This window comes from Phocoena phocoena, chromosome 17 (genome assembly GCF_963924675.1).
Source record: "Phocoena phocoena chromosome 17, mPhoPho1.1, whole genome shotgun sequence".
Taxonomy (NCBI): Eukaryota; Metazoa; Chordata; class Mammalia; order Artiodactyla; family Phocoenidae; genus Phocoena; species Phocoena phocoena.
Genome location: NC_089235.1, coordinates 58,018,599 through 58,090,687, shown reverse-complemented (window position 1 = coordinate 58,090,687; position 72,089 = coordinate 58,018,599).

Here is a 72,089-nt window from a genome sequence, read left to right as displayed (position 1 = left end):
TGGTGAAGCTACTGGGGTTCTTGGCAGAGCAGGTAACTGGGAACCTCAGTCACTCCCTCTGTGTAGCTGATAGGCATCTCAGCTTTGCTGGTCTCTGGGTGGGTGGGGTGAAACCAAACAGGGCATTTGTGTAGTGCCTGAAAGGCTTCGGAAGCTGGATGTTGACCCACTCTCCCTTTCCTAGGGAGAGAAACGCTTTCTAGCTGGGAAGTTCCCACTTGGTGCTGAGCAGTCCCAAGGGATTGTGCAGGTAAAATGAAGCTGTTCTTCCTTCCTTTTCTGTATGGTTATTCTCAGGTTTTTATTCTGCTGTCTTGCTGAAGTTTCTTAAGTGGATTCCTGAGCTCTCCTAGAGCTGCTTCTGTTCATGGATAGCTGTCTAATTGTTGATCTCTGCTAGTGGCCTGGAGTCTGGAGTCTTTTATACTGCCACCTTGGTGACATCTTCCTGAGTTCAAGTTTATTAAATCAATTTGCTCGTTGTCTTGTAAATGGGGAAAACACCCAAACTAAAATGTTCTTTATTGTGCTAAGTTCACTATTCATACATTTATTTTAGAATCATAATTGGAAAAGTCTTTAGATAATCATCTAGTTATGGATCTAACTCATATTACTAGACAAGAATCACCTCAGTTTGAAATATAGGTAAATATGTGTCTTAAAGCCTAGGACTTGATTTTAAAGCCAACTTGCGTGCATGGCTGAGCAACTCATATATGTAGTGGAATTGATGCCTGTATGATCACCCTTGACCATGGGGGCATGAGAGCTGTTGGGTGAATGCTTTTCCCCTTCCATTCCCTAAAGGAACAGTGCTGAGATGAATTTTATAAGGCTCTAGTTAGGGTACAATGGGATTAAGCATCAGCGACCCACTTGGTAACGCAGACTTGAATTGGTTATCAAGAAAGCACACTTTTTCGGGCATAAATTTTGTGTCTGATAGGCTTTGTATTGTGACTTTTTTGTCTGTTGAATTATTTTGGTAACTACTCTTGGATGTGTTTAATGTAAAGCATTTTGTTTCCTAATTTATAAAGCTATTTCTTAAGAAAAGATGTTTAAAGCATGGATCCAAGTATCTCAATATAAGATATTAAAAAAAAATGGATATTCCAAATTCCAGTATATGGAGGGAAATTTAATAATTCTATGTATAAATATGTATTATATGATAAAATCTTTTCTGTAAATAAACAAATGCAACTAACCTTATTTTCAGTAATCATCTGTCCCTTAGAGCTGACATAAACTTTTGCATTTTATTTGATCAATACTACCACATTACAATTCTTGCCCTCTTTTCCTTCAAAAATTTTAATACTTTTTATGCCTTTCAGAAGATGAATAGGTTTCATTAACACTGTTCTTTTTGTGAAATAATAGTCTTAAAATTATCCTTAAAGCCATATTTTAAAAGGCTTGTTTACAAGAAATATAGTTTCAGGGGCTTTCCTGATGGGGCAGTGGTTAAGAATCCGCCTGCCAATGCAGGGGACACAGGTTCGAGCCCTGGTCCAGGAAGATCCCACATACCGTGGAGCAACTAAGCCCGTGCGCCACAGCTACTGAGCCTGCGCTCTAGAGCCCGCGAACCACAGCTACTGAGCCCGTGTGCCACAACTACTGAAGCCCGTGTGCCTAGAGCCCATGCTCCACAGGAGAAGCCACCACAATGAGAAGGCCATGCACCACAGCAAAGAGTAGCCTCCATTCTCAGCAACTAGAGAAAAACCGCGTGCAACAGCAAAGACTCAATGCAGCCAAAAATTAAATCAATGAATAAATAAGTTAATTTTTTTTAAAAAAAGCTCCTGGAGGCCATTAAAAAATATATATATAGTTTCATCTTTGATTTTAAAGTTGAATTTTAAAAAGCAATTCACTATACTTGTTCAGAAGTTCATTCACTTAATCATCCTACACTCCACTTTGATCACAAATCTAAAAGTGACAAGGAAGCAAGTTGGGTTTTGCTCAATTTAAGAAAGTACAATCCTGGGATGAATAGTTTCAGCCCCAAATCTCACATTCTCTACAGCTATAAGAAGTATTGGTTATTGTGATGGCTTTGAGCTGGGTAGTCAGATAAAATACAGTACACATACTTAAATTTGAATTTCCAAAAAAATGAATAATATTTTTAGTATAACTATGTCCCAGATACTGCATGGGACATTCAGATTTAACTAGGCACTACGAAGTTTTATTTGTTAAAGGTTTCGATCCTACCTTTGTATGATTTTTAAAAAATGGTTATTTTTATTGAGTACACTTGTGTAATGTGCCAGCATAGATTTAATGAATCATGAAATAGGAAGTCTTCCACCTTAGACAGGTAAAAAAACGCTTGATAGCCACAGCATTTGTAGTAGGTATTGTGACTTCAACTATACTTAGCTTCAATAGTGTAGTTCTAAGCCAACTAATTAATATCAAAAACTAAACTTTTTACAATTTACAAATAAGACTTTTTTTCTCGAATTTGATGGGTTGGCAACCATTTGGTACTTCCCTACTGACCACAGTAGGGTGTTGGGGGTGAGAGAGGTGTGGGATTCTTTAAGGTAGTTACATCTGTTAGAACTCAGATGTGAATTTGCCTTGTAATCAATTTCTTCGAAGTAGGTGTTTTCATCATCATTATGAAGGTTACAAATCAAGGATTAAATTAACCCCTGCTGCAATGCCACACACTGTGTTGGTTCTCCTTACCATTCATTTCATTTAATTGGAAGAGGAATTTTAGCATGTGGCTAGATCTGTTACTGACTTTCAGTGTAGTAAAGAAGTCTTCTGGGAAGTCTCTATTTTAGTCATTTTGTTTTATTTTTTTGATAGAAAACCATTCTGCCTCTAAATAGTGGAATTTAGCACTCTTTTTGGAACTGAAACTAATGAAGTCTCCACTTCTTTACTTGTAATTCAGATCTCTGGGAGTAAGGAAAGTATTTGCAAATATTTAGCACCTACACCTCAATCTTTCATCTTCAAAAATCTTATTTTTATTTAAGAGTAGAGTGTATGACTAAGAACAACAGTTTACAGTGTTCCTTGATTAAACAAAAACATTCATGGAATTCGAGTGGTTCCATCTGAAATAGACAGTTTAGACTGATGCAGTGTGGAAAGGATGTGGAATCACAGAAGAATTAATGTGAAGTATATGATTTGGCACCAGGAAGGCCTTATGAATACCATCAATTTGAGATTTTTTTTAAGTATCTAAATGTGTTTACACAGCTGGATGTTCAGTTTCGGCTTGATCTCTTTTCTTCATGTTTCCAGGTTATTTACAAATGTGTTTCCCTCTGCTTTTTTCCTTTATGCATTTTATTTTCCAAGTTTGAATTTTAAAAGCTCAGATAGCAACATAATATTGTGAAATACTTTCTGGGAGTTTTGTTTGTTGCTGTATTATCAGTATTAGGAGAAAAAGAGGCATCTGGAACATAAACATTTTTTTAATAAAATCTTACGGCTTTTTCTAATTAAGGAAAATAAGAATTCATTAAAAAATGCATTTCCATATGGAATTTTTGTATCTTGGATTAGTGTTGACAATATCCAAATTTTAACAATATTCTGAAATAGCAACTCTCTTTAAATTTATATTTTCCTCTTTGTATATCCTTGATTATTGCCAGAATTCTTTAAACTTAATTTAAAGTCAGTGCAATGTAAGGGATGGAAAATGTGATGTGAATTTTAAAGATCTCTGTCCTTGTCCCAGGCCCAATTGCTGGCTGTTTGATTTAGAGAAGTTATTTAACCTCTCCATGCCCCAGATTTATCTCTTGTGAAATGGAGTGTTATTTTTCAACTGCCTTCTTCATTTAGTATCAGGAGGCCTAATGAGATAATGTGCCAGAATCATTATCCTGAATCATCTTTTTTGGGAGAACATAAGCTCACAGGCACAAAGGCCAATCCATGTGAGCTGGACAGAGGCGTTCCTCCTCCCTCACTTACATGTAGATTGAGAACCTGCTGAAACTATTCTTGGCCACAAAATCCACCAAGGCATGCATATACACGGAACAGAGAAGGGCAAAGCTCTGGGCAATCCAAGAAGGGAAGGTGGTGTAGTCTAGGGGCAGAAAAATTATTAGAAATCCACAAAGACCTACATTAAAATATATTACCAGCTATAGTAATTTATGTTTTGTTCACTGATGAATTTGTTAGCACATGCCTAGCACATAGCAGGGGCTCAATAAATATTTCTGGGGGAGGGGGTGTGAATGAATTACTATGAGTTTATTTTTCCAGATGTGCTAGAATTCTTCCTCTAATTGACCTTTAACGGCCTTTTTTTTTCTCTTTGTGCTTGAGAAGAATCTTAGCTTGCAATAGTGTTCAAATGCAGTATTTGCTTTACAACAGAGTTTTTTGGTGTAATTGTCCTCCTATTAATACATGGTGCTCGTCTTTTCCAATATATTTCATATATACCTATAGGCTTGAGATGTTTTCTACATACTGTTGCTCTACCCATTCCTTAGAAGATTTTTCCAGTCATATAGAGCAAGTAATTCTGCTTTAATAAACAAATCTGTTAGCAGCAGGCAAATAGAATACCTTGCAGCTGGAGCTGGATCTTTCCCTTTGGCTGAGAATAAATCCGCTTGAAAAGGTGACTGTGGACAGAGCTGGAGGGAACATCTCTCTTTTGGCCCCCGAGGGAGCATGTATTCCCTGGCACAAAGGGGAAAGTCAAATTTTCTCATTCTTCCAAACGGAGATGAGTGCATTTTTCCCCTATACTAGTGCTTCGCAATCTGTTTTGGCTTGAGGCCCACCACGGGCCCCGCTTCCTGTAAAATGTACTTTTACTAGAATTCCCATGGCAGCTGCTGCTTTTTTTCTTTTTTTAATCCTCTCTCTGTCTAAAGAAAACCTTAGTTAATAAATGTGTAAACTTTCCTTTTGCTTAAACCCATGTGTCTGGCTGATGATCACATCATCTTTTCCAGATGATAGCAATTTCAGTGACTTCACAGCCTCCCATGCATCCATGCACCCCCCTGGGGTCCATTTCCACGCACTATCGTGAAACGTAACTCCACTTTTCTATGCCAATTTTGCAAGTTCCTTTTTCCTTGCGATTTGTGTATGGCATGTCTGGCAGCCAATAAAGGACAACATAACAAATTATGGGTCAAAGACTTCAGCTTCTGGCATTAGGGAGGACCAGCTAGTCTGGGGATGCTCTCTCATTATCGAACACCTAAAAAAAGAAATGCTGGATTAAATATTAAATCTTATTAAAAGCCTGGCTGAACAAGCAGTAAAATAAAGGAAATAATCAGTGCCCAGAAATGTTTAAGTCCAGATGTGTACGCAAGTGCTAGGTTTGGCATTTGCCTGGGAGCAGCTCGGATGACTGGTCTAGATTGAGTTGTAATACGCACACGTTAGCAGAGGACAGCAGATAAAGTTGAGGACCCAGGTCAGAGCGCCAGAGAGCAAGGCGAACCTCGAATAAAATTCAGACACCAAAGGATGATCTATTTTTTTTTTTTTTTTGCGACACGCGGGCCTCTCACTGCTGTGGTCTCTCCCGTTGCAGAGCGCAGGCTCCGGACGCGCAGGCTCAGCGGCCATGGCTCACTGGCCCAGCCGCTCCGCGGCATGTGGGATCTTCCCGGACCGGGGCACGAACCCGTGTCACTTGCATCAGCAGGCGGACTCTCAACCACTGCGCCACCAGGCGAGCTGGATGACCTATTTTTAAGGACAAAATCTCTTGTCTAGAAGGCCCAGGCATACTTGTCTGTGCCAATGTTGACTATTGGTGGGAGCAGGGAAAAAGAGATCTTTGAAGATTCCCAACCACAATGTGGCATTCCCAAAGATTTGCAGCTGAAATCTACCCTGCTTTTGTGACCACCCCCCACTCCCTGAACCAACCCCCTCCCACCAGAAAAGCCGAAAATTTAGCTTGATGTAGTCCTATGTTGATACTGCACGTTTAACAGCAAGAACATGCCGGGTGTTGACAATCAGAGCTGTTGACCATAACATAGTATACCAATTCCGTACTGCCAGGCACTATGGAAGGAATGGAAGGTCCTGGGAGGGGCCGGGGCTGTAGGTAGAGTGGCACTCAGGGGTCTCAAGGCAGCCGCTGTTTACCAGTTGGCATTGCTATATTTGGTTGTTGAATGATTGATGTAGGGATATCAGCCTTAGCCTTGCTAGGTCACTCAACTGTTTGGAGTCTTGGTCTCCTTCTCTCTTCTGGCCTGCTTACCTTACACGGTTATAAAATAATGTCTGTGAAAACACTTTGCACAAAACAACAAGTAGCAGTACAATGAAGGTCCGGTTTTTACAGTTTCCCTTCAGTGCACCAGGTAATGTTTTATGGTCTGAAATAATTTAGTTAGTTCCTCAATGTGCTCAAAGTGGAGGTTTCGTATGATTTTCTCATCTGAATTTCTGTTGGGTGAATAGTGCTTGCTGTTAAAGAAAACGTGGTGAAAGACGGTCAGTAAAGTACGCTTTGGGGAGAAATTTCACAAAAGCCTAACTCTCTTCGTGGAACAAACCTGTCACAAGTACTTGGAAATGGGGATGAATGGTGGAGGTATTAATCAGGAAGGTGACAATTCTGATGGTGGGGTCTGCGGGGAGGGCCTTGCTGAAGAGGTTCCAATACCTTAGGAGCTGCTGTGAAGACCAAAGGAAAAGCTGCTAAAAAGGGTGGTGAGTGGCGTGGGTGAGCAGAAGTTGGCTTCTCTCCTCTACAAAGGAAGAAAAGAGATCAAAGGGAAAGGTTAAAGCCCATTAAAGGAAGAGATATCAAGGGAAGGTCAAACATTAAACCAAGGAACAAAAGACCCCAAACTTCCCTGCTGCATGTGGACTGAACACCACCTCTAGTATTAAGCTGGTCAAAGCAAACTTCTTTTTTAAACCGATAACTATTTTTTTCCTTTTGTTGCCGGGAAGTAGAGTCTGGGTCATAAATGGGGTCATCCAGGGTGAAGAAGCAAGCAGTCAGTGACTGCCTGGCTCAATCAAAAGAAGGCTGCCCTGGTGCAAAATACAAGGTAACTCGTGACATCATCGTCTAGGGAACCAGCACTCATTGCTAGTGCAGGCTTGAGTGTTCAAAAATTTCTAAAGAGCAGTATCCTGAAAAAGCAATGGAATTGGAAGTGCGCAGTGAAGGAAGGGAATTGTGCCAGAGAACTGTCTTGAAAAATGCTTTTGAGTAACAAAGACTAAGTTTCCATTTAGATTTTCTGTTATAGCTTAAAAAAAAGAAAAGAGGGAAATCATTCTACATATATTTTTACTCACACTTGACATAAGGCTGAGAAACTCAATTGTCCTTATTAAAGGATACTTAAGAGGCTGGTAGAAATTATGAGAGAGCTTAAGCTCTGCTAATCCCCCTCCTTTTCACCCCCTCACCCCTGTGCCACCACTGCTCAGAGAACCAGAAAAGGAACGAGGGACACCTTTGTGTCCCTGCCTGAATTAGCATTATTTATCTCCGCCAGTCTATTTTTATACACTGGGCTTCTTTTTTTTTCTTTTCAGAGTCCCTTTTCTTGAACTTCTATATCCTCACCTCCATTCCCCAAATTCTGAAAACCTATGACCATGACGGCTCCCCTACCAAAATAATTTTTAAAAGATTATGGTGAGAGATAAACCAAGAGAGTATTAGAAGATTAACTGGCCTTTCCTCTCAGTTTCTATGTACAGGGAACACTCTTTCAGGGGCCTTAACACTTGCATTTGAGTTTTAGCTCTGCTGTTTATAAGCCGTGTAATCCTGGAGCCCATCATATGACCACATAGGGTCTTAATTCTTTTCAGCTATTAAATAAGGGTTTGAGGCTTTAATAGTTGACCCAATTGCCCCCATTTCTCCTAAATATCCTGTGAGCAAATTTTCATGAGGATGAGAGGTTTATTTCGTTTTGTTTTGTTTTACCCTTCAAACTCTAGGACAGCAAAATAACATATATTTAGCATAGCTTCCTCTAAACTTATCTCGGGTGGGTCAGCTGAGTTTCCCAGTGGTATTCCAGCCTATTCTATTCCTCAAAAATTTTAATTAAATGTTAGGTTAGATCACACTACCTCAACTGCCCGAGCCATCTGTACAACTTCGGAATTTTTCTTCACATTTTTAATTACTTGCTCCATGTCGTCTTTCCTGCTATATTATAAACTTGTTGAGGGTAGAAAGCAAGTATATGTTTGTGGTTCATTGTTATATTCCCAGCACTTAGCGCTTGGTGCATAGTAGTTACTCAATATACATTAGATAAATAAATACCTGAATGAATGATCTTATAAATGAAAGGGATAAACATCTAAAATCCAGTAAGAGTTAATAGTCTTAATCTAAAATTCAAAACAATTGCCTCCTTTTGTTATTTAAAGCCCATTAGAAATAATTCATCTAGAAGGACTGGGACTCTGGCTGCTTGGTGAAAATCTTAAAGGGATGAGGGATTATTTACCTCAGTAGTTTTGACTTTCAGCCTATTTACTAATCTCGGTGGATCTCCAGTGTCACTTAAAGTTCAGAACCCCATCTCCATCTGATTATCCCTCTGCTACCTAAAGGCCAACGTGGTGGCATCCTTAGCATCTTACTGCCCCAGGTACCATTTTACAGACAGTCCCAGTCCAGTCACTAACAACTACACTAATTTAAATTTAATTTGCCTTCATGACCTACTTATGTCAACTGAGGTCATTAACTCTCCTGTGTGACATGGCTTGGGTGGGTAGTGCGATATTCTTCTGACATATGAGCTATCCGAGGAAGCCTGTTAGCTAAATTTCCAAGCTCTATTAAAGTTTTCAAGTTACTATATTGTCATCAAGGAATTATTGATCCTTCACTCTTCTAGTATATATAATCATGAACTGTTATCTGTCTCGGGGAGGTTCTTTTGTTCATTCATTCACAGCTTTTAAGCACCTGTTATGTGCCAGGCGCTACAGGAACAGTAGGAATTATTACGAAGTTTCTGCCCTCAAAGAGTCCCTGTTCAAATGTCTAGTGGGAAGTGTGGTTGCCAGGTCAACTGACCATTACAATACAGTTGCTGAGTATTATGCTAAAGGTTGATCTAGAGCACTCTGGGGCACATGAGAGGAATACATGACAAAACTGGGGGAGGGGACACTAAAGGCTTCTCAAAGGAAGTAGAATCTGAGAAGCAAGTAAGATTTTGTCTCTTGCTTTCAATTCATGCTCTAAGACACTGCCAAACAGCTCACTGAGGTATTTTCTTTAAGTAGATAATTCTTTTCCTAAAAGAAATTCTCGTATTAGTTATCAAAACCATGTTTTAAGAGGCTACTCATTAGTAACTGAATAATAAAGAAGTAGAGAAGGAGGGATTTAAGTTGAATGTCACGGAGAAACTGTGTGTATGCGTGTATGTGTGTGTGTGTGTGTGTGTGTGTGTGTGTGTGTATTAAGTGTATCAAAAAAGTGACAGCCAGGGCTTCCCTGGTGGCGCAGTGGTTGAGAGTCCACCTGCCGATGCAGGGGACACGGGTTCGTGCCCCGGTCCGGGAAGATCCCACATGCCGCGGAGCGGCTGGGCCTGTGAGTCATGGCCGCTGAGCCTGTGCGTCCGGAGCCTGTGCTCCGCAGCAGGAGAGGCCACAGCAGTGAGAGGCCCACGTACAGCAAAAAAAAAAAAAAAAAAAAAAGTTTTAAAGGTCAGTCTGGGCCCATTTCTTCAAAGACTTGACCATCAGACTTAGGAGTCTGGATTTTACATGGAGGCATTTGGACTTATGTTTTGAATGAGGTATTACACTCCCCATCCCATCCAGCTGCAACTCAAGGCCTTCATATGCATATGTGGTCCTTCATGATTTTTCCAGTTTTATCTTACTGAACTACTTATAGTGTCGCCAACACATCACTTGGTTTCACAATCACAAAACTTTGCATATGCACATCCATTAATGGATTTTTATTCAAAGTCTTATCTTTCAATACCCGTGTGAATACTTCACTGCGCCTGCCCTTCCTTGTCATCTGCCATAAAACTAGCCATTTGTGTATTCTTTATTCTCTATACAATATAATATATGATTCGATTCATTTTTTTGCATATATATTGCCCCTAATTGACTATAAGATATAGGAGGCCAAGCATCCTCCTTTCTTTCTCCTCCTTCTGTTTTGACACCTCAGGTCTAACTCAGTGCCAGAATTACAGTAAATTCACCTTAATGCAGTATTTCACCTGCATTAATCTGAAGTGCTATGTGACTATGGAAAATTTATGAAACCTCACTGAATGTCATTTTCCTGATTTTTAAAATGGAGATAGAAATTACTTTATCCAACTATCTTGGCTATTAAATGTGATTGAACATGTACACAGCTTAGGACAGTACCTTGTACATAAGATACATTTAAATCTGTTTTTCTGTTCATTTTTTTTAGGATGTTAACTGAATGTTATCTCCTAGATATTTGGTACAATCTTAGAGTAGTGCTGCAATTCAAAAAAACCCTAATTCTATAGCCAAAAATAGCTTAAATCTTTTACATATATTTCTGAGAGAAACTCAAAGGAGACCAGTTATAATCCACCACATGTTGTAACAACGCCTTTCCTTTCCTTCCTGATATTTTCAAAGCTCATAGATACTGCATAGATGCTCTCTCCTCAAACCACTCAAGTGGGAGAAAAATTCAAAAGGGTATTAGACCATCTTTAGCACCTGTGTCAATTTGTGTCTGCATGTTTATGCATCCATATGTATTTGTGCCTTCCCCAGTGTTTGATCTTTATCTAATTATATCAGAAGGTGCTAGAAGAGGTAAAATCATTGTTAAAAGAAGTGATGGGGTAGAGTTTGACTAGGCATACAGGCAAGTGGAAGATATTACAAGAGTCCAGAAACAGAATGGACAATGTTAAAGTAAAGAACAAAGAATGATCAGATATGTAAGGGACAACTTGTAAAGTGGCTGGGTGCTTTGGAAAATTAGATAAATTAATTCAACACTGCTATTTAAACTGAATTGTCTCCAATGCCACTCAGAGGGAATGTGGTAATGAATAATCATAATAGAGAGTGAAGACAATGAGATTAGACCTAACAGATTTTCCTAGTTAGTCAATGTGTTGTATTCAGGACAGATACAGAAGCCCATGGTATCCTGGTTGCTCAAATTCTGTGACCTTGACAACAGTCAGATCTCTAGGTCCAAACTTTAAAAATTAATCACAAACACATTACGCCAGGACGTGAATGGGATGGACCCACAATTTATAAGTGATTCAGCAAACATCAAAGCAACATAAGGTTTGCATCTTGTCCAATTATTTTTCTTTAAAGTCTCGATACGTTTTACTCACGTACTTAGAGTTGCCAAAGAGAATACAGGCTGTAGCAAATTTTTTTTTTTTTTTTTTTTGCGGTACGCGGGCCTCTCACTGTTGTGGCCTCTCCCGCTGCGGAGCACAGGCTCCGGACGCGCAGGCTCAGTGGCCATGGCTCACGGGCCCAGCCGCTCCGCGGCATGTGGGACCTTCCCAGACCGGGGCACGAACCTGCATCCCCTGCATCGGCAGGCGGACTCTCAACCACTGCGCCACCAGGGAAGCCCTGTAGCAAATATTTTTAAAATAAGTATGTATCAAATGTTTCAGGGTGTATGCTTACACTAAAGGTTTGTCTGTTGTTTATCTGAAATTAAAATTTAGCTGGGAATCCTGTATTTTTATTTGCTAAATCAGGCAACCTTACGTATACTATGTGCATATTTCACAGACAAGGATAAGAGTTTATAGTATTTAATAAAGCAATTCACATGCCCAGTCAGTTTTTTATTTTTAATTTAAAATGAATTTTAAATAACTTCTTTTAAAATATTCCATCCCCCACCTCATACATGCACCTACTGATTGAGGGGATAAAAGTCCTCGATGAATTTTAAGGTGTTTTAGTGAAAATGTGTAATTCTCTTTGCTAATGCCTGTCTTTGTTTGATGGATGTGATTACTCTGTAAAATAACTTCATTTATATAACATTTTAACAAAAACAACAACAATGAAAATCTGACATAAAATTCTAGTTTTAAATAATCTCTTTTCCTGAAATCTATTGCCTATAACTCAAAGCAGGTTTCTTCAGAGTTGGATCACATGCAAAAATATAGACAAGTATTCTGTGTCTGAAGGGAGTTTTAAAAAAGCTTGCTTTGTCTTAAGGATAGTTTTGATGTATTATTCAAATATTTGACTTAGATAAATAAAAGATATGAAGATGGAATTCTTCAGATTAATACATTTCTTAGGAAAACATTCCCAACTGGAACTTTAGATTTGAGTAGGGAGTAATTCAATGTCCTCCTGTAATTTCTTATTGTTGGAGGGCTAAACAATTTCGCCAGGAAACAGCTCAGAGTAAATGCAATTTCTCTCCATGTCCTACACTGAGGCTCACCAAATTAGTTTCAAAAATGACAGTGCAACATTTTGAAAACAGGGCATGAGGAGAATTTCAGCCATCTATCCTTGGTTGAGACGAAATCTTTACAACTAGGTAGATGCTATTGCTTTGCTATGGTTATTAATTTATTATACTTTAGGAATGTGAAATAATTATAAGGATTATAAAAATAGAGCCTGCTGATTTTCGGGGGGGATAAATTCCCTGTATGTAGAAGGAATTACATTATTTTTTTAAATTGATGGCAAGCTTGTATAATTAATGGGGAAATTTGTTATCTGTATGACAGAAGGACAAAAATAACATTTAATTTCTCTATCTCTAGTGGAAGTTTCAACATTTTCATTAAAAATATATATACAAGGGCCGAGACTATTCTTTGAAAAACCTTTTTCAGAAGCTCGCAGCAGTGTTTCTATAATTGAAAAAATAAAGTTAATACATAAAAAGGTATTTTTATGATTGTCTTTTCACTGTTATAAGAACATTCTTATGACTTGGAGAGATAGCGATGGCAAGATATACAACTAGATAGTAGCTATGAATTAAGTTAAGCTGGCATATGGTAGGCACTTGAGAAATGTTGATACAATGAATGAATGAATGATTATGCTGATGTTTCTAATATATATAAAAATACAGAAAAAAATTTATTAATTTAGAAACTCTCCTTTTAAAAAGAATTCAATAATTTAATAAACTACTTGGAATAGAGGGATGAGACTAACAGGGGAAGTGTTTGAAGAAAAAGATAATAGCTGCAGGACTTTTGTTATCCTGAATGGGGTACACACGTTGAGGGTAAAAATTAAATTGCTCAGGATGACTGAGGAATTTTTTTTTTTTTAGAAATTGGACAAAGGAAAGAGGAAGAATGACAAAATGGCAGTAGAGGGGACTAGAAATATTTAACTGTGAACTTTTTATTATTACTATTGTATGGAACAAGTTTCCCTATGAAATTTTCTGCAAAATATTTGCATCTCTGTTTAATGTGTTGTGGAGTTGGATCTATCCTGGGAATTGGTCAAAGTGCTAAATATAATTACAAGGTAGGAATTGGGTAAGAAGTGATACCCAGTGGCCATGGAGGACATATACATCTGGATAGGAGGCAAATCTCTTTATTCATTTCTTTGCTCAGAATTAATCAATGGCTGTCCATAATCCACAGCAGTGATTTTTCAAATTAGGTGGAAAGGAGGGGATGCTATATCAATCATCTGAGACATTTTTCAGAACACATATGGTAACGATGTGTATTTAGAAAAGTGTTCCCGTGTGATTCTCCTATTTTCTCCCCAGAACCTTTGACTGACAGATAGGATAAAATTCAAATTAGCATAGTATAGAAGGCTGTTAAGATGTGGTCTACACTTTTCTGTTGAACATTACCTGGCCATTCCTGCTTCAAGTTTTATAGTCCAGAAATAGGAAACAACCTACACATTTGGTGTCCAGCCCTATCCTTTTTTTTTGCATTTGCAAACGCTGTTCTCTCCTCTTGGAATATCCCTTTCTCTACTACCTCTCCTGGTCAATGCCTATGCATCCTGCAAATATCAGATCCCTGTTCCTGTAATACTTTGTACCTTACTAGTTATACATGCTATTTGCATATCTATTTGTCTAAGCTTTGAGACTTTCAGGGCTGAGACCATGTCTTTCTATTACTGTACTCTCAAGAGACATTATAAGGTCAAATACACAATAGATTCTTAATAAATATTAGTTAATATTGAATGAAAAAAGCAAAGGATAGAGCTTGGGGTTGATGGGATGGTGGCAAAGGCAGATACACTGTGTCTCTGCTGCCTATTTGATTTCCAAAAATGCATCAGAGATAAACCCCATAAGCATATCTGTGAACTCCAACCACTTACCTTTTTAAACATTTCGTAGATCCATATGAGAGAAATGATCTGATACAATATTTTTGTTTGTTTGTTTTCATAACTCAGGACCTAATAGATTGACTTATACTTTTTCTCTTTTTAAAAGGAGAGCAAAGCTGCTATTAAAATTGACAACCATTTAAAAATCTCGAGTGGTATAGACGTTAAGCCACCTCAGAGAAGACTTTTCTTGAAGACATTGAGAATCCATAATTCTTTTTGCCGTAAAAGAGATTGATATGTGAATGTAGGGGGAAATTCACAAATTGTAGGGGGAAATTCACAAATTGATATGTGAATGTAGGGGGAAATAGGGTTGAGAGAAAAAAAATTAATTGGAATATTATACTTGCATCGTGTTGGAAATGATTCAGTAGGAGAGAAAAGAAAATGATATGAGGAGGAGATGGGAGAAGCATGGGAATGGAAAAGTAATGAGTAAGTATAGGGCTTGGCTTTTAGGGAGGACAGGACTGAGCTACCAGGATTGATGGTCCATGTTTAACCCCAAAGCCTAATTGACTGTGTGGAAATGCTACTTCAGGCATATCCTGAGCTTGAAATTAAGACTCTGCCTATTCCAGTCACACTGACCTTGTAGACAGGACTTGGGTAAATTGAAAGACAGGTCTTGGGTAAGCTGTCCGGCTATTAGCAGTTCAGGCCTATAAACTGGTGGGGCAAGAGGCTCTGCTGCCAACAGCCTGAAAACTAGACACAGGGAAACTACTGTCACAGAGTGTCATGGTGCTTTCCACAACCCCAATGGTTGTTTTCCCAGTAGATAGAAATTTGACTGGACTTGGTTTTGGTTATGAATTATGCTCAGCTGACATGAAATCTCTCAGTAGAGGACAGAGAATTTACCAAATTGCTTCAGTGATATATTTCGGTGTAGTGTGCCTGGATGTTGCCAGCAGTAGGCAAGAAAATTTGGGCTACAGAAGCTCCTGTTTTCAACAGTGATGCCATGTGTAGTCGCATTAATGACCGTAGCAATGTATGGGACCCTCTGGTGGGTAGATTACATTTTTTGTTTTTTTTCTCTACTTACTGACAGTAACCGGGACTTAGTAAGCACTCCCAGGGAACTGTTGAATGCATCACAGAAAACAATAGGAAGAACCAAAATTTATCTAGAATGGTATCTTAGCTCTTTTAATGCACTATTATGTAAAATGAGACTTCAATTTATACCCAAGTTGATGAAACAGGGCATATAGGTTACAGTCATAAATATGTCACACTCTTCCTCATGAAGTTCACCATCTACACACATATAACAACAGATTGTAAAGTTAAAATCTCACCTATTTATTCTATTGATAGAATATATAGCATATTCTTTTTTCATCTGAATACCTTATGAGTATAGTGAAACTGATGAAAAATATATAATACTCTCTACTGTTCAAGCCCAAACAAGTGAAAAGTTATCATAAGTTTATCAAGAAGAAATAGTTGAAAACCATTTAAACAATTACATTTTTGCTTCCTACTCTGTTGATTTATAATCTCAGTAGACATGGTGCCTTGAATTGTCTGGGGACTAAGTGATGGATATATGTAAATTTGAATTATAAGTTTATAAACTTATACTCTTTTTTTTTTTTTTGCAGTACGCGGGCCTCTCACTGTTGTGGCCTCTCCTGTTGCGGAGCACAGGTTCCAGACGCGCAGGCTCAGTGGCCATGGCTCTCGGACCCAGCTGCATGTGGGATCTTCCCAGACCGGGGCATGAACCTGCGTCCCCTGCATCGGCAGGCGGACTCTCAACCACTGCGCCACCAGGGAAGCCCAACTTATACTCTTTATGTATGTTATCTATAACATCTTCAGAATGGGAAAATAACAAGTATATTTGTAGTGTAATTCTCATGTCCAAGTTTAGCTCTCCAATGTGTTGAAGAGACTACAAAACTATCTATGAGATTATATGGAGCTAATATGTTGCAAAAATGGTATTTTTCTTGTTATATCATCAGCTGGAGGAAAGATTATTGGATGTGGAGTCTGAGAATTGAGCTCTGGTCCTGGTCCAGTTTATAAGTACTTGTGCAAACTTTGGCAGATCGCTTCTCCTAGATTTCAATTTCCTGTACATAAAATGAAGGTGTTGAAGCTGAGAATCTCTAAGGTTCTTTCCAACTCTGATGGTCTGGGGATATGCTGTATCCATTCTCTCCTGTTGCATGCATTACTTCTAACTGACTAACGTCTAGTGAGGGTCAGAGTTTTGCTAGACAATAGCCAAGACTTAAGTTAGGTTCCAACTTAGGTTGGAAACAACCTAAGTGTGCAACGACACATGAATGGATAAAGAAGATGTGGCACATATGTACAATGGAATATTATTCAGCCATAAAAAGAAATGAAATTGAGTTATTTGTAGTGAGGTGGATGGACCTAGAGTCTGTTATACAGAGTGAAGTAAGTCAGAAAGAGAAAAACAAATACCATATGCTAACACATATATATAGAATCTAAAAAAAAAAAAAAGGTTATGAAGAACCTAGGGGCAGGACAGGAATAAAGATGCAGATGTAGAGAATGGACTTGAGGACACGGGGAGGGGGAAGGGTAAGCTGGGACAAAGTGAGAGTGGCATGGACATATATACACTACCAAATGTAAAATAGATAGCCAGTGGGAAGCAGCTGCATAGCACAGGAAGATCAGCTCAGTGCTTTGTGTCCACTTAGAGGGGTGGGATAGGGAGAGTGGGAGGGAGACACAAGAGGGAGGAGATATGGGGATATATGTATACACATAGCTGATTCACTTTGTTATACAGCAGAAACTAACACACCATTGTAAAGCAATTATACTCCAATAAAGATGTTAAAAAATAAATAGAAAACAAAACAAAACAAAGATTGTTTTGATATATTACATTTCCTAGGAAGAACAATAGGCTTCCATTAAATAAACAAATCATTAAGTGGAGACCAGTTCACTGAACAGAAGCAAAATCTATTTGCTGAACACTGTGAGATATTAACAAGTTATAGATAAACCAACTGGTCCAGCAAATATTTTTATGTGTATCCAAGATTTCAATCATTTGCTTTATGTATTGCGACATTGGCAAACTCCAGGGTTATAGAAATCAATTCAGGAATTAATGGACAAAGACATTCTATTGATAGAAGACAAAACAGTGTATGGTTGAGTTCTCTAGGCTGCTTTCCAGATATCTACTTGTGTAGGAAGAATCTGATAGACAAAGATAAGAAATAAATTTGTCCTATGACATATTTAGAAATGACTCTTTTTTTCTTATCATCCCATCCAAGCTCTTCTTCTCAGCCAAGTTAACTTCTTTAATTTAGAATGGATCTTAGATATTTTTAAATAGTCAGTTTATGAAACCATTAGGCAGTTTGATGTATTTTCATTATCTGTTCATAAAAAGAATAATAAAACCTCTATTTGATATTTCTTGCATCTTATATTACCTTTGAAGGAACTTAATCACTTCTTCAAAAAATACTATTAACTTTATTCAAGAAGCTCATGGACATTTAGGAACAAAACAAAAATAATCTTGGACCTTAGTCAAATTATACAAGGAAGTTAAACTTGGGGATAAATGTCTTTTATTGTGATTGTTTATTTTTGTTCTTTTTTAAAACAGTGAATTGTGCCTTTCATTATAAAGGAATGTGTACTATTGTGGTTTCATATATAATGTTAGTTATCTATATATGTGTTGTATATATCCATGCTGAATGTTATTTGATGTACAGAATCAGATCTGGTTGGAACTTTTAGATGAAAAGCTTAAGGCCACCTAACTTGAACTAGTGATTACTTCAACAAATAGCTATCTGCTTTCATTTAGGAAATGTGCATTTGAGAATATGCATTTCAGTAAATTTAAAAAACAATTCGTTAATGCCTACTCCTTACAAAGACAAACACAAACTTTAGTGTGAAATTGTGAATTTGGCTCTCACACAAACAATTCATGTAGTACAAGGGATGACCTGTACTTTACAAAGATGGTTCAAATTATATTATATCCCCAATCTCATGCTTTATAGAAAATCTAGGCTTCTGCTTAATTAAGAAAGTTGAGGATGAATTAATCTACAACTTTAGCTATATCCATGTCTTCAAAAATGGTAGTGTGTTAATCTCTCTACTTTTTAAAATCATTTCTTTATTTTTCCTATCATTCAGCTCAGATTTTTATATGTTGTTGTTTCTATAACTCTTTCCATTATAAAAAATACTTGTTTTTCTTTCTCACACCTCCTGGTAAAACTCTTCAGATTGTCAGTGCAGGTACCACTGAGAACATCTGAGCATTACTGGAGATGGTCACCCTGGAGAGCACATATTTTCTATTATTAATTTGGAATCGTATTCAAATGGGTTTTGAACACTGCTTGACCATTCCCTACATTTTTCTGGTGACATATCTAATCTGTTCTTTTCTATGGCCAGTTTGTACATTTTCCATCCTCCTTAAACATCCTAAGCACCGCCTCTTCCTTGTCACTCTCAGCGGATAACACAACCTCCTACAGAAAATCCTTCCATTCACCACTGCCAAACTAGAGATTTGCCCACATTTGCTTTGATCATTTCCTCCTCCACTCCAAGAAAACTAAGAGCTTTTACTTCTTTTTAACGATAATCCCTTCTCCTGGGTGGAAGCTTTCGATCGAATTCCTTCCTGCCTTTTCAGGAACCGCACATTTCACTCCTACTTTCTCATTTGCATGTGTTCACCCTCCCTTTCCCTTCAAGGGAATCCTTCTCACTTTTAAACATGCTTCAGTATCTTCAGTTTTAACAAATCAACCACACAGGACTTCATACCTACTTTCGCATTATACCTGTCTACCCCTTTTCAGCCAATCTTTTCAAAGTAATTACTTTTACTTGTGTTCATGGTTTTCTCAGTTTTCATTCTCACTCCTGCTGACTGTGATTTTGGGTCCTACTCCAATTATTTCACCTGAACAGCTTTTGCTAAACTCATCAATGAATTCCATAACAATGGTAATAGTAGTAATATAGTAAGAGAAGAAATACTACTAGTAGTAACAGGATGCATCACAAAGTGATGACAGGGAAGTCTTGGGCAGTGACGAGATGAACATTTGAAGGGTTGTCTCGCTGATGTCCCAGTAGCGGGTGTTAGGGCGGTGGCTAGGACTAGTTTTAGCTGAGGATAAAAAAATGGCAGTGTGGGGTGGTGGTGATGGCTGTGGGGAGAGTTAATTATTTAATTACTTTGGTGTAAAATATTGAGGCATGAAATGAGATGTGGAGTATCCAAATCAACTTTCCCGAAGTAATATATTCATATTTATAAACATTTATAAATATGAATATATTACCTTATATTCATATTAGTAATAATATACGAGTCATATTTTACTAGGTTTCTATCCTGCTCTCATTATTTTTCCTATCTATACAAAGACTGACAAACTTTATAGGAATATAGTACAATAAAAATATACCTGCTTAATATAAACATAACAATGAACCATTAAGAAATATGGCTTTATGTCAAAATATGGTTAAACATAATATAATTAAAATATGGCTTTATGACATAATATGATTTAAAATGATTGTATTACTTTATCTATTGGAAAATTGTTGTTCAGACAACTCTGACCTGTTTACAGCAGTTATTTGTTGAAAAATTGCCCATAGAAACCTGGTACCATTTCTTTTCTCTCTGCCTATTGTGTGAAAAACTACCAAAATGAGTGTTCATACAAGAAAGGAATTGGGAGCTAGAAATGGAGAGAAGGAGTGGGAGACTCTGAGTAGTGAGCGTATGTCTTATCAAAAGAGTTCATGAACATAGTAATTATGAAATACTCTTTTAAGACTCTAAGGGAAATTAAAAATACCAAAAATATACTTTACTCAGTTTTCTAAATGTATTTCTAGTTTATTCGTTTACTCAAACAATGGTTCCAACCCTTCTCTTATGCATAATTTCATCATAATTTGGGGATAAATATTGCTTTGAATGTTTGTTTAGTCTGTTTCGGGTGTGAGGTTTATGCTGGGGATGAGGGAAGGGGAAGGGGCAAGGAGAACGTGTGTGAACCAACATGGTCCACTACGTATTATAGTACATATAAAACTTCAGTACAAAATTGCAGGAAAGAGTTACAAATGATGGAGAAAATATTATCTTTTATACTCACTAAAAATCTTTTAAAAGACAAACAGACTGAAAGGATAAAAATGGAGAAAATTATATCTTCAGTCATACAGGGAGGTGGCTCTAAATCCAAAATAAAAACTGTGTAATACTATACTATTACATTTGAGTATTAGTGAAGCAAGATACTGAGCGTTGGAACATTCTTTCTCGAAACCAGAGCAGAAAAATATTTTCCTAAAATTGTCTGCAAAAAAATCTACATAAGGGTCTATTCATTAGAAAATGAAATCTGAGAATGTGGGTGGCCCATAAGATAAGTGAAAACTATTCCTGTAGAGCCTAGCTGGAACCCATAGACTGGGAAAATGATGGGGCTGGAGGAGCAAGTATGTGACGTGGACCCATGATGCGACTTCTGTTGTCTCTGATGAGTCAGGGCAATTAATATTGGAAAACCCACAACTATCAATGACTTAATTTTTTGCTTGTGTAAAGTTTGTTACAGGTTGGACAACTCTTTTTCACTTTTATCTTTGCCATCTGGAATGGGTCCTTTGAGGAGGTGACATATGTTACTTCTGCTCACAACACAGTCATTGTAAAGAGCTACATGTCTTCCATTTATCAGCAAGGAGACTGGGGATGTGGGGAGGATGTAGAAATTTGGTGAGCACTAGTTTTCCCTGCCACGATGACAGTCTTTAAGCAGAAGGACAGTAGAGAAGGGAGAGAGTAGCAATTATCACATTTCAACAAAAAGTGCTTGTAACTTAAGTGGTTCTAATTGAAATGCACTAACCTCTTCGGCAGGCAAAAAGAATCAGAAGGGAGACATAAGAGAAAAAGAAAGAGTAGTTTGGGTGAGAAAATGTTCAAAAGGAAAAATTCTGAAATTCTGGATCAGAGCTACAATGTACACCTGTTCGTACTTTCTTGCTTCACCCCACATTGTGCTCATTCAAACATACACAACAATTCAAAGGGGAAAGCACCAGAATTATGCTTGGATACCACATATGTCGGTTTTGTCTTTTGGACCTCAGCCACACTTTGTCTTTCTATACTTTTTCCTGTATTTCTGAGGGCTGGAAACCTATAATCTCTACTTCACAGGCTCCCTTGTTGGTGGATTCTAGTGAGGATCGTCCAATAAGAGGTACTGACAGGAGACGAAAAGGCAAGAGGGAAGGAGAAGCCACTTTTTGTTCTGGTGAGTGGTATTTTGCAGGTGACTGGGGCCTCCTGCAATAAAGGTGTTTGCAAGCATATTGTGGTGGGCAAATGCAGTGGCTGCATTGGCCTCAGCAGTGGGACCTCTAATCACAGCAGTGACAGAACTGTCACTCCAGTAACCTCGGTGGCAGCACACTTATGGGCTCTGGGTAACACTATTTTCTTCCATTTGCTTCTCCAGCCCTAGAAAATGGAGTGGTTTCCTCTAGTTAGGGACATCTGTGTGGCACTGGAATCACCCATTTGCTTTTCCTGCCCTCTCAATACATTTGTATTGGAATCCACTCTGTTTGAAATACCTACAGTAGTCCTCACTGGATTCTACCCAAGGTGCTGCAAAGCAACACAAATTCAATGGAAGTAAAAAGCAGAAAAGTCACATAAAGAATAAACATACATTGTAAAAAGATTTACTCAAGGACACAGAAGAAACATTCTGACAAACTTATTCCAAGTTCTTAATTAAATGGTAGATGATGTGATTTACCTTAAATTAACTGCTCAAGAAAGAGATACAAGGGTTCAAAGATGAAGGCAGCACAAGAATACAACAAAAGAAAAGAAATAAATGGCAAAATTTATGAAAGAATTGGAAGAGAAACAAAATGCTGCAGGAAGAAAATCATATTCAGTGCAGTAAAACAAGTTGAACAGTGAGAGAAATCACACAAAACAAAACTCCAAAGAAGAAAAGTATAGAAATAATAAAAGAGAGATTTAGATATGGAATATAAGTTGGAAACTGTAATTAGTATAGAAGACAGCAGAACAAATAGAACGGATAACAATGAAAATTTTCCTTAAGGAAATATTCCTGCAATGAAGGAATACTTGAATCTTCAGATCAAAAGGAAACGAGGAAATATTGTGGTAGAGTTATTCCACATCAGTAATGAAGAAAAATTATATTGCATTCAAGCAGGGGGGAAAAAAAATAAAAACAGGTCAATAGGAAAAATTTAGACTTACCAAAAGTGCATAGAAGGACTCAGTGCCAGAAGGTAACAGAGCAACATATTCAAATTTTTCAGGGGAGAAAAAAAATTTTATTTACAAATTTTTTGTTGTTGCACCTCAGGCATAAAGGGTAAGAAGCAAATGGTGTCAAGTGTGGAAGGATTAGAAAGCACCATGCATCCTTCTTGAAAAAAAACAACTTGACAACAAAATCCTTCAACCAAGAGATGAAACAAACAAAGAATCTAGGAAAGGAGAAGCCATAGAAACTGAACTAGTGGAGATTATTGAATCTATTTAAGTAGATTAATATCATTATAATATAGCTAATAAAACCCAGGAAATTTTTAGGAGGAAAAATAAGAGGAAGTATAGAGAGACTAATTTCTTTATTTTTACGATAGTCAATAGACATTGTATGAATTTAAACAGCAGGAGAAGAAAAATAATTTTCCCTTTACCCTTCTAGGCTCCTGGTTGAGACCTCTCCTGTAATAAAAGACATAAATGGGAGAAAAATAAACAGATGTTTAATAACATGTACACTTCATGTTTACACGGGAGATACCCAGGAAAACCGAGTAACTCCCTGAAATGGCCCAAGTCATCACCTTAAACACCATTTCCGATTAGTGACAAAAGAAAGATGTTTGTGTGTGTGTGCGTGTGTGTGTGTGCATGTGTGTGTGTGTGTGTGTCTGTGTGTAGTGGGGGGAGGGTGCGTGAGTGAAGCCAGTTATGGGAGGTTACCAGGAAAAACACAGTAAACAGGGGTATGGCTATTATGCAGATCTAAATTACTTCCTTTTCCATTGATAAGTGTTTCTAGAGATTTAGTCATACTTCTCTTCCTGGTACAGAATGGGGAGACGTCCATGCAAATAGAGATTTCCCTTATAAATGTAAATAGCTCTTACAAAAGGGTAACATATCAATACTTGGTTTTCAGAATTTCTCCTCTGTCTATTGTTTTTAAAAAAAGAATCAGTTCAAAATAATGCTTATGCCAAAGAGACATATTTTGGGCTGACAAATTCTGTTCCCCCTTTAGAACACGTGGTTTAAAAATTAATAACATATCTCATAGTTTTCTTTATAACATTATCTTTTCTATCTAGAAGACTATGTTTTAAAGAAAGTAATAGGTCTTATAAAGGAGACATATTTGTAAGCAAATAGGGTAGAGGGGCCCCAGAGAAAGAGAACCAGGCATGGCTTTCTTGACATAAGAGAAACCATTTTCGGCCTAAGCCATTTTGTGAGCTAAGCCTGAGCACAATCCTTATCCTTAAACTGATTTCAGTAACTAATGAACTTAAAGTGTTAGGGAACCATTGATTGAAACTGCCCACCTTGGCCAGGCACAATGATAACCACTTGCATGAGTTGTCTCACAACAGGAGGTCCTGACTGATAAGGAACATGGTGCTGCCGAAAACTAACTGGGAGAATTCAGGAGAGGCCAAAAGGAGGGAGGAGACGCCAGCACGTAATATCGTCCTACCAACCTCCCAGAATCCTTTGTGTGTGTTTTTTTTTTTCTTTTGGCTGCACCTTGCCTTGCGGGATCTTATTTCCCCAACCAGGGATCGAACCCGTGCCCCCTGGAGTGGAAGTGCGGAGTCCTAACCACTGGACAGCCAGGGAAGTCCCCCAACCTCCCAGAATCCTTTGCGCTGAAATCTATCTTGGCTGAGAGTTGCATTTGCCACCAGGAAGGACCCTGAGTCAGACCAAATATGGGCCAAACGAGATGAGTGGCCAGAGACAACCCAGAAACTAACCCCGTTACCATAAAACCTGAGACTGTGAGTCATGTGGCAAAGCAGCTCTCCTGGGTTCACTTATCCCACTGCTCTCTGCCCAAGCACCCCTTCCCAATAAAGTCTTTTGCTCTGTCAGTACGTGTGTCTCCTCAGACAACTCATTCCCAAGTGTTAGACAAGAGCCCACTCTTGGGCCCTGGAAGGGGTCCCCCTACCTGCAACAAAGGGAACAAAAGGACAAACTTACCAGGCAAGAGAAGTAACAATACCAAGAGTAACAAATCAGTTGTAAAGACTGCCCGTTCTATTTCAATGGTAAAGATTAGCCTAAAGCACTGTCTCAAGCTGTTTTGCAGAATTTAACTCCCCCCTCTGGCACTCAACCACCAGAGCAACTGGAATTTAAGGGATGATAACATTGACCTTTTCTGACCCTCATGACTTCAATCAACTGATGCTTGGGCTCTGTCTACTGCCCAAGCCCTTCATGAATATGCATGTACCCTTAGCTTAAAACGTCCCCAATCTTGCTGTTTGGGGAGACAGTGCTTTAGGAAAAATCCATGGTGTTCTCCTTACTTGCTACCAGTAATAAATCTTCTCTTCTGCTCTTTGCCTTGGTTGTGTCTTTTGGCTCAACACCCACCAAGAGGAGAAACCCAGTTTTGGGGTAACATATTTACCTAAACCCAAGTAATAAGAATTTTTGAACCCTTCAGAAGCAAAGGGATTTTTCTAAAATATAAAAAAGAATGGAGGAAATTTCAAGGCCTCCACGTAAGCAACTTTATTTTAATTATAAATCAAACCCGAAGGGGAAAAGTGTCAAAAGAAAACAAAACAAGGCATCCACACACATTGCTTGTTTGTAAGGTCTTTTTACCCTGCTATGGATAAAAATCGTAAGATTAAGCCGGAGAACAGGGCACATAAAAGTAACTGCGACAGCATATTGAGAGCACCCAAATGAGCTCTAACAAAAATTCCAGTGATAGAAATGCATTTCACGTTCCAGGGTTCCTGCTGGGATGACATTCTTTGCATTTTGTTAATTTGGGCTGTGTTATACGATGTTCCACTAATGAGTGGAATAAATGTATCTACATAGTTAAAACCAAACCAGGAATTTAAAAATATTTAATTATTTAGAGTAGTACATGAAAGACTGGGCAACATTTCCATTAAAACCCACAATGTTGACTGGTTTAATACCAGACTCTACATATTTCTTTTAGGATAAATCTAGAAAATCAGAGCAAATGCATATTTTACATGCTTAGATAGTTTATATTTATATACACACACACACACACACACACACACACACACACACACACACACACAAAGAAGAAAGTTCAATGCTTTAGCTCCTTTTGTTAACCTTTGCTCACAACTACCAGAATGAAAATTAAAGACTTTGGGAAGCATCTAGTCTATAACTTGACCTAATTTTCTTTATCATTTATGAATAGAAAAAATTTTAAGTGAGTCTTCTTGTAGGCCAGCCAATTCATCAACACTTTTAGAAGCATAAAAATCTACTATACTAATAATCCCAAGGCTGAAAGGCTCTTACATGGAAAAGAAAAAAAGTAATGGATCCAAAGGAATTATTACAGGAGTTTGCCTTGTCAAAAATCCATTCATTGAATTGCGTGAAATGAAACATAATGACTTCTTTACAGGTCTAATAGCCAAAAAGTAGTATGTTCATTGAAATATGCCGTTACTTGTTACACTAATGCTTAAATACTTCACATATTTTTTAACATTTTCACTTCATTTCTTTTAAATGTTGATGAAGAGGTTACTCTGAGAGAAAAGAATGAAGAATATGAATACATTTTATTAAAATAAAAATCAATGTAAGTCACAAGGAATAAGAGGAATCTAGATTTTATTTATTAATTGAATTCAGAGTATATAGTTTTTCTTGGAGAGAAATGATGCTTTCTCAAATATTTTCCTTTTTAACTGTTTTCCCTAGAGATAACTGTTTGTGTGTGAATAATGTGTGTAAGTGGAAATATGTATTTTTTTAAAGTATTTTGTTGAATTTGTTACAATATTGCTTCTGTTTTATGTTTTGGTTTTTTGGCTACAAGGCATATGGGATCTTAGCTACTCGGCCAGGGATCAAACCCACACCCCCTGCATTGGAAGGCAGTCTTAACCACTGGACCGCCAGGGAAGTCCCGGGAATATGTATTTTTTAATATAGACCTAGGCATTTTTAACCATATTCCCACCAGTATAGTACCATTAAGTTTTAGGGAAAAGACCTCCTGTTGGATTGATAAACTTTTTTTTTTTTTTTGCTAATTCCATTCAGGCAAATTTGTATTTGTATCTCTATCCAGGTATAAAGTCTGACATATTGGAATGGTTCACTTTCCTATAGTTGAATAATTGAATGTAAAACAATGTTTCCCAAACCTTGCCAAGATATTTATATGTAGCCCAAGAAAAAGGAAAGTTATTTGAATATTTCAATTCAAGGGTGTATAAACATGTTTATTTTTTATTTAACTTAAACACAGTCCTAATACTATTTAGAAAATACATGGAAAATGAAAACCACAAAGAATCTGAAAATCTCTGGAAGTATTACTTTAAATTCCAAGATATTAAAAATAAATCAGGGTAATCAATCAAAATACATGACTTTAAGTTAACCTCCATGTATTTTTTATTACTCCATTATAAGACTACAGTTATCCCTTGCTATCTGCAGGGGATTGGTTACAGGACCTCTGAGGATACCAAATCCACAGACGCTCAAGTCCCTTATAATAAAGTGGCTTGGTTATCTGTATATAACCTAGCACAACCATATCCTTTAAATCATCTCCAGATGACTTATAATACCTCATACAAAGTAAATGCTGGGTAAATAATTGCTGGTGTGAGGCAAATTCAAGTTTTGCTTTTTGGAACTTTCTGGATTTTAAAAAGAATAATTTTGATCTGTGGTTGGTTGAATCCATGGATGCAGAACACATACAGAAGGCCAACTGTCTATCTGTCAGGGTAGGCTAGACCAGGGATTGGCAAATTAGGGCCCCACAGACCTAACTTGACTCACCAACACCATGTTTTTATAAATAAAGTTTTATTGGAACATAGTCACACCTATTCCTGTATCTTCTTCCCCCTACAACTGCTTTTTCAATAGCAAAGTTGAACAGTTGCAATGGAGATATTATGGCCTGCAAAGCCTAGAGTATTTATTATCTGGCCCTTTACAGAAAAACTTTGCCACTTCCTGGTGTAGGCTGTGCTGTAGGAATAAATAAACAATTCCCAAGTTGCTTGGTCTGAGGATAAGAACATTTATTTCTCACTCACTTTACATGACTAACGGCGGTGGGCATGCGTGCTAAGGCAGGGTCCCAGGTTGACAAAAGTTGCATCCCGATACATGCTTCTAAGAGCAGGGGAATTGCACTGGGGCTCTTAAAATTTCCATCTGGAAGTGACACAGCAATTCTACTTGTACTTCTTTAGCCGAAGCAAGTCAGAGGACTGTGTTTATCCTCCAAGGGAACGGATAAGGGAATGTCACGTATCCGGAAGGAAAACTTGAATGTTTGTGAATAGTCCTAATAAATACCACATAGGGATTATCTGTACAATCCAAAGGGTAGTTATCAGGATGGTTAAGAGGTGACAATAATTGGACTGAAAAACTAACCATGAAACAGAAGTTTAAAACAAAATTAAAATGTGTGTAGCAGTTGTAAAAGAAACTCTGTTATTCACCTTGCAAGCAAAGGATTTAAATGCATCCATGACATATATTTATAAGAAGATAATATTACATATTAATTATTAACACACATCTGTAATGATTTTACAATCTATACTGTAAATTATAAAGAGGTGATTAAAGATGCTGCATAAAATATTTAAACCATTGGTGGATATTGCTATTTCATAACTGCTTAAAACTCTAATGAAGGCTGTAATAGTTTTCTAGATCTATGTAGTATGCCATAAACTAGACAAAAGTTAGATAGTCAAGTTATTAATTCTGCTTACAAGCAACATTTTAATGCCCTGCAAATTTTCAGTGTCATTAATGCAGTAAATATAGCAGTCTATTATATTTTATAACACAAGAAAAATAATCAATTTAGTTAATTTTTATACATAATTTTAAGGCACAAAAGAAAAGCTGATTGCCATTTAAAATCCTATGTTGTACTTCCATTCAACAATAAATTATTAAAATGAACATTGACAATAGGGCTATTTATGTTCATTTTTTTCATTCATTCAAAAGTAACCATTATGTTGAAAGAATATATCGCTATAGAGTGTAACTTCATAGAAACTTCTTAGAAAATAACTTCCTCCACCCCCATTACAACTGTCTGATCAAACCCACTCTGTTAGGCTTATTCCTTCTCACATCTTGAAATTTTGAGGCAGATCTCTACTTTTCTAGTAATTTTCACATAATAAAAATCCTCTTGGCATTTTCAGTGTCCCCCCACAAAAGTCTCATTTTGTAACTATTGTTTTCATTCCAGAGTAAAATTAGAATTCTGAACTTAATAGGGAATTATTGTTTCCTCAGCTAGGATCTGTTTCAGGCTGGAAACTGCAGGGGGAAGGGGAGTTTTGCTACATCATCTTTTTCTCTTTCCTCTTCCACCCTCTCACCACTAGGCTCTCTCTGTCTCTTACAGGATTAGAGATCGGGCAAGTGTAGGAAGTTGCTGTGAGACAGGAAAAATCCTCCTGGAATTATTCTCTCATGAAACACTTTCATTTCTGCAGACTCACTAGGAATGTTATTTCACCCTAATCTCTTGTGATATGGATTATTCATCTCCTCTGGTTGGGCATCTTACCCTGTGCATGAAGGATCTACCTCTTATGTTAAGGTCAGGTAATCATTTCAGAAAGTCCTCTTGCAAAGAATGTAAAATGATTCCAGCCGGCGAGAAATAGCCATTCATCCTCACTGTCAACCCAGCCCAGGCTGATAGCCATAGCCCCTTACAATTCAATTTCTCTGGTGTGTTTCAAACAACAGTCTTCTGTGCTGCAAACTCCAAGGACCACGTATTAATCATTCCAGTGGTGTTCTTGGAGCTCTTCCCACAGGTTAAAGATGAAAGAGAACTCTTTCCTGTATCTGATTCTTTTCCAGTATCCCTTTGGGGTTTTTCATATGGCTACTGGGCAAGTGTCCCAAATTGGTCTTTGGCCACTACGTTTGCGAGTCCTGCTTTGGTGGTCTAGTAAGTCACTAGAAAGATGGGTTCACTTGCAACCTGTTCTTTTGTTCTAGGCATTAAGAAGCCTCAACTAAAACGGAGACAGAAAGAGTGTGTCTACACAGTGCACATGTGTACGTACCTATTATATGCCAGATATTATATTGGACAGAGGGATGCACTGCACAATATCTCTCGCCCCCCATATAAATGATGGAGAACAGGGTGATGATCAGAAAAACAGGATAAAATAGTTTTTAAATTGCAAGAAATGTTATAGAAAAAATGACATGGAAAAATGAGAGTCTGTAATGGTGGATCTGGATTAAGGTGTCAGAAATGTTTCCTTGAGGAAGTCACAAACATGCTTATTTAAAGATGAACATGAGTCAACCTAGAACTAATGAGGGTGAGGGTTGCTAGAAGGTACAGAATATTAGTCTCGCATTAACAGAAGTTTCTCTGAACTATCTTCTCCTTGTTGGGGGCGTGCACATAGTCCAAAAGTAACTTCCTTGCTGGGTGCCCCTCTTTTCCTCAAAAGAGCCTTATACAAAAAAAAATTGGATTTTTAATGGACACTATCCAGCCTTATCATGTGGCTTTCATCTTAATGCTCATCACTTTGTGGTGACAGGGGGCTATTGTGTCTCCAGTATCATACACTCCAGCGGGCATCATTCAAGGCTGGAAGAATGATAAGGTCAAAGGGAGAAAGGGGCACATCGACTGAGTCTCTTCCTTTGCCTTGTCTCCTTCCTAGAAGTTCCTCCCTGCTTAAACCATCCTCTCCCACTGATCCACCTTGTTGATCAGTACTTGGCTTTTCCTAACTAAAAGAAAGACTGTGAGATTTAGCTGTTTTCCAGGAGGGACGCAAGGAATATTATTGACATACACAGAACCAGTAAGGTAGAGTAGAATAGATGTTAGAATGGCAATAAATAATGTCGGCCACTGTATCGAATCATCCATTCTAGCTTGTCAAAAACAGGTTCTAGTTCTTTTCACAACTGTCTTTAAGATTTCTCTATCAATTTCCTTTCTACTCTGTGTACTTTCCTTAAAAGAAAAAGGAAATCTAATTTAGTTTTCCTGGGGCTATTTTCTCCATCATAAAATCAACATAATAAAAATTTGTATTTACATACCTGATTATTTATTGTCTCTAGTGTATTCAGACAGATAAAAAAAATTAAGGTACATAAGGTAGAGAAGAGAGGACATGAGGAAGTGGATTATTACAAATAATTATATTAATTATTGAAGTCTGTCTCTATGCCCCATCAGTCTATTAACTGTCCTATCTATCATCTATCTATCTATCATCTACCTAATATCTATGCCATGTGTTCAGTCTACATAATTTTATAGTATAATACTGCTTGGTGCGATTGAATACTCCAAGAGATTCTGAGAGATGATTCACACGGGTTTAACTCCACCAGTTACATCTGGTCAGTCCGAAAACAAAACAAAACAAAACACAAAACTATATACCACGGTTTTATGTAAGATATGACATGGTATGTATTATTTAATATTGTCCCATTTTGTTAAAATTAGAGACCTATCTAATTTTAATTGTGTGGAGTAGAAATGAAAAGTAAAAAAATATTTCAGCAAACATATTGATTGCCTTCTCTGAATTTTTCCACAAAAAGCCCCATCAGTTGAAAATTTGAGTATTAAAAATGGTAGGTATTTTCATGGACATCAGAATTCAAATTTATTTTTAACTGAAATGTTTTTGTTCCATTTTCTTTGAAAAATGTTGAACACATTACCACAACTAATGACATGTTTACTTGGCTAATGCTATACCTGTGAATATCCCTGGGGGCAAAATGCTGTTTCTTTAGTATTTATGACATAAACAAAGCTCAGTATAAATGAAAGCATCAATAGAACCGTTTTTCTAAGCTAAATTTTTGACTCCAAAAGTCATAATTAGTCAAGTCCGTTCCTCTGATTTACTTTAACCAAATAATACTCTTCAATTTGAATATATTTTCCTGGCATGTGGACCAATGTAGATAAATTAGGCAGTTGGTTGTATTAAAATCCACAGATTATAGTCTGCCAAAACTCAAACAGTGCCATATCATCACTAATTAGCTGTTTGCAACACAGAGTTGAGTAAAGGAAGATATCAAATGTGAAGCTGTGTTATTTTAAGTTGAGTTGAAATGCAAATGAATTCTTATTCATCCAATCAAGAACTATTTACTAGGTGCCTACTACAAGACCAGAATTGTGCTAGGAATGATGGCAGATTTTTAAAAAGTGATAAATGGACCCTATTATGAAGAAAATTATAATGTAGCTGGAGAACCAGTAGTAAAATATCTGAAATGTTTGAAATTGAAATACCTACATGTAATACTAATACTAGCGTAACAAAGAAAAACAAACCTGACTCCATATTGAATCTATTCCTTTAGCTCTAAACTTTGTGCTCTGTTGCCTGTGCTTAGTTATGCTGGCTCTGCACTTTTGCAAAAGAATGCTGCCTACAGCCTAAAATATATAGGATAGCTCATTCTCAAGGCTCTGACCTTTAAAGTTACAGCACTTTTCCATTCATATGGAGCTAAAAAGTTGCAGAACAGAAAATAACATTTGTCTTGTTGGAAGTTTACAGGAACGTTATAACCAGACCTATGTGGACAGCTGCAAAAACAAAAGATTCCAGCAACAAGAAGTTGGCAACCATCAGCCACATTCCCTCTCCTTTTAGTATAAAAGAAGCCTGAATTCTAACTCAGCTAAGATGATTCTTTGGGACACTAGTCCACCATCTTCTCTGTCTGCGGGCTTTCTGAGTAAAGTCGCTATTCCTTGCCCCAACACCTCATCTCTTGATTTATTGACCTGTCATGTGACGAGCAGTATGAGCTTAGACTCTGTAACACCAGTAATGCCAGTAATACTAGAACAATCACTAGTACTATTTCTACCACTATTAGTACAGTACAGTACTAGTAGCAAGAGTAGTAATACTAAGACCCTGTATTTGCTGAGTCTTTACTATATTCCAGGAACTGCACTAAACATTTCACCTGGATAATCTTCTTCATTTCTCACAACAAAGCTGTGGATTATTATTATTAATCCTATCGTGCAGATTGGTAAAATAAACCTTAGCAGGGTTAAAATTAATTTGCCCAAAATTACATACTTAAGGATAAGTGTAGGTAGAATTTGAACTCAACTACTCTGACTGCATGTGAAATCATGTGGTATGCCATTTCTGATCTGTACTGTAATAGGGATAATTTTATTCAGAATGACTTGAATTTGCAGAAATAAAACTTTACTCAACTTGCTTGTGTGCTCACAATCCATTTCTATTTTTGTCAACAAAAATAGAAAAAAAATCTTAGCCACTTTGAGGAAGCACAGTACCATCCATTTCAGAATTTGGTCTCTCCCAAAATAACTTAGTTAACTTTGAGTAAATACTCAGCTTTTCACCTCTTTTGCCGTTCTTTTCTCCCCAAGATAAAGGTATTTTTTAATTTCCTCTTTGATTTCTTCAGTGGTCACTTCGTTATTAAGTAGTATATTGTTTAGCCTCCATGTGTTTGTATTTTTTACAGATCTTTTCCTGTAATTGATATCTAGTCTCATAGCATGGTGGTCGGAAAAGATACTTGATACAATTTCAATTTCCTTAAATTTACCAAGGCTTGATTTGTGACCCAAGATATGATCTATCCTGGAGAATGATCCATGAGCACTGGAGAAGAATGTGTATTCTGCTGTTTTTGGATGGAATTTCCTATAAATACCAATTAAGTCCATCTTGTTTGATGTATCATTTAAAGCTTGTGTTTCCTTATTTATTTTCATTTTGGATGATCTGTCCATTGGTGAAAGTGGGGTGTTAAAGTCCCCTACTATGAATGTGTTACTGTCGATTTCCCCTTTTATGGCTGTTAGTATTTGCCTTATGTATTGAGGTGCTCCTATGTTGGGTGCATAAATATTTACAATTGTTATATCTTCTTGGATCGATCCCTTGATCATTATGTAGTGTCCTTCTTTGTCTCTTCTAATAGTCTTTATTTTAAAGTCTATTTTGTCTGATATGAGAATTGCTACTCCAGCTTTTTTTAGGTTTCCATTTGCATGAAATATCTTTTTCCATCCTCTTACTTTCAGTCTGTATGTGTCTCTAGGTTTGAAGTGGGTCTCTTGTAGACAGCAAATATATGGGTCTTGTTTTTGTATCCATTCAGCCAATCTGTGTCTTTTGGTGGGAGCATTTAGTCCATTTACATTTAAGGTAATTATCGATATGTATGTTCCTAGTCCCATTTTCTTAATTGCTTTGGGTTCGTTATTGTAGATCTTTTCCTTCTCTTGTGTTCCTTGCCTAGAGAAGTTCCTTTAGCAGTTGTTGTAAACCTGCTTTGGTGGTGCTGAACTCTCTCAGCTTTTGCTTGTCTGTAAAGGCTTTAATTTCTTCATCAAATCTGAAGGAGATCCTTGCTGGGTAGAGTAATCTTGGTTGCAGGTTTTCTCCTTCATCACTTTAAATATGTCCTGCCAGTCCCTTCTGGCTCACAGAGTTTCTGCTGAAAGATCAACTGTTAACCTTATGGGGATTCCCTTGTGTGTTATTTGTTGTTTTTCCCTTGCTGCTGTTAATATGTTTTCTTTGTATTTAATTTTTGAAAGTTTGATTAATACGTGTCTTGCATATTTCTCCTTGGATTTATCCTGTATGGGACTCTCTCTGCTTCCTGGACTTGATGAACTATTTCCTTTCCCATATTAGGGAAGTTTTCAACTATAATCTCTTCAAATACTTTCTCAGTCCCTTTCTTTTTCTCTTCTTCTTCTGGAACCCCTACAATTCAAATGTTGGTGCGTTTAATGTTGTCCCAGAGGTCTCTGAGACTGTCCTCAGTTCTTTTCATTCTTTTTTCTTTATTCTTCTCTGCAGTAGTTATTTCCACTATTTTATCTTCCAGGTCACTTATCCGTTCTTCTGCCTCAGTTATTCTGCTATTGATCCCATCTAGAGTATTTTTAATTTCATTTATTGTGTTGTTCATCGTTGTTTGTTTCATCTTTAGTTCTTCTAGGTCCTTGTTAAATGTTTCTTGCATTTTGTCTATTCTATTTCCAAGATTTTGGATCATCTTTACTATCATTATTCTGAATTCTTTTTCAGGTAGACTGCCTATTTCCTCTTCATTTGTTAGGTCTGGTGGGCTTTTGTCTTGCTCCTTCATCTGCTGTGTGTTTTTCTGTCTTCTCATTTTGCTTATCTTACTGTGTTTGGGGTCTCCTTTTTGCAGGCTGCAGGTTTGTAGTTCCCGTTTTTGGTGTCTGTCCCCAGTGGCTAAGGTTGTTTCAGTGGGTTGTGTAGGCTTCCTGGTGGAGGGGACTAGTGCCTGTGTTCTGGTGGATGAGGCTGGATCTTGTCTTTCTGGTGGGCAGGTCCACGTCTGGTGGTGTGTTTTGGGGTGTCTGTGGCCTTTTTATGATTTTAGGCAGCCTCTCTGCTAATGGGTGGGGTTGTGTTCCTGTCTTGCTAGTTGTTTGGCATAGGGTGTCCAGCACTGTAGCTTGCTGGTCATTGAGTGGAGCTGGGTGCTGGTGTTGAGATGGAGATCTGTGGGAGATTTTTGCCGTTTGATATTATGTGGAGCTGGGAGGTCTCTTGTGCACCAGTGTCCTAAAGTTGGCTCTCCCACCTCAGAGGCACAGCACTGAGTCCTGACTGCAGCACCAAGAGCCTTTCATCCACACTGCTCAGAATGAAAGGGAGAAAAAGTAGAATGAAAGAATTAGTAGAAGTAGAAAGAAAGAAAGAAAGAAAGAAAGAAGGGAGGGAGGAAGGAAGGAAGGAAGGAGGGAAGGAAGGAAAGAAAGAAAGAAAGAAGATAAAGTAAAATAAAATAAAGTAAGATAAAATATAATAAAGTTATTAAAATAAAAAAATAAATATTAAGAAAAAAATTAAAAAAAAAAAAAACGGACGGATAGAACCCTAGGACAAATGCTGGAAGCAAAGCTATACAGACAAAATCTCACACAGAAGCATACACATACACACTCACAAAAAGAGGAAAAGGGGAAAAAATCATAAATTTTGCTTTCAAAGTCCACCTCCTCAATTTGGGTTGATTCGTTGTCTATTCATGTATTCCACAGATACGGTACATCAAGTTGATTGTGGAGCTTTAATCTGCTGCTTCTGAGGCTGCTGGGAGAGATTTCCCTTTCTCTTCTTTGTTCTCACAGCTCACAGGAGCTCAGCTTTGGATTTGGCCCCGCCTCTGCGTGTAGGTCGCCGGAGGGCGTCTGTTCTTCGCTCAGACAGGACAGGGTTAAAGGAGCCGCTGATGCGGGGGCCCCAGCTCACTCAGGCCCTGGGGGAGGGAGGGGCACGGAGGGCGGGGCGAGCCTGCGGCGGCGGAGGCCAGCGTGACGTTGCACCAGCCTGAGGCGCGCCGTGCGTTCTCCCCGGGGGAGTTGTCCTTGGATCCCGGGACCCTGGCAGTGGCGGGCTGCACAGGCTCCCAGGGAGGTGTGGATAGTGACCTGTGCTCACACACAGGCTTCTTGGTGGCGGCAGCAGCAGCCTTAGCGTCTCACGCCCGTCTCTGGGGTCTGCGCTTTTAGCCACGGCTCGCGCCCGTCTCTGGAGCTCCTTTAAGCAGCGCTCTTAATCCCCTCTCCTCGCGCAGCAGGAAACAAAGAGGGAAGAAAAAGTCTCTTGCCTGTTCGGCAGGTCCAGACTTTTCGCCGGACTCCCTCCTGGCTAGCCGCGGCGCACTAACCCCCTGCAGGCTGTCTTCACGCTGCCAACCCCAGTCCTCTCCCAGCGCTCCGACCAAAGCCCAAGCAAGCCTCAGCTCGCAGCCCCGCCCGCCCCGGCGGGTGAGCAGACAAGCCTCTCAGGCTGGTGAGTGCCGGTCGGCCCTGATACTCTGTGCGGGAATCTCTCTGCTTTGCCCTCTGTACCCCTGTTGCTGCGCTCTCCTCCGCGGCACCGAAGCTTTCCCCCTGTGCCACCCGCAGTCTGCGCCCGCGAAGGGGCTTCCAGTGTGTGGAAATCTTTCCTCCTTCACAGCTCTCTCCCACTGGTGCAGGTCCCGTCCCTATCCTTTTGTCTCTGTTTATTCTTTTTTCTTTTGCCCTACCCAGGTACGTGGGGCGTTTCTTGCCTTTTGGGAGGTCTGAGGTCTTCTGCCAGCGTTCAGTGGGTGTTCTGTAGGAGCAGTTCCACGTGTAGATGTATTTCTGGTGTATCTGTGGGGAGGAAGGTGATCTCCGCGTCTTACTCTTCCCGGAAGCCTCTGGTAAGACATTTAAGTAAATTAAATAAACTAAATCTGCAGCCTTAAGGTTTTAAAGAACATTTATTGAAAACATGGGAAAAGATAAAACTATTTCATTAAAAATATTACAGTGGAGGGCTTCCCTGGTGGCGCAGTGGTTGAGAGTCCGCCTGCCGATGCAGGGGACATGGGTTCGTGCCCTGGTCCGGGAGGATCCCACATGCCGCGGAGCGGCTGGGCCCGTGAGCCATGGCCGCTGAGCCTGCGCGTCCGGAGCCTGTGCTCTGCAACGGGAGAGGCCACAACAGTGAGAGGCCTGCGTACCGAAAAAAAAAAAGAAAAGAAAACTTGCAGTGGAAAAGTTATTGACATTAACAATAATTTTATTTCCTCGACTCTTTCTTAGTGTTCAAAAAGTGCCTTAAGTAAAAGATTAAAGGTATCAATAATGGTGTTGATGACTCTTTACAGCATCTTTATAGGCTTCTACAAAATTGAAACAGTTAATGACATTATTATTAGAGTCCAGGTAACAAATCATTTTGCAAATTAGATGTCCAGTTATTGGCTTTAAACAAAGTAAAAGGAGGAGTTAATTCATTTATTATCTGATAATTAAGCTTAATTTTTATGATAGTTCACTATAGGATTTTTGGCATAAAACTTAGAAAGAGATTGTTTTTAAAAAGGGTGCAATGGCCATACAAAATTCCTTCTCCCATCTACTTGCTGTACTGCGTAGAAGGTTTCTCAGCAAATGAACTATATCATGAAAAATAGGGTAGGAGTAGAATTATTCCTGTTACATTGTAGTGGTAAATAATATTACTTCATACATATGTAATTTAATTGGAAAAATCCAGCCCCATTCATCTCATTAAGTCATACATTTTCATTGAAATGTATTTTTGGTTATTATTTATCAAAATTTATAATATTTCAGAGTGTTTTGCCATGATATATTAGTAATAATCTCTCTATCACACACACATACACACAAACGTATGTACGGCAGATATTCAAAGTTTCAAAACGCAGAATTGTTATTTAGTGAACATTCTTCAACCACCCTTGTCTCATCTCAACTCTACCCCCATCGTATGTGATGACTTCTTATTTTCTTAATAATATTTTAGAGGGTATTTTTTTTTTTTGCTTAAGAAATCAAATCTGCATATAAATTCTTTTACTCTCTGTTTAACACATTATTCTGTTCCTTGCTGTTTACTTGACATACCTTAGGATATGCTCTATATTAGTCTATAGAGACATAGAGAGTCACCACTGATTTTTAAGCTGCATAGTATCCCACTATATGGTTATACCCTGATTTAACTGGACTCTTAAAATAACACTTTTTCTATTTTTTTAACTTAGAGCTTCATGATCTTATGAAGTCAAAATAAAATGGAGAATTTCAATTTATATGCATATTTTTGTTACAATGGCATATGATACGTTGTTTAATAAAATACTTTCAAGCATAGTATTGCATTATCTCAGATTAGATTATATAGTGAAATTAAAATGAAAATAGATGATAAAATGGAGTTATTGGATAGATTTAAGTGACTAAATGCTTTTGGTCCTTTAACTCTTTCCATCACTCCCTCCCCTGCAAAAACTCCTCATGGGCTCTACTAGGAAATAATATTCATTGATTCCTTGGAGTTAGGTGACCATGGGCACCATATATCCTTCCCAAATTAAAACTTTTTTGTCCAGTCTATAGCTTTTCACATTGACTAAAAATAAAGTGGCAAACATATGGTTCTATGTTTTCTGTGTCTTCTATACTTTCATGAATCTTTTAAAGATACAGCTTTGTGGTTATAGGTTAAACAGAGGAAAGAGTTTTGTTTAATTGTAGCCTTTTGTGGGAAGGATTGGTTGAGAGCTGGAATCTTCTGCCAAACACTTCTGGTTTCTTAATCATAAAGGTGTCTCAGGGTGGAAGTCAAATTTTGAATGCTGTTTTTTGGCAGGGTTTGACTACGTACGTTTGTGGGCAACTTAGGTGAACAGATGGTCTGAAATAAACCAAGGAAGTTTACAAAGGGAATTTAATGAAGATAATATGGCAGAGGGGATGAGAGAGCTTGGGCATGAAGGACAGAGATGTAAAGTAAAAACTGGGACAAATTTGTGGAAAGTCTGCAAAGCACTGAAACCATTGTAGAGTCCCAGGGTTATGTAGAACACAATGGCTCAAGTAGGAACAGGTTTTGTGGCTTAGGCTCCTGCCTGGGATGAGATTACATTTTTCCATATAATTAGGCACCTAATTGTGCTCCTACACTTAGTGGACACACTTACAGCACCAAGTAATTGTGATTTATTTCAGAGCTCTTCATGTGGACCTACCACCTCTTACATATCAACAGACCATATTTGATTGTTGAAACTATTTGTGATGTTTTCTGACTTGCTCTGACTAGATTTTGAGTAATTTAAAAGGCACTTAATATTGCTCATTCAAAAGAGAATCTAAATATCAAAATTTAGGTCTCACCAATAAGCTCACAAAGGTGTTAAAAATGATCAGTATTTTCTACCAACGCTGAAAATGAGAGCATTGGTCAAAGGACGCGATAACGCAATACTTTTAATGATCTAACTATTCATTAGGAAAAAGATTTAAAACATCCCTATCCATTGTAATCAATAATTTCATTTTTAGGAATATTTTCTAAGGAAACAATTAAGAATATGTATAAGCAAGTATGTACAAAACTGCGTTGTTCAGAAGAGTAAAAACATAAACAAAATATTAATGTTTAACATAATATGGAACACTATAGAGACATTAAAATGATATTATAAAAATGTGTAATTGACATGGGAAAATTTACTCTTAAATATTGTTGATAGGAAAATCAGGTTTATGATTCTAACTTTGCAAGAACTAACTAAATAAGCATCAATATCCATCTAATTCTATGACAGGAAAAATGTGGAGGAACAAATGCAAAAATATTAACAGTGATTTTTCTTTTCAAAGTGGAACACATTTGCTTTTTTCCCTGCAATGAATATGTATTGCTTTTGTTATAAAATTCAAATTATTATAATAAGAGATTTATTTGAATGACAAAAAAATATCTATATCAGCTAATTTATGCCTTACTGAGAAGACATAAAAATATGGGATTTCATGAGTAATTCAAGGATCAGAATTTGGGAATATAAAAATAAATATTTATTTGTTAAGTGAGGTAGCAAAATTTTAAAAAGAATAAAAGAAAGCTCTAAAATTGTACTGGTTCATCTGCTGGAGAAATGAAAACATATTATCAAGAGACAGAGGCTTGCTTATGTAATGAAGTCCTGTACAGAATAGTGAGGACACACAAAAATAAGGGAAGACCGTTTTCCTCAAAGAGCTAACAGTCTGCAGGGCTAGATTAACCAGCTCACAGTGGTTTAAATGTCTGCAGGTATGCTATGCATCAGAGAAGATGAGAATTTCCATCAGACTGAGTGATCAGATAGGCATTGCTAGTGGAGGTGAGAGTTAATATTTACACTTCCCTTTATAATCACTTCCCTGATTATAAAAGTTATATGCTAATTTAAGAAAAATTTTAAAAGAGAAATAAATATAACAGAGATAATAATCCCATACCACCACGTTGGTTTCTTCCTCCTTCTCTTTCTTTCTCAAAAGATATAGCTAAAAATGGGAATTCCCTGGTGGTCCAGAGGTTAGGACTCAGTGCTTTCACTGCTAAGGCCCTGGGCTCAATCCCTGGTCAGGGAACTACGATCCTGCAAGCCGTGAGGCCAAAATACCCCAAAAAAGGTATAGCTAAATAAATATATAAGAATATGTATAAATGGCATTATAAGGTCAAACTACATAAATATCAGTTTACTTGACTGTCATCTGCAATGCCAATATATTTTCTTTATTTTTTATTGACTTTCACGATATTGCACAGCATTCATTTACTCTTCCATCCACTCAAAAGTATTTATTGAGCTCCTAGATTGTGGCAGACCCTATTCTACAATTCTAGGGTCATCAGTCTATAAAACAAAGATCATTGACCTAAAAGAGCTTACATTTTAGTGGGAGGAGCGAGGGAGACAGAAGGAAATACCCTTGCATTGCTGAAATAAATCTAACTTGGTCATAATGCATTATTTTTACTGAAAATTTGCTAAATCATGTTTAATAATTCACTAGAGGGGGCGAATAGTAGATTTGAGATAGCAGAAGAAAGTGTCAGTGAATTGGATTCAGGTCAATAGAAATTGTACAATTGTACAGTCTAATCTGAGAGTTTTTGCCTTTTATTGAAAAACTTGAAATTTTATTTTCAAAAATAATATAGCTAAGTATTACCTTTGATCCAATCTTTTGATATAGTACTAGGTACTGGGATTATAGTATTAACTAGATAAAATCTTGGCCTTTTTGTGATTACAGTCAAGTGGGCAAATACAGACCAGTAAGAAAATATTTTCAATACATGGTCTATGAAGTGCTATGATAGGGTAGGTTAGGGTATGTTATGAGAATACATAGCAAAGACACCTAAGCTAGGCTCAGTAGGTAAAGGATGGGTCCTCAAAGGCAGTGAAGTGTAAACCAAGATTTAAAGAATGATTATGTACTAGTCAAGTGAAAGGGGATGCGTTAGGAGAAGAGTTGCTGTCAGAAAGTGCAGAAAATACAAGTACTCAGAGACATGGTATAGTAAGATAAATTTAAATATTTTGATGGTTAAAGCTTAGAGCTTAAGGAGAATAATGGTGAGAGATGAAGGTGGAGAGGTAAATGGATTGAGGGAATTTTCTAAATCTTTCAAAACAGATTAAAGATGTTTTATATCCCATGGGAAATGGGAAGCCAACATGCTTTTTTGCTTTCTTTTCTCTTCTTTGAAAAGCAGGGAAGTGACATGACTAGGTTTAATTTTAGAAATATCAGTCTGGTTGGTGATGGACAACACAGGATCAGAGAGCCCATATAGGAAACTGTTGCAGTAATTCAGGAGAGAGGTGATAATGGTGGCCTGAATTAGGAGAATGGCAGTGAGGATGAAGAGAAGTGGGCAGATTTGAGGGGCAGATTTAAGGATCACTTAAAAGATAGACAAAATTTAGAGATAGTTTAGATGTGAGAAGAGAGGAACACAGAATATATCATTTAAGACAGTGCACTCTCCATTACTTGGAGATACTGAAACGTCAGGGAATGTGAGGGATTAAAAAAAAAAAAAGAAGAATGAATGTCATTGTGCCAAATAAAAAAATACTGAATCAAGGCCTGTAGTTTTCATTATTTTTAAGTTTCAAATGTTTTCTAATTTCCATAGCATTTACTTTTTTATCCACTGGGTTATTTAAAAGTAAAAAATTAAAAATTTTAAAGTTTAAAATTTCTAAACTTATCAGGATTTTCTGCTATTTAACAAAAAATTTGTTAAGTCCCTGATAGTTGTGGGTTTTCCAATGTTAATTGCCTTGACTAGTCAGAGGCAATAGAAATAGCATCATGAGTCTTTTTAATTTCTAAATTCATAGGGTTTTCTGCTATGTCCTAGTTTAGAACATACTCTATGTAATTTTCAATACTTTGATGTTGTTGATAATTGTTTTTTGACCTGATACATGCTCAACTTTTAGCAATGTTCCTGAAGTACACATTGCTAGTTATGCTGTTCAAATTTTCTATATACTTAATTGCCTCTTTGTCTGATTTTCCTACCAGTTTTTTAGAGAGGTATATGAAAATCATCCACATAATGGTACATTTGTCTCTATGTATCTATCAATTGTGATTGATATATGTTAAGGCTATACTAGTATTGCATGCAAATCTAAAATTGAGGTAACTTCCAGGTTGATTGATTCCTGTTCATCATTATGAAGTGACTTTTAATTCTACCAGTATTTCTCCATAAGATCTATCTTCCCTGACACTATTCCAGCTCCTTTTTATTAGGATTTTCATGGTATTTCTTTTTCTATCCTTTAACTTTTAATCTTTCTGCATTCTTCTGTTTTATATCTTCCTTTTTCATAATCCAGTTTGGCAATCTGTGACTCATCTAGAATATGTAGTACACTTATATTTAATATAATTCATTATATATGTAGTACACTTATATTTAATATAATCCATTATATATTAAGTAAATTTACTGTTTAATTTACTTAATCTGCTTGGGATTTCTTGGAGCTTTTTGAATATTTGTAGTGAAGTCTTTAATTAGTTTTTTAAAATTTTCAACTATTTTCTCCTTAAATAATGCCTTTATTTGATCCTCATTCTCTTCTTCTGGATTCTGATTAAACTTATGTTTGACTTTCTCACAGTAGTCTCTCTTTTACCCTCCCTCTTTATTTTCCAAATTTTTGTCTCAAAATATTTTATTCTAATTTATCCTTCAATTCAGTAATTCTCTCCCTAACTGTATCTAGTTTCCCTTTACAACTTGTCTAGTTAGTTATTTATTCCAATAACTAGAAAATGTATTTTGTTTTCAAATCTTTGATGCCATTTCTTATAGCTTATAGTTTTATAGTCACTGTCTTAGTTCTTTAAATGTAGATGTATAATTATTGTATAATCTGGGCTGAATATTTCCCAAATCTGACTTCTGTGCAGATTTGTTGCTCTTGTTTGTTATTTTTTTCTGGTTAATGCTCATAAAGTTTACTTTCCCTGTGTGAATCATCATCACTGTCTGTGCGTTGCACAATGTATTTGATAAAAATCTTTTCAGAAATAAAATGAAGTCTATAATGGAAATACTTTTCTCCAGAGAAGATTGACATTTGTTTCTGCTAGAAGACCATGGTCACAGCCTCCAGTACTACTTTAATACGTTTTCAAGGTTTAAAATATCCCTGAAGAACATGGAAGATTAAAATCTGAGTATAAATCCATGTGGGATACACTATTTCTGATTCATCCTCACCTTAAGAGTATAGTCTATTCAGCTTTCCACCTTATACATGCCAGGCTTTGATTTCTGTCCCCCCTTTTTTTGTGAAGCTGACAAAACAAATATGGTAATTTTCCTGAAGCTACAAATCCTCTTGAGACAAAAGCAGATTCCAAACCAGCTTTCTTCCCTTAGTCCTCAATTTTCCTTCTATTTGGGCCTTGGGCCTAGTAATTCTTTACTGTATGGCTGCTTTATAAAAATATTGTTAAGACTATATATATATATATATATATATATATATATATATATATATACACACACACACACACACACACACACACACACACACACACACATAGTCTAGCTATTAAAACACCAAATATCAGGAACACACTTATAGATAATGACAAGGAATAAAGAACAGAAACTTTCTGTGTTTCTGGAAATTTCTTTGACCATGAGCCTGTGTCAAGGCTGCTATTCAGCTGATTTGTATGAGTTATTTACAGACAGGATCTATTCTGTAGTTTGGCAACATTCTGATTAAGCATTATCCATATTGAATGGATTGTTAAATATGCTTAATATTACCCATTTCCTCTGCTGTTAAAAAAGAAAAAAAACTATAGCTCCCATACTATAAAGTTATTAGTGCAAAGATGTTAGGTAAGAAAGGAAGAAAAACATTAAAATCTTGGTTATGTCAATTTTCCTTCTGTGCCTAAGGACATATCAAAGAGAGGTTAACTGCACTGTAACCACCGACAATGCAATAATTGCTATGCTTAAGTCTGTCTCTCAGAAAGCACTGTGGGGATTTTCATATAGCCTCTGGTATTTTACAGATTTTTATACAAAGTAGAAGTTAGTCTTATTTTTTTTAATTGCATTTTAATTAGTATCTGTATTGGTCAAGATTTTTTTAAATCTTTTTAAAAATTTTATATAATTAATTATTTTTATCTGTATTGGGTCTTCATTGCTGTGCGCGGGCTTTCTCTGGTTGCAGCATGCGGGCGCTACTCTTCATTGCGGTGTGTGGGCTTCTCATTGTTGTGGCTTGTCTTATTGTGGAGCAAGGGCTCTAGGTGCACGGGCTTCAGTAGTTGTGGCATGCGGGCTCAGTAGTTGTGGCGCATGGGCTTAGCTGCTCCATGGCATGTGGGATCTTCCTGGACCAGGGCTTGAACCCATGTCTCCTGCAATGGCAGGCAGATTCTTAACCACTGCACCACCAGAGAAGCCCAGCATTAGTCTTTTACAAAGGAAGGTTTGGACTTTTTTAATGGCAACTTATTTTGACATACAAATTTTAAGTTTTTCATGATTTTGTTGCATTATTTATTCATTAACAGCAAATAATAAATCAAACCCTGCAGGGAAACTCCTCTACCAATCCTTGGAAAATAATTTCCAACCTTATATGTCTACATAAGTATCTGAAGTTTACTTACTGTGTGACATGGTGACTAGTACCTTGAAAGAGAACACAAATACACAAAGTTAAAAAAGGGAAACCTGAGAAAAGTATAAATGTATGATTAGGTGTATTAAAAATTCCCACCTAAAAGAGAGATGTAGAATGAGAATAAAGTAAAGCTGTTGACCTGAAAGAAAGATAACATTTTACTTGAATTTTTACCTTGCTGCACTTGTGGGAATTTCTTTGCAATGGAGATTTGTGGGATGTTGTACGTCAGAAAAAAGCTGTTTTAATTCAGTAAATGGTGGTTGTAATATTACCTGCACATGTTTAGACTTAAATTTCAGAATAACTCCAATAGTAATTGCAACTGCATACAAATGTGATTCTTTTGGGGGGAAAAATAACAGTAGAAAAAAATACAAGGACAGCAATGGAAATATACATAATTTAATTGAAAACAAAATATCATGGGTGGGGTATAGAATCTTTTTCAATAATTACATTTGTCGTGTTACATAACAAACATACATATGCTTCATAACATACTCTTTACTTTTTTTTTCTTTTTTGGCCTCACTGTACAGCATGTGAGATCTTAGTTCCCCAACCAGGGATTGAACCCATGCCCCCTACATTGGAAGTGTAGAGTCTTAACCACTGGACTGCCAGGGAAGTCCACTCCATAACATACTCCTAACAATAATAATTTATCTACTTGATGATTGGTCTAATGTTTTCAGTATATAAGCTACGTAAATTATAGGAATGAATCGTTTAAAAAATTACTTTAGTTTTATCATTTGCCTAAGTCAAGACTTAGTTACTCTGGAGAGTTATATGATTTGAAAGTCTCTGAAAAACTCTGAATGGACACTAATTTAATTTGTTTTCTCAGATAGCTAGAAAATAATTTCGTTGATAATTTCTCTAAGTAAAAGTGTTATCTACATCAATATTATTTTTCCCTTTTGTAAATAAGTTAACTAAAATGTAAGTATATTAAGTTAATTATTTAGGGTTTCATAGAAAATTGCTGACAAAGCTTGCCTCAGAACATCTAAAGTTAAAGAATTCCTAGAGGGGAAAAAAGCAAATGAGAGCGGTCATGCACATTACCTAACAAATGGATATGTACGCACGCACACACACACACACACACACACACACACACACACACACACATCTCCCCATCAAAGGTCTATTCTGGGCACTTGAGGTACAATTTGGGAACTATAGTGGTTCGTTAGGTAGAAAATAACTTATTCAAAGCAGAAAACAGAAGTGCAAGTATTGTGAGTAGATCTTCTATCAGAATGTCAAGGAAGAAGGAATTTTCCTTTATCTTTCTAGGTTCCTTTGTCTCACTTAAGAGTTATGTTGACATGAGACAGATTAACAGGAAAAAATCAAACAAAATTTTAATTACATGTACACATGGGAGAGAACCAGGAAAACTGAGTAACTTAACAAAATGGCCAAAGCCCTCAACTTAAATACCATCTTCAACTAAAGACAAAAAAGGATGTTGGGGATAGGGGTTTGGGACTTCAAAGGGGAGGAAGGCAATTCACATGGAGACGGACAAGCAAATGATTGGTAAATAAATGTTTGCTTAGCCATGCAGAGAAAATGGGACACAGAGTGGACTCTGATCTCTAGACTCTTCTAAGTTTCCCCCATCACATCTGCCCCATAATTTTTGTAGATATCACCGGTGCTAGCTCTATTCTGGGAACAGGTCCATTATTCAAATTTTTAGGCAAATGGAGAGGTGGTAAAAAGAAAAACTTTCTGAGTCTGCTATTTTTAAAAAATAATAAGCCTAGGGCTTCCCTAGTGGTGCAGTGGTTGAGAGTCCGCCTGCCGATGCAGGGGACACGGGTTCATGCCCCGGTCCGGGAAGATCCCACATGCCGCTGAGCGGCTGGGCCCTAGAGCCATGGCTGCTGAGCCTGCGCGTCCGGAGCCTGTGCTCCGCAACGGGAGAGGCCACAACAGTGAGAGGCCTGCGTACCGCAAAAAAAAATCAGCCTAAGTTAATCCTCATGCCAAAGAGACACATTTTGGGTTGGCAAATTTTGCTCCCCTATAAGAACATCTAAATTTTTAAGTCCTCTTCCAAACCTTAGTCTCAAATGATTGGCTTTTAAGACTCTAAAGCAAATGTTAACATTTTCATGTCTTTTGATTATTTTAAATTACTAGATGAACAAATTTGCCATCTAAAAATATATTATCTACCTCCAACTCCTATGTTTCCAGAAGGTTCTTCTTGCTCAGCTTTCCAGTGTCTATTATGGAGTTGTGAGGATTGCATTGTTAGTCACGCATGGGAATTTGGATCCCAGAGCAATTCACTTCCATCAAACTGATCTCAGAAAAATCTTTGTATATCTATTATTTTTCTTTTACACATTCTCTAAGATAGGAACATTAATAAATATTTATTAAAGTAGTATGCCTATGATAATGTAAAAAACTAACCCATTGTCTTAATAGTGAACATTTTAGGCTAGCATAAAAGTAATCCCCCAGATAGCTCCAAGACATAAAAACAGAGCTGAACTGAACTGCTCACTCTAATATAAGTGGAAAACCTTGACTCCTTTCAAATCCTTTCCCAGGGGAAGTCTGGGGAAAATGATGGCTATTAAAAACAAAATCAATGGTAGTACTTGTTTTCAGATCCCAACTGTTTGAAGACAAACCCTTCTCCAAACTGAATCCATTACCACTTTAATTTCAGACAAAATTTTTTTTTTTTTTTAGGGTAAGTGAATGAAGAGCAGGGACAATCTCACTGACACATATTTGGAGACTTCCTGAGAGATTAAATATACATGACATAGACTACTGAAAGTCTAAAGAAAAATCCAGAAGGAATGTTTGGTATAAACATAAATAGCAATCAAAGACAAGCTTTTACCTTAAAAAAAAAACCAAAACACTGGAGATGGGATGAATCATGTCTCAACTTAATGTAATTTTTTTGCCAGGCTGTGACAGTCACAGGGGGGTTTTATACCCTTGTTGCTTTTGGTGGAAAGAATAACTTGAGATTGAGTTAAATCTGAAAAGCCTTTCACACAGTGCATAAATCATGGACATCCTGAAAGTCCATATGTAACACCATTAAGCAGCCTCTGTAGCTATAAAATCTGAGTATTTTCCTTAGGGCATAAAAGTGGAATTCCACTTTAGCAGTTACAGTGGTCAGAAAAAAATCACCTGCTTCCTAGACTCTCTGAACCTTGATGAGTCCTTATTGATATAATTCTAGTGCAAAGCTTTCCTCTAAAGTTTACTTTTATTTGTATATTTTTCGATGGATCCTGCATCCAGAAAACATAGAAGTGTTTTTTGTGTTGAGCACATGTAGAGCAGAAAGGTGAACTCCAGGGGCAAAATTCACAAAGAATAAAGTGGGAATAGCGCTCCTTAGAGCATAACATGATAATCTCTGTGAATACTGTGTCCAGGTTCCGTGAATGTTTTATACATTTTTTTCAGGCTGCCTCTTCCCCTGGCTTCAGGGAAGGAAGCTCTGGTAGAAGCGCAGGAAGAAGCCCCGGCAGTGTGCTGAAACCACTCGATACTGGCTGCAAGAACAGATTGTGAAATCCTCATTAATTTTTCAAGTGGGTTGTTAATTCTTGGTACTTTGAAATCAATGACATTGGAAGTATTTACAATATGGAAATTGGCAAATACTACAAATTGGGGATTTATTTTGCAGAGGGAGAGCCTGATTATCAGCACACCACTGAACAGAGGATTTCTCCCCCCTCTCTGTCTCTCTGTGCTTCAGGTACTGCCTCTAGCAGAGATGATTCTCATCTGTGGCTTCAGCTGTGGGTGGAGAACTTTCCAGTGAGGTCTGCTTCCCACCAGGTATACTGAATTATTTCCTTCCAGCAGGAGGCTCCAGCTCCCTTGTTCCCTCCATTCTTAGAAGTGGTAGAAGCTTCCTGCTGTTGATAACATCTGGGTGACTTCACAATCCCCTGCTTAGTTTTTCAGCTCTTCAATTACCAATATAGTCTATCCCCTGTATTAATGTCTCTCTTCTTTAACTATCTGGAATGGCTTCTGTTTTCTGACTGAGCTATTACCATTTCACGTACCTTTTCCTTTTCAATCCCCACGTTCACTCAGACAGAGGGACAGTATACTTTATTGAGTTTTTTTTTTTTCTTGCTACATTATGGATGCTTAAGCTCTAGGGAAAATTCTCCTAACATTTGTATTGCTTCAGATTCATATGAGAGGGGCATTTTTAAAGCTGAGTTAGCTGATCATAGCCTATCTAGGTCAGTGAATCTTGAATTTTGCAATACAGATTTTGTGACCTTCATTTATTCATGTAATAAGATTTTGTAGTTTGAACCATGTACCAAGTACTGCATCAGTTCTATAGCAGAAAGAGGAATAAGACAAGGTCCCGTCCATCGCTTCCAATTTTCTCTTTTATTAGGTTTGATAATTTCCTAATATCATTGTATTTGATGAAGTATATTGTAATTGTAATTTTGTCTATTACTCCATCATTAGAGAATGAGCCACATGAGAGAAGCAACCTTATCTTTCTTATTCACTGTGGTATTCACATATCCCAAAATACAGTTAAGTACCCAATGTGGGATTAAATTAACTCCTTTTCGTTCATTAAGTTTTAGCATAAATGTCACCTCCTTTATAAAGAGTTCATGTTGTCTCCAGCTGAAGAGAAATTAGAGAATAGTAAATTTTTTTCCAGTGTTCTCTGGTATTGCACTTACTATTTTGTTTTAAAATTATTTGTTTAAAGCTCTCACACTCTAATTGACTGAACATTCTTGGAGAACACGTGGAGGATACAAATAGGTTTCACCATATCAATAGATGAATGAATGAATGTCTGGTCTGGTTATACAGGCAGGAACAGTTATGATTCCTGATAAAGAATACAGTTAGTAAAAACTAACCAAGAGCAGTACATACAGTAGTGTACTCACCTGTCTAAGTACAGATTGACAGGGAAGTTGTGACAGTACCGATTCTTGTTCAAATTAGAGGGCCCGGAGCAAAGTACATTGGCAAAATACCTAATCTTCATAGATGGGTCTAATTTCAATTCTCTGCCCTTTTGAATTTTACCCTTCCCATGATGGTTAACCAGGCTGTTTCAGAAGTGCCTTCAGAGATGAATGTGTTTAATCATCTAGCCATTCATTTGGCAAATATTAAGTAGCTTCTACCAAGTGCCTTCTCAATACTTGGCATAAGCAGACAAATAAAACCCAGCTTACACCTTCAAAGAGCTCAGAGTCTGTTATAATCGTTAGCACTAAGCCAAAGACATTTCTGCACTATTTGGTGACATGCCAAAGAGTCTTTTCTTGGCTTAGGGAAAAAAAAATTCTTATAGAAGTTCATGATCAGTACATCTCCTAAACAGAATTGTGATGCGCTACTCTTGTGGGACCACGAAAGCTGCTTTGTCGGTTTATGCATAATTTAACTCTGAAGATGATATTTATTGTGAGAAGTAAGCATTGGCTCTCTCGGAGCCATCTTGTTCTTAGGGAAAAGCCCCGTTCCGCAATTGAAAGGAAAGCATACATGTCCAACTTCACACTCACGGTATTGTAGCATGCGTACATGTATTTTTTTAGGAGCGGTATAGATATTTTGAGGTTAAAAAAAAAAAAAAGGCATGGCCTGCTTACAAATTCTGTTTTCTGTACAATTAGTCAGACTAAAGTTTTCACTGTGCTTGTTTGGCAAAACAAATTAAACAGAAAGTAAGGTTTTTTAAAAAAAATTGGTATGGCACCGAATACTCAAGGTGGAAAAGTAGATTATTATGCATATTATGTAAAACTTTACCAAAAAGCTGTAAGCTAGGAATGACTTAGGTGGAGTAGATGACAAACTTTCTACTTTTCCTGCTTTTGAGCAGAAAGGTCAATGCTATTTTCCAGAAGACTTAGCACACAAGCCAAATACGGGAGCACTAAACTAGCTCCCTGAATCAGCTAGCTAACGTCATAAAACAAACAATCACAACTCTTCGGTGGCATACAACAATAAACAAAACATTTATTTAGCTAAAGCATGTCACATAATCAGGCCCTACCTCAGAGCTGGGGAGATTATAAGTTTATTTGACAAAAATCTGGGACACAGAAATGGGTGAAATGGGGACGGGAAGGCTGCGTTAATGCAGTCAGTCTACTGCACTCCTCCTTGTAACTTGCCATTGGAAGAATCTGCTGAAAGGTCCTGTAGTAAAACTATTTTGATGAAAATAAAGTTAGTGGTACGAACCACTAAAGATGATGTCCGTTTTACTATTGAATAGAAATTTATCATATTTTTAGTTTATGTTTAATTAAAAGCCTATTATGGGTGAGCTATGGTACTAAGGAGTTGGGATATAGTGATGACTAAGACATTCTTATGCCTAATGTAAGCTTATTGGGAAATTTCAACATTGGCACATTCACGCACACCTGTGAACTCAGTGCGGTCCTGAAGAGTGGATGCTGAGCTCAGAAACCTTGTCAAGGAAGCTTCTAAAAATTTTTTTTTGTTTAATATCATCAATGATTTTTGGTAAGCCAGACCTGGAATCCAAACCTATCTTGGACTTGGCATTTATGAATACTGTGGTAAATATCGCAGCGTCCTAAGGCTTTATGGGATCATCCTTGTGGCTTCACTCTCTGGTGAATAATCAATAGCTTCTGACTCTAGGTGATGTAAATTATTATGATAATGTCTGGACTTCATTTTAATACATTTTGAAAGGTTGGATGACATAAAATTCTTCAATATTCCCCAAAGGAGTCATTTCAATCACAACATGTACCACTGGTCCAGGCAGAGGCTGCATTTAATAGTTTACCAGTACTGCTAGAGAGTGGATTTACTTACTCTCACTGAACTTTTTGACAGAATCCCATCTTTATCACCAGAAATATGTTGGACTGCAGTAAACAATAAAGCATAAACAGGCCCTCAGCTAAACTTTTCAGGGATGCATGGACAACTTTGGGCTAATCCCACCCTAAATCAATATTGCATGGTTCTGTAAGAACTCAAAATAACCAAGAAGGAATATAAATACCACACTGATTTACATCGTCTTCCTTTTTCCCCACTCGTGGCATTCACGACAGTGGCAATGTTCCAGAACATCTCTTGCTGCTTTGATAACTCCTAAGTTAAGGAAGACAGAGCATTATGGGGCTGCTTTGGAGAATAATATTTTATATTCCTTTGGAGAAAAATGCACAGACTCTTTAAAAAGCCAGTTTTAGCATGTGTTAATGGCTGCACATCTGGGAATGTCAGTACCAGCTTTAGTAGGATTTCTTTCTATTCCTGTTCTGCCACATGGAAATGTGAGATCTGAAATATTATTTCGTTAGCCTGCATGCTTTTTTAGATCTGTGTTCTGAATAAGCATTTGCTTAGTCTGGAAGAATAAGCATGCCTTTTCCGCGGGGGGAAAAGTCATTAGGAATTTAGTATGCTGGAAACAAGCAGTGAGGTATTCTTTCACGGGACTATTTGGTAATCCTAGAAATGGGAAATTCTTCTAGGTGCACATGGACTTGGCACTTTCACTAATGGGAATTTACATACCAGAGACAGAATGACTTTCACACTATGTAGAGGCAACAATTTTATCCCCTTGGCCGCCCAATTGCCTTTCATATTTCAAACCAACTTTCAATTATGAGAGTTAATGAAAGAGAAAGATAATGAATATAGGAAGAACACATAGAGGGTTTAAATGTTCTCATCTGTCAAAAACCTTACAATAGACATTGGTTTAAATATATTTACCTATCCAGTGTTTGCAGTTTATTAATCGATAAATACTTTTTTCCCTGCACACTGAACCCATGGCTATTTCAAATAGGAGTGAATGTTTACCAACTTTTCTTGATTTTTTTTTTTACTGTGAATGAGACACACGAGTAAGTGTTTTATATATATTCACTCATCGCGTTCTCGTAACAACCATATGAAATAGGTACTATATTCATCCCGTTTGACAGTGAGGAAATCGGGCGTATATAAGTAACTTGTGTAGAGTTCCATGGCTAGCATAATAGGGGAAGTATTCAAGGCTGGATATTTTGGATTAGAATGCACTTAACCACATTGAGCCATGCCTTTAACTACTACACAATACTTCCTCTTTAGAACAGTGTTTTCCAATGGGCCATGGTTGCCAGAATCACCAGAGATTCTGAAAAGGAAAAATTCTACTTCTCTGAGGCACCACAGACCTATAAACTTTGAGTCTTTAGATGTACACCCTGAGCATTAGGTCCACATCTTTGAGAGGACCCTCTGGGCCTCCTTTATTCATACTCCTCTCTGGAAGGCGAGGATTCCTTAGAGTCAAGGGTGCCTGCTCACCCAGAGCCGGTGCCCACCCTTTCAGACCACATTCTGGGTACTCATACTTTCTAAATTCCCTGGACAAATAGTTCTGAGTAGGCTTCCAGGATCTGCATGGGTCTCTGCCCAGGGCTCTCCTCTTTTTTTTTCTTAATATCCTTATTAGAGTAAAATTGCTTTACAATGGTGTGTTAGTTTCTGCTTTATAAAAAAGTGAATCAGCTATACATATACATATATCCCCATGTCTCCTCCCTCTTGCATCTCCCTCCCACCCTCCCTATCCCACCCCTCTAGGTGGTCACAAAGCACCAAGCTGATCTCCCTGTGCTATGCGGTTGCTTCCCACTAGCTATCTATTTTACATTTGGTAGTGTATATAAGTCCATGCCACTCTCTCACTTTGTCCCAGCTTACCCTTCCCCCTCCCCGTGTCCTCAAGTCCATTCTCTACATCTGCATCTTTATTCCTGTCCTGCCCCTAGGTTCTTCATAACCATTTTTTTTTTTTAGATTCCATATATATGCATTAGCATACGGTATTTGTTTTTCTCTTTCTGACTTACCTCACTCTGTATGACAGACTCTAGGTCTATCCACATCACTACAAATAACTCAATTTCATTTCTTTTTATGGCTGAGTAATATTCCATTGTATATATGTGCCACATCTTCTTTACCCATTCATCTGTTGATGGACACTTAGGTTGCTTCCATGTCCTGGCTATTGTAAATAGGGCTGCAATGAACAGGGCTCTCCTCTTGATGGCATCCTGTGTCATCATGGTGCACATCCCCAGGTACAGGGTGAATAAAGGGTTGCTGTTTGTAGGGAGTGTGGACAGAGCGTGGATGCAGTGCAGACTGTTTATACATGCCTTAGTCAGCTTGGGCTGCCATAACCAAATACCATAGATTGGTTGGCTTAAACAACAGAAATTAATTTTCTCAAAGCTCTGGAGGCTGGAAGTCTAAGATCAAAGCTCTGACCAATTTGATTTTTGGTGAGAACTCTCTTTCTGGGTTGTAGATGGCCAGCTTCTCCCTATGTCCTCTATGGCCTTTCCTCAATGTGTGTGTGTGCACAGATGCAAGTGGGAGGGATGGAGAGAGAGAGAGAGAGAGAGAGAGAGAGAGAGAGAGAGAGAGAGCTCTCTGATAGGTCTTCTTATAGAGACACTAATCCTATGGCATCAGGGCCCTACCCTATGACCTCATTTAGCTTTAATTACTTCCTTACTTTCAAATATCGCCACACTGAGGGTTTAGGGCTTCCACATATGAATTTAAGAGGGGATGCAAATATTTAGTCCTTAACAACACGTGTGTTTGTGAGGCCTTTCACAGTTAGGGATGGAGTCTGGGTGGTAAGAAAAGGGGGAAAGATTGGAAGAAGGTGTAGGAGTTGAATCTATCAGCACCTTCATGTTTTGGTGTGAAACTTCACAGAATCCAATAAATCTAAATTTGAGTCAATTCTGTGAGTTGGTAACATGTTAGTAAAACTAAACACCTTTTAATTTATCAGCTTGTTAGCTTTATTTATAAGTTAAAAAAATCAGGTCTAAGGTGTGTGGGCCTCCTTACAAGCACTAGAGATAGACCTGCTCCTTCCTCTACTCCTGTCATGGAGAACACATGGGATAACTTCCTGTCTGTCTTCACTCCATGTCATCTGAGGGATTAGGAGAGTTGGTCAACAGAGTTTCGTGCAGTCATGGGAATTTGAATAGTTGTTAACATACTATAGAAGGAATTCTTTGCTAGGGCCCTTCCATTCCCTACTTTCCCTTATCTTTAATTTTTAATTACATTTCTCTCTTTGCTTTCTTCCACCTCTGAGAACCTCAGAAGCGTTATTGTATGTTTCCTGGGATGCTTGGTGTCAGTTTGGTTATCATTCAATCACATATAGCTATGTGAACCTCTTTTCTGATATACTGGATGGCCTTGCTGAATTTTTTCTTTTCTGATATACTGGATGGCCTTGCTGAATTTTTTAAAGTCTGTCAGTTATTGGGAGTGAAATAATTGACAGCTCTGTATGGCTATGTGGATGTACATGTTTTGTACTATTTATTTAATAATAATATTAACTTACCCCCTTTTAAGTAGGAGATAATTTGGATAACCAGACTGTTAAGAAGATTGGTTACATAGAATGATGCTTTGAACTCAGGAATTGACTTCTGAAATCATAGCAAGTTTTTATTGAGCCTGTATTACTACACACTAGGCATTCTGTTTAACACTTCACATATATCATTTGATTAATCTTTTTAAAGCCCTATGAGGTAAGTACAATTATTACCCCATAATAAAGTAAGAAACTAGGGCATAGAAAGTTGAAGCAATCTTACCAAGAACGTACAACTAGTGACAGGCTGAGCAATTATTTACTTAATATTCTTCTTTATATACACTCATTTTTATGTACATATGTGTATTTTGAAGGCAAATTTTTTATTACTAACTTTAATTGGAAAAGCAACATATGGTTATAAATAAAAGGCAGTCATAGAACAAAGACAATGAAAACAAATCATGTTAAAAAGTTTTAGGTAGACATGCTTACCTGTAAGAACTCTAGACCTGAGATCTGCTCTGTCTTTGTTAACAGGGAGATAAGGAAGTGTTAGAGAGATGTTAAAAACGCAGAGGTTTTAGTGCTTACTGATACTTTCCCCTTGAGTTAATTAGGAACTAAAAGAACTGAATGAGAAAGAACTCTCTCAGCAAGGAAGTCAGTGACATTTAATGCCATGTTTAGCTACTTCCTGTCCTGTAGCCACTTTGGTGTCATAACATCCTAACCAGCTTTTGCCTGATTTGGCACTATTCCTACTTCATGGCACTAAACCCTGCTGACATGTAAGCATTAATACCGTCAACACTGCTTGCTCTCACTGAACCATTTTTCTTTAGAAAAATATTCGTTAGAAAATTTGTTAGTTTTTATTTCTGTTTAATTACAGGCCCTCCCCTCAGAATTCAGGCAAAGTTCCTTGTGTCTTAGGTCTTGGGGCAAAGTGAGCCAAGATCCTGGTGACTGTGATGATAAGATTAATAATGACTGACTCCTGTGGTTGAGCATCTAGTGTATGCCAAGGAAGTGTGAAAGTATTTATAAATATTCTTGTTTATCATCACATTAACCTCAAGGGATCAATATCATTCCCGTTTTACTGTGAGAGCAAAACTGCATCTCAGAGCAGGAAGTAAGCTGTGCGTCTCAGAGCATGAAGTAAGCTGTTTAAGGTTACATGTCCCTTCTGGTCCATAGTCTTGTGTTTGAACCACACGTGAATTCTAGAATGAACTCAAGCTAAGAATTTATATCCCACGTAAGAGGCTGAGAATGACTTTTCACAGATAAAAATTCTTTCACAGGTATTTTAAGAGTCTCACAGTTCCTAGGTATAGATTTAGATTTCTTTAAAAGTTTCATTTTGTTTTCTCCCAAACTTCCTGTTGGTAAATGACTTAGCTATTTTCTACCTCGGTTCTTGACACCGTTTTTCCTTCTTGTCACTCCTATTTCAAAAATGTATTCAAATCGAGAGGCTCATCTTCTTCATTATCCAAATTTACTGCCAGCTGATTTAAAAAAAGTGTCCTATTTCGTGTGGAACTGAGTCCTTTTGCATAATGAAATCCTCCAGAAAAAGCAGAGTTGGTTTTAATCTGCAGTTTGCCACATACAAAAGACTTGTTATTGTTTATTTTTACTTTTCAGCCTATCCTCCAGTTTCTTGTTCCTGTGACTGTTAGAAGACTTGAATAAATGCTCAGTTAGACCTGATGTTTAGTAGTTGCCAGATCTGAGGCAACATTTTATTAAACTTCCTGCAGAGCGTCACTGGAATGCATCTGCTTCTTCCCACTGTCAGACTCTAGCCTCCTTTACTTTACTATCTTCCCGTAATAATATTTTTTCCTCCCCTTTGTGGTATTTCCCTGGCAATGTAGTATCCCTCTTGCCAAAGTGTGGAAACAGCATGTACCATTCACCTTTCCTCTTTGGTGGGATAAACCACTTTTATTTTTTGGTAATCAATTCCATGGCTGAAAATTAGCATGTTTTTTCCTTTCCTTTGAAGCCTTCGGAATTCCAGTCCCTCTCCACCCCCTCAAGTTTTACAGGAAGCTTTTGATCTTGAGGAGTTCTAAACGTATCTTCCAAATTTCTTGGAGATTTTTGGGAACACCTCGAATAGAAAGCTCTTGTGTATAGAGCATCAAGCACACGACTCTGAAACACACCTTTTCAAACAAAAGAGGGAAATGGCAACTGCCCTCGTCCCAGGCAGGTAAATGGCTCATTATACACCAAGTTGTGATAAAGGCAAAACAAAAAGTCACAATGCTGTTGATATGTGAGCCCAGTTGGGACAGCTTTTTGACTAGCAGGGACTTTGTACACTTTCAATGGCATTTCAACCCTTGCCTGTTCTTTAAACAACATCATCTTTCTAGCCGGAATATAAATGCGTGATGAAAATTTCCACATATTTTACACAGTCAGCCTCTTGGTATAGTATTTCCCAATAACAGAAAGTTGGTTGGCAATTAGGAAGTTATCTGAGTTGTTCAAGATAAACCCGTGTTCAGCAACTTGTTTTCGATTTGTAAAAACAAGCCAGATAAGACTCTTTTGCCGGGGTTATCTCAGCTCTTTCAGAGGATTCCAGACTAATTGTGCACCCATGCAGTCTGTTGCCAAGCCTTATTTAACAACAGTTTTCTGCCTTGCAAATGAGGCATGAAAATTTAGGCAAATATGGCCAGAAACCTCCAGATTAAAACAGGAAAAAACAAGACAACTGGTTTGTTGAGCTAGGTAAGATATGAGAGTGAAGCCTCAAGGGGTCCTATTTCAGAAGACTGATGAAGAAGCTTCTCAAAGGTAATGAGAAAAAAATTCAATAGCTTCTTTGAGAGATGAAGGAGGAGTTTTATTTTCTTGCTTCCTTAAACGAGCGATTTTGCCTAGTCTTGATAAGTAGTACACCTTTGGAATAATCCTACCAGAACAAAATGGTAGTACATCCTACATTCTTATGCACTTTACCCATATTCTTCCTGGAACACTTATCTGTACCACCCACTTTGGCATTTGATTACCCGTTCTGGTGATTTATTCTCACATTTCCTATTATTCTTGTCTTTCCAAAGACAATGAACATGTACTGAGCAAGTCTTTTATAGTTTATGGTCGATATTCTTGCATACTTTATCTCATTCAGCACTTAGGACAAATTTGTGAAAAATGTTTTATTATCTCCATTGTTTTAGTCTTGGAAAGAAAACACAGCGATTTAAGTCATTTAGGTGGAGGAGCCTGGACAAGAAGCCCCATTTATCTGACTCAGAATCTCTCCCAGGGTCCTCATCCCTAATGATACTGTAAATTCTTTGGAAGAACAGATGAATCCCAATTGGGTTGAATTTATTATACTTGGAAGGTTATCTCACTAAATCAATCCTCTCAGGCCTGAGAGAGGTAATGCAAATGACTAGGTCACCAATATTCATAATAAATTCTTTATATACATTATCTCATTTGATCTTCAAAATAATCCCCTGAGTAGGAACTATTATTACTAACATTTACAGATGAAAAGATGGAGGTTTAGTGAAGTTTAGACCAGCCATGTCCACACAGCTAATATGTGACCAAATAGAAATTCAAACTCATGTCCATCTGATACTTGTTTCCAAAGTTTTATCCATTCTACTTATATGTCGATTAATGAATCATTGAGCTTTTAACACCCAGTCAAATGGGCCCCTTGATACTATAGACCTTCTGCTATAGACTGAATGTTTATGTCCATCCACCCCCCTACCCTACCTCCCACCCTACAAATAAATATGTTGAAATCCTAACCCCCAAGGTGATGGTATTAGGAGGTGGGGCCTTTGGGAGGTGGTTAGGGCAAGAGGGTGGAACCCTCGTGAATGGGATTAACGCCCTTATGAAAGAAGCCCTAGAGACCCCAGGCCCCTTGCACCATGCAAAGTTATAGCTAGAAGGCCCTCACCACTCACCAAATGTGCTAGTGCTTTGACCTTGGACTTCCCTGCCTCCAGATTTGTGAGATATAAATTACTGTGGTTTATAAGCCTATGGTATTTTGCTGTAGCAGCTCAAAAGGATAAGATTCCTTCTTGCCGAAAACACCTCCTTCATGTTCTGTGATTCCCTATGACCATAGTTACCCTCATACATCTCTCATTGCTGTTTTAAAAATAATGTTTATCATAACACATCTCATGCATACCAAAAGCCACAGGGAATCACATCACAAATATTCAAGGTAAAGGCAACATTTTGGTTTCCTATTTGCTTGGCTTTTTTTTAAGTAATAAAATATTGCAAACACTAGTTAAAACTCTCTCTTACTCCTCTCCTATTTCATTCCCCTCTCTTACCTGAGGCAATAGTTATCTTGAAGTTGCTGTTTCAGTTCAACACTGTTCTCATTCACCTGCACATACTTTAATACATGGGTATTAATAATTATATATATACGCTATTAATTTATTTGCTTATAAACTTTAATAAATTGTGTCATTGGGAATGCTTTATTATGAAACTTTCCAAAATTATATTTTTTGTGATTTATCCATGATGACAAACAGCAATAATTCATCATTTATAGTGCTGAACTGTATTTCATTATATAGTACTACAATTTATCCATGTTTTTATTAATAGTAATTTTTCAAGTTTTTGCAAAGTTTTGCAATTACTGTTACTGCTGTTGAATAGGAAAGTTATTGAGTTTTTAAAAACATGTTGTCCTTATATCCACAAACCCTTCTTAAGTCTAATAGATCTAAAACTTTCTCTCTAGATTCTCCATGAGGATAATTATGTTGTCTGCACATAATAATAGCTTTTTGGGTTTTTTTTTTTTTTTTTTGGCGGTACGTGGGCCTCTCACTGTTGTGGCCTCTCCCGTTGCGGAGCACAGGCTCCAGACGCGCAGGCTCAGTGGCCATGGCTCACGGGCCCAGCCGCTCCACGGCATGTGGGATCTTCCCGGACTGGGGCACAAACCCGTGTCCCCTGCATCGGCAGGTGGACTCTCAACCACTGCGCCACCAGGGGAGCCCTGTATTTTCTTTTATTTTTTTTAACTATCATGCCTTATTTCTTTTTCTTGCTTTGTTCTTTAGCTAGGACCTTCAGGACAATGGTAAATAACAGTAGCAATAGGGCCGCCCTTAAATTATACTTTGAAGGGTAAACTTCGAAAGTTTTATCATTTGACGTAAGCTTTTGATAGAATACTTAGGTTAAAGAATGTTGTTTCATTTTTTGTTCACTATTTTTTTTTAAAATTCACAATTGAGTATTGAATTTTATCAAATGCAGTTTCAAAATCTCCTGAGCTTTGTTTACTCTTTAATTTCCATTAGCCATTCCTTTTGGAGGCCTAGAAATGTAGGGTGCCCAAAAGCCCGTGGCATATCTTCCCTCTCCATCTCTATCAGGAATTCATAACTCACTCCGTGTGCTTGAGTGGGGAATTGGAAGAATCACAGATCTCAGACTCTATCTCAAGAGACTGAATCAATTGTTCCAGGTGGGGTCTTGGCTTTGCTACTTTTACAGGCTCCTTTGGTGTTTTCACCTGGAGTTGAGAAGTACTATCATAAAGGTACTTTAAAAATGATTGTGGTGGGAGAGAGGTGGAGAGATCAAGGGAGAAGGATGTTTTACCAGAAGAGTGTATATTTTTCTTTAAAAAATATGTTATTCACTATTATAAACTTGCTCTCTCTCTCTCTCTCTCTTTTTCTCTCTCTCTCTCCAGTAGCAAATTCTTTTTATGATTATATCTTACAGGATGTAGGATGAGACCTTCAAATGAACAAACTGTGGCTGGCTAGGGGCTTTTCGATAGCTATAACATGGAAACTTCACTGTCTTGATTTTATTCTATACATTTGCTACAGAAAAAATATTGCCTTTTATCTTCTGAGAGAGTTTGAATATTATCCCCTTCCTTCCCTCAGACAAGTGAAAGTTATTTTTCCAAGAGCCAGGCTCCAAGACAAAAGGATCATCAGGGTCTATTGAGACAAAAGAAGCAAAGAGGGTTTGGGGGGAGTATAAGATAAAAAAAGGAAAAAAAGCTTGCTAAACTGGTCACTTAGCTCTGTGGACCACAATAAGGGGGAAGGAAAAAAGCTTTTCCCTCCTCCAAGAAGTTTAAAGGGCACTTTGCTACTCCAAGTACTGGCATCAGCAACACCTGGGAGCTTGGTTGAAATGCAGATTCTCAGACCCTTAACTCAGAACTACTGGGTCAGCATTTGCAGTTTAACAAGATTCCTGGTGAGTAGTTAAATCAGTAGTTAAATGAAACATTAGTTCTCAACCTTGGATACACAATGTAATCACTGGGGGGAATTTTAAAAATGAAATGCTGGGTCTTCTCCAGAGATTTTGACTCAGTTGGACTGAGGTGGGGTGTACTAGAATTACTGGGGGAAGAATTAGCTTCAGTTGATGGAGAGGAAAGCGGGAGTTGGTGCATTCCTAGCGACCTGACATGGAGTAGTAATATCCAAGAAGTTAGTGGAGAAATTGAGGGGGACTCCTGGGATTTTCAAGAATTGGGGAAACTGATAATATTGCTGATAATCCTTCCTGCTGTTTCACTCCTGAGATTCCTGATTAAAGGTACCTCTTTTTGCGCAAAAGATACACATTTATCTGGAACCAATCTTCCACGGATACTGAGGGACAGCTGTATAAACTATACCCCTAAGAGTGTTTTGAATCCATTTATTATAGTATCCTTATTATTTCATTGCCCTAAGTGATCCTAGAATGCTTTTTTAAAAACTGTTCTCAGAAAGAGTTATACTTTGTCCCAAATCTGAAGTTTTGTAGAAATAAAATCTCACTTCTGTGTATTTGATTGTTTTGCTCATTGTATTTTGTTAATTCATGCAATTTCACTAGCTATTTAGTCAAGAATTTCAACTTCATGAGTACTTTAAAACACATCAGTTGGGCTTCCCTGGTGGCGTAGTGGTTGAGAGTCTGCCTGCCGACGCAGGGGACGCGGGTTTGTGCCCCGGTCCGGGAAGATCCCACGTGCCGCGGAGTGGCTGGGCCCGTGAGCCGTGGCCGCTGAGCCTGCGCATCCGGAGCCTGTGTTCTGCAACGGGAGAGGCCACAACGGTGAGAGGCCCGCGTACCGCAAAAAAAAAAAAAACAACACATCAGTTGTGTATGGGAAATGTCAGTATTTAGAAGTCTGTGAAAGAAAGAAATATCTAGACTGTGGTTTTAAGTAGCATCTAAATAGTTTCAATTATGTTATGTAGGCTTTTTTGTGTCATATTAAGGACCTAAATCTTATATAATTACAGTTTAATTATTTTCAAATTATTTGAAAAAATTGAATTCTCTGGTTTTAGTTATTCACTTTTCAGTCATGTGTTTCATAATGGTAAAATTTATTATGTTTAGCTCCTGGCTCATTGGGTCATTAAAATGCAAACCTTTGCCACTATTGTCTCTTCCATATTATTCCTTTGAAGCCCAACATACATTGAAAATATCATTTCTTTAATTTTATTAAACAGTTTCAGTTCTTTTATAGTTCTCTTTCCAAGTTGACAAATAGAATTACCTTTTATTCAGTAGAATATCACAATATAATTTTACTTGTATGTCAGTATAAGAGGAATAATCTTTCTCACTCATTTTTTGGATTATTTTGTAAATCTCTTCACAGTCAAATATAAGATTTGTACCCAATTATGGTATCTGCAGACTTAAATCTACTCATTGTTTTGTTGAACCTCATTTCAAATGGCACTTGAGCCCACTACCCGGAATTATTCTTTGTTTTTTATGCATTTGATAATAATGCGATGCTTCTTCTTTTATAGGCACTTTCCACTTAGAATGACATTCTAAGCCTCTTGACCCTGTTTTATAATCATTTAAACCATTACTGAACTCTTTTTCGTTCATCTTTCCTCTTGGTCTTTTCCGACAAATTTGATCTACTTCTACAACCACAGGTGCCATTCATCCTGACTCACGCTTACTCAAAATTACGTAATCAGTTAGTGATATCTCCTTGGTACAAATTATACCAAGGAGATATCACTAACTGATTACGTAATTTTGCTTCTGTTTTTTACTCTCAGGATAGAAGAATTGACATTGTCCTCTTTCATGAAATTTCTAGCTTTGGGCGTTAGGTGCTGTGACTCATAGTTTTCCTATGCTCCAATTCTGAATATATGGCTCCATTCAAGAATATATTGACCAACTGAATACTTTTACAGGAAGAAAAAAAATTAAAAGAAATATACGCACTTTTACTGTATTGAAAAAACACTGAAGAAGCCTTCGTTTTTTAAGTATAAGTTGATTTTGGAGAGCTAGGATAGACATTTTGACATTTTTCCAAGTAGTTCTAGGTTGGTGTATAAATCTGTAAATAGTATCTGCCTACCCTGAAAAAGGTATTGAAAATTCCCAATGTGTCGTCATGAATATCTTTTCTAGTTAGTCCACAGATAAAAACCTCACTAATAAATCTTCCATATGGTTTTCCTCCTCCCTTTAACAAGGTAAGGCTAATATCCTCTGGCTGATATGTTTCCATATAGTCTAAAAATCTAATGCCCAGGTATTTCAATAGGGTGTTCCAAAAACTCTCTCCTACCCTCAAATTACAAGGTCCTTAAGAATCAATTTTTGGAGTTCCTATAAATCAGAGTAAACTCATGTTTCTGAGGATATACTGGGTGATGAGAAGGGACAGAGAGGCAATCTTGGAAAGTGAAGGGATGGAAAGAGTAGTATCACATGAAGTTACCAATCGTATTTCTCTTATTCTTTCTCTACCTGCTTTAAAGATCCTTTAGTTCTACATTTCCCTGAAATAGCTCTAAGGATCCTAATGGGGAATCTTGTGTGCTTGATGGATGGCCATTTTGGATGCCTTCTAGCTTCTGCTCTTTCCTCCTTCCCAGCTCTGGATGGTTATGATGATGACTTCTAATACTGACAACGTCCAGAACTAATTCCTGTAATGCTTGAACGCACCAGCCCAGCTTCTGGGGCTCCACAAACGCAACACCTGCACATTTAGGATCGGCTCAATGCTACTACTGAAATTGGTCCCCTCTGAATCTGTGCTGAGCATCCCAGAGATCCAAGTCATCTCCTGAGGGAGGTATTCCTGATCCCTTTATGTAGGAATGGCTGTTCTTTTGTTTCCTACGTTACAGTTATTAAGTATTTTTCTTGTTCATTGCCCAATGCCAGACATAGTGCAATATTTGAATGAATGAAGGAAGATCACCTAGGCATTTTTTTAAATATATCTATTATTAGGCCTCATCCCCAGAGATTATGAATCATTGTCTGTAGTTGAATCTAGGAGACTGATTTTCATAAAGTGCTCTCATGTGATTCTGCAGGTGATCTGTCTAGGGACCATGGGTTAAAACACTGCTATAGGAGCAATAAATATGGGACTTGGCAAAATTCTACACATGAATTGGGTTTTTCCTTTGGGGAAAAAAAAAAATAACTTAAAGGAATGCCAGAAGGTAAATGATACTTGGATTTACTTAGCAGTTTATTTACATGTATCTATACCTAATTACATCATTTATTATACAGATGCCATGCCAATTTTGAATCAAGTGCTATTTTCATTAAGAATGAATAACCCAACGATGAGTGATCAGAGGCAGAGTCCTAGCCCTGGCTCTTTTCTCTCTTATCCATCATTTTTGAGTTTTTTTTTTTTTTCCTTGGTAGTAATATTGTATCGTTTTGTGGCTACAGGGGCTGCTGCTGCTGCTTCCTTAAAATCATTTTGCCCAAGTTAATGCTACCCTTGCTAATATACTTCTTCATTTATCTCATTGGACATCAATTGCTCACATTTTGCACTTAAACTTTTGTTAAATTGTATTTTAGTGCCGAATGTGACGGAAATCTGTCTAGTTAGGAAGATATTTATATGCTCCATTTAGCAGATGTGATTGTTTTTTTCTGAGCTAGGTTTCCCTGTAGGTTACACTAACCTGAGCTTCCTCTTCGTGATATTTGTTGTATGCTTCTGTAGGGGCCCCTTGTGTCTTAAAGTAACCCTGCCTTCCTAGTCTTCTGCGGTGGTGTTTCTCAAACTATAATGTGCAAATGAATTACCCAATTCAGAAGGGGTGGGGTGGGCCACAGGATTCAGCATTTAATCACAAGTTCCCAAATGCTGCTGGTCTGCAGACCAAACTTTGAGTAGCCAGGCTCCAAGGAAACCAAGAGTTGGTTTTATAGCCATACAGCCATTGGTTTCACCGATCATAATCCTTTTCCAAAAAGGGGCTTCTTCTTGAATTCATAAAAATGTTGTGAGTAATTTCTCTGAAAAAAAAATCCTTTTGGCTTTCTTATCATCTTGGCCACGTATCGTAACATACATAATCACACTAACAAGTTTTGACTATGAGCTGTACTTTTTTCAGTTCAACTGCATTATCTCTCAAGAGTTTACTCAAATCTTAGCCTCTTCTCAATATCTTCTGCCACAAGATTTAGATCTTCATTGTTTCTCATTTTAATTACTATAAAATATCCGAAAGGGTTTTCTTTCCTCGCTCTTTGCTTCCTTGTAATGCATATTCTATTTATCTCCTCTTGCCTCCTCTTTATTCTCCATCCTCCCACATGAAACACCTCCTGATGTGCTTAACACAGGGGCAGATGGAGCCTAAGCCAGGAAGGAGGTAGAGTGTGATGGTGAGTTTCCATTCCACCTAACCTACAGGCTGAACTGCTGCATCTCACCCTCTGATTGAGTGCAAAACAAAAGCGGGGCACAGTCCACCTCTCATGCCCTGGATCCATCATGCCTGTGTAATTAGACAGCATTGCACAAGGCCAGTGAGACAAGGCACATCCCTATGAACTGCAGAGGATTAAGCCCACAGACGCTCAGTATGCTTCAGTGACTCCAACAATGAAAAGCTTTTCCTTTCCCCAGCAGCATCATAGGCTGTGCTTGAGGTAAATGGGCAAGTGGGGAAAAGGGGTAAGTTAATAGGAGCAGCATTTTCAAAGGATCATTGAGGTTGCTATTTTTGTGACTTGGAGCCTTAAGCAGTATGTATGAGATCCCACCCCACTGGTAAGAAGAGATGACCAGGTATGCTCTGTAGACACAGGAAAGCATCCCAAGGAATCTCCAGAAATATTTGGGAGGAGCTCCCCAGAACGAGTGGGCTCCTGCCAATCAAGCTGGTGGGTCCCAAAATGTGGAGATTTATGAAGTGGTATTAAATCAATGTGACCCAATTTTATACACAAAATCTTTTGAACTTTTGGCCTTACAAGCTGTCTATACATCCTCAGGACCTGTCCACGTCTGGTAGATCTGGGATGCTATTATATACTTGCTGAATAAATTTAAATAGCTAAATAATTTTTTTATGTATTATATTCCACAGGTTCCCTGGATTAGCTACCTGACAAGTTGATTGACCACCAGGAATGATGACTTTTCTTAAAAATATTTTTGTGAATATTATGTTTATTTCATTTATACGAAAATATTTAGTAATCTTTATTCTAAATAAAAAGAAAAGAAAATTGAAATCTTCATAGAAATGGCTTATATCTATTCTTTTTCAGACTATGTTCTGGAGAGCCCTGGAGTTCCCCTCAAATGTGGGAAACACTATGGGGATAGGGAAACCAAGGAGAGTAAGCAGACCTCTGTATTCCCCATCCCATTTCAAACAGATTAGATCTCCTTTTTTCTGCTTTATATATTGGATTTCTGAGTAGGACTTCATTTGGAGAGGGAGATTGTCTGCAAATGATTAAGTAAATAAATAAATAAAATAAAAATGGAAATTCGATGATTGACAGGATTCTGTAGTGTGTTAGTTGTGTTAGTTTTCCTGGGGCTGTTTTACAAAGTATGTTCCCTCCTTTTGTTTGCTACCAGCATGGCATTACAGCCTCTTCCACTGGGCGACTCCCTTGTGTTGACAGAGCTCCAGCAGCTTTCACAGGAAGCTGAACCTCTATAAAGTGTGTATGTGAGGAAGCTGTGTGCTCTCAGATCTCAGTGTAGCCACTGAATTAATATGGTTACTTCTGAAGAGAGGTGACTCCATGAAATATTAACCAGACCTGGCTTCAGGAATAAAGGCTTAATTCCTGCTGTGTCATCAGCACTTTTGAGCATAAAATTTTCGAGAGCTGGAAAGTTTCCTTCCTTACTTCATCTCTTTTAGTGTCAGTATTATTCTCCCAGGCTTTTTTTTTTTAGCTTGGTTAAGTGACTTTGTGATAAAAATTAGTGAACTACACAGAGGTCAAGTTCATCAGGGGATTTATTTTATTTTTTTAAGAGATCACATCACCCTCTGTGATCTCAATTTCAAATAGGGAAAATTTTGTAATTTCAACTAATTTCATTTGAGGTTATTTTCTGCTAATTTGGTAAAATAATTCTTGAACTTATTTATATTTTTCATCTGAACTACATTTACAGATAACCACTTCCTGAGCATAATTCAATAGTTTATTCAGTTTACTTAATTTCAGTTTGTCTTAATTTCATTGTTTCAAAACTTTAGAAGAGTCCCTTCTTCTTATAGTTCCAAAATGGTGGCTGTAAATTTATATTTATCTTACTAATCTCCATTATGATTTTTTATTTATTTATTTATTTTTTTGTGATACGCGGGCCTCTCACTGTTGTGGCCTCTCCCGTTGCGGAGCACAGGCTCCGGACGCTCAGGCTCAGCGGCCATGGCTCACGGGCCCAGCCGCTCCGCGGCACGTGGGATCCTCCCGTACCGGGGCATGAACCCGTGTCCCCTGAATCGGCAGGCGGACTCTCAACCACTGCGCCACCAGGGAAGCCCCATTACGATTTTTTAAATCCTTTTTTTATTGTGGTATAAAAAACAAAAGCTTTTAGCTTTTCACTGTTGAGTATGATAGCTGAAGGCTTGCCATATAGGTCTTTATTATGCTGAGGTGCATTCCCTGTATACCTTCTTTGTTGAGTCTTTATCATAAATGGATGTTGAATTCTGTCATTCGCTTTTTCTGTACCTATTCAGATGGTTATATGATTTTTTTCCCTTTATTTCATTAATGAGATGTATGACAGTGACTGATTGGCAGATGTACCATTCTTGAACTCCTGGAATAAGTCCCACTTGATTGTGGTGTATAATCCTTTTAATGTATTTTTGAATTTGATTTGCTAATATTTTGTTGAAGATTTTTGCATTTATGTTCATCCGAGATATTGGCCTGGAATTTTCTTTTCTTGTGGCATCCTTGTCTGGTTTTGGTATCAGGGTAATGCTAGCCTCATTAAGTAAAAGGAAAAGTTTGGAAGAGTTCCCTCCTCTTCTATTTTTTGGAAGAGTTTGAGAAGGGATTGGTATTAATTCTTCTTTGAATATTTGGTAGGACTTACCAGTGAAACCATCTGGTCCTGGACATTTGTTTGTTGGGAGGTTTTTGATTACTGATTCATCCTCCTTACTAGTAATCTGTTCAGATTTTCTGTTTTGTCATGATTTAGTTTTGGTAGGTTGTATATCGCTAGTGGTGATAAAATCCATCAGCTTTTGTTTATCTGGGAAAGTCTTTATCTCTCCTTTATTTCTGAAAGACAGTTATGCTGGATATAGTATTCTTGGTTGGCAGTTTTTTCACTCAACACTTAGGATTTATCATCTCACTGAATACAATTTTCAGTTTAGTTACTGTATTCTTCAACTCCAAAATTTGATTGGTTCTTGTTTATATTTCCTATCTCTTTGCCAAATTGCTGTTTTCTTTTGTTCTATTTTCATTTTTGAATTTGCTCTATTTTCATTTTTTTCATGTATCATTTTCCTTAGCTTGACCATCTTTATGTGTTTTTTTGGATTCTTTGCCTGGTAATTCATATACCTTATTTCTTTCGTGTTTTTTTCTGGAGATTTTTCTTTTTTTCATTTGATTGGACCATTTCCTCCTGTTCGCGTTCTTTGTATCAATAATTTTGTGTTGGTACCAGTGCATGTGAAAAAACAGTCACCTCTCCCAGCCTTTATGGACTGGCTCCACACAGGGAAAGACCTTCACCCATCAGCCTGAATAGAGATTCTAGGGGCCTTTCAGACTTTTTCTGTGGATGTGTCTCTAACTACAAATCTACACAAACAAGTGCTTTGTGTAGATTCCTGATTAAAGGGATGTACTGTTTGTTTGGGTTTTTTTGGTTTGTTTTTTTTAAAGGAGCTTGTAATCTCTTGCACCCTCTGGCATCTGTCTGCTATACCACAGGTCCTTTGAAGCAGTGACTGGACACCCAACTCTTTTTTGTTCTCAACAGCCTGTAGGCATTTAGATTATGTCAGGTCACATCAGGTCCCCAAGTTGGAGTAGACAGAACCAGACCCTCAAGCAGCTCCTGGAAACCTGGAACATTGAAGGCATGCTCCACTCTTCTCTTTCCCCCTGAGGATGCAGACGCTGAGCTATGTCAGCCTGTGTCTGCTGTACTGTGTGTCCTCTGGAGCAGCAGAATGCTACCCAGCATTTTTGTTTGTTGTTGTTCTCAGTGGCCCCCAGGCATCTAGCTTGTGCTGGGTCCTGTCAGTGCTCTAAGTAAGAAGCAACCCTCACTACTCAAGGTCAGAATGTTGGATGTACACCCTTCAGTCTTCTGTTTGCCTCTCTGTGAAGAAGCCAGAAGCTGGGAGTTTTATTCTGATTATGTGAGAGAGCTCATGATGAGAAGACTCCAACAATTTTCCTACTGGGTTTGAAGCAGCTGGTTTTATGCTCACCTGGGGTGCAGGGGTCCCTGAGCTCTTTTCTAGATTTCTCATAAAGAGAATTATTCCACATGTTTTTGTTGAATAACTGTCTGTGGGAGAAAGGAGGGTCTTGAGCTTCTTATTCTGCCATATTGCTCATGTCACAATCTTTTTATTTCATCTCTTTAGAGGATTTGTGTTTATAAAAATTAATCAACTTATCTTGAATATCATTTAAGGGCTTGGTGCTGTGGAATGAATACAATAACCTATGAGTCCTTGTCTTCTTTCTTGAAAATTTACTATCTAGCTGCAGAAACTAGTAATAGATGTTTTAGATAGTAATATAGTAAGAATTAAATAACAAAAAAGGGAAAAAAACAAAGTAACTTCACAGATACTGCTCTCACTGTGTTCAGAGCCTTTTGTCCTGTGCAGGCTCAGTTTCGCCTATTTCTTCAGGTCACTCTAAATAGGGGAGGAATCTTCTTGATATAATCAGTGGATACGATTGGAAACGTCAGCACTGATATCAGTCTAGTTGCTAGTCCTCCCAGGAAGACAAATACTCCCCTTCTGCTAATCAAACCATGATTGCTCAGTCCATGTAGCTGCTCTTGGTTAGTACAGTAAACTGGAAATCTTGCTACTATATGTCCAGCAATAGATTGAAAGCCTTGGATATTAATGTTAGCCCAAATGAAACCAGATTTCAGCATATACAGCTATCCTTTTGTGAATAAAACTCTTCTGGGTTGGTGAGCACTTTTCTAGTCCTGGTTATTTGCTCTTCTCTAAGCAGACCACAGCATTGAGTTTCCAGCCTATTGTGTGTTGGGCCCCCTAGGTCATGGCAATTTCAAAGCAATAGTTAATTAACTACTGGCTAAATTATAGTCAACAATTAATGATGAATTTCAAAAGACTTGGAGATTTCAGGTTAGAAAACACTGACCACAATTCATGATTTAAAAATTCTGTCTTCAGATGGAATCATCTCGTTTTATCCAGATCTTGTAAAAATAAAAACTAAAAACAAACTTTTCTTAATTCTAACTCTGTCTTTTAGGCTGAAAAGTGATAGGCCTTCTCACCTCATTTCTTATTTTTCTCTTATCCAGTTTCTTTTCTGCGTTTTCTGGTCTGCTTTTATCTCCACCATTTCAATCAAATGGATAATTTTTAAGTTCTCCCACAACCAGTCCAAAGTCATGCATGTTCTTAGAGACTTCTCTGGCACTTTAGATAAATTTTATAATTTTTCTACTTTAATTCTAGTGTTAGAATTACAAGGTGTTATCTAGAGAGATTAATTTACAAATGTGGAAACATTATTTTCAGCAGCTCAACGAGCCTCATATCTGATATTACTTTTCTCAGGAAATTTCTCCCTCTGTTGCCCTCCCCAGTACCCATTACCTGAAGCTGCTGGATTATTTTCTTCATCAAGCCCTGCATTTGCCTCTGATTGTTTTCTTTCTCTGGAATGTCCTTCTTTCTCTTAACTTCAAGGATCAATTCCTCTGAGAAATAT